Source organism: Triticum aestivum, chromosome 3D, assembly GCF_018294505.1.
Source record: "Triticum aestivum cultivar Chinese Spring chromosome 3D, IWGSC CS RefSeq v2.1, whole genome shotgun sequence".
NCBI lineage: Eukaryota > Viridiplantae > Streptophyta > Magnoliopsida > Poales > Poaceae > Triticum > Triticum aestivum.
Genome location: NC_057802.1, coordinates 578,028,529 through 578,100,229, shown reverse-complemented (window position 1 = coordinate 578,100,229; position 71,701 = coordinate 578,028,529). Strand labels below are relative to the sequence as shown.

The following is a 71,701-nucleotide window of genomic DNA, read 5'->3' as shown; positions in this document are numbered from 1 at the left end:
ACCGGAGAGGCTATGGTGTTGATGTAGAAGCCCTCCGTGATCGATTCCCCCTCCGGCAGAGCGCCGGAAAAGGCCCCAAGATGGGATCTCACGGGTACAAAAGGTTGCGGTGGTGGAAAAGTGGTTTCGTCGCTCCCCCTGTTGTTTTTAGGGTATAAGAGTATATATAGGCGAAAGAAGTACGTCGGTGGAGCTCCGTGGGGCCCACGAGGGTGGGGGGCACGCCTACCCCCCTCGGTGCGCCCTCCTGCCTCGTGGCCGCCTCGCGGAGTTCCAAACTTCAACTCCAAGTCTTCTGGATTGCGTTTGTTCCAAGAAAGATCATCGCGAAGGTTTCATTCCATTTGGATTCCGTTTGGTATTCCTCTTCTGCAAAACACTGAAATAGGCAAAAAAAATTAGAAACTAGCACTGGGCCTTCGGTTAATAGGTTAGTCCCAAAAATAATATAAAAGAGCATATTAAAGCCCATTAAACATCCAAAACTGATAATATAATAGCATGAAACAATCAAAAATTACAGATACGTTGGAGACGTATCAATGAGCTTCTGGCAAAGCATGGAGGCGGCTATCACGGTTTCATCTCTTGGTTCAAACAAACGGTAATTTCCATTAGATCATTTCATTTCTTCGTCTAATTTGCGGCTAATGCAACAATCCCTTTTGTATTAAACTTGTAGGCTAATTTAGAGTTTATGGATGCCGAATGTCGCTAATAGTTTTGACTTTAAGGTACGTTCATTTGACAAATACGACATCAACGGGTATCAGTTTCGTACCTATGTTAAAGAGCTATCTATGGCCGACCGAAAGTCTACAACTTGTTGTGTCTCTACTATCGGCGAAGGAGATACCGAGTATTATGGAAGAGTTGAAGCAATTTATGAACTTCAATTCTATGGTGCAAAAACCCACCAAACATCGTAGTCTTCAAATGTTATTGGTTCCAGCCAAAGGAGACTAGAAGGACTCATGAACATATAGGGCTAGTGGAAATCAAACAAAGCACCCATTTGGATGTTCCCGATGTCTATATTACGGCTCAACAGGCAACCCAAGTTTTCTATCTACCGTGGGCCTGTCAAAGTGATCCAAATCTCATTGGTTGGGATGTCGTCTATGAAGTGCCGCCACGTGTTAGACCACCTCCCCCAATGAAGAGGATTATGAACCTCACATTAACCCAGACACATATGAAGCAGAATTCGTTCAAGAAACACATCTTTCCAAGTTTCAAGAACCGCTCTACTTCACCCCAGAACATTGAAGTAGACAGCGACAGTGAACCCGACTTCACCCTTGAGCAAGAACAAGAAGAGCCTGGACTAGAAGAGGTTACTGCTGCGGATGACCTATCAATGCCTGACCGATTACGTAAAGGTGGCCTTCCACATGATGATGCATTTATTGATGATGATGATGATCATGTCATCACTGACAGTGATGATGATTATGCATTTATTGATCCTGGAGCATTTATTGAACCCGACGATGCAGATTATTATTAGGTATTCAATTTTTTATGTTGTACTTGATTTATATAGTTACTTGTATGATTGTATGATTTATATAGTTACTTGTATAAATTTTTTACTTTGTATGATTGTTTGTTATACATAGTGCCATGGTCTTGATATCCGTCCCCGTCGGCCCTCGCCCGCTTTATGATTCGGATGTGGTAAATTCTCTTTTATAACTATTTGTTGCATTTCGCATTTATGACAATTATGGCCATCAAGTTGACATAGAGATATTTTTATCGAGAAGGTATGTGAACCGGAAATTGCAACCGACCCTCTTGTCGAGAAATTAAATTTAGTTGAAAAAGAAAATGAGTATTTGAAAGAAAAAATTAAAAGAATTGAAGAAGAGAAGATGATATTGGAGTTGTATGTTGTCGATGTCGTCGATGATCACAAGATGAAGATGAATGCAATGCGCTTGAAGATTAAGAAGATTAGAAAATATGCCATTGATAATGAGGCTTGGTATCATTATGCCGTTGGATCAATTGTTACCTTAGTTGCGACCTTCATCGCATTTGTTGTGACGAGGGTAAGTTTATTCTAGTGTTTTGCTGAACAAATGCATACTTAGCTTATTTTCCTCCTAAATGGCATAATTACCTAAGTTAGATAAAAAATGAGCTATACTTACATAAGTTGGCTAAAAAATGGCATCATCACCTATGTTAGCACAAAAAAGACCGATAGTTACCTTATTTTTCTCCAAATTGACATAATAAGCTAAGTTGACCTATACTTGACCTAGGATAGCTATAAAATGACCTATACTTAGCATTTTTTCCTCCTAAATGACTTAATATGCTTAGTTAGCTAAAAAATGGCATAACTACCTAGGATAGCTCAATAATGATCTGTACTTAGCTTACCTAGTTCATTTATGACATAATTAGCTTACTTAGGTAAAAAATGGCATAATAACCTTGGTTTAGCTCCAAACTGTCATATAATTAGTTTATTTTCCTCCAAAATGACAAAATAACCTTACCTAGCTCCAAAATGACCGATTTTAACTAGGATAGCTCTAAAATGACCTACACTTACCATTTTGTCCTACAAAATAAATAAATATGCTTAGTTACCTCAAAAATGGCATAACTACATAGGTTAGCTCAAAAATGACCTATACTTAGCTTCTTCAGTTCATTTATGACATACTTAGCATACTTCGGTCAAAAATGGCATGATAATCTTTGTTATCTCCAAAATGACATAGACTTAGCTTATTTTCCTCGAAAATGGCATAATAACCTTACTAAGCTCCAAAATGACCTATTTACCTAGCTTAGATCTAAAATGACCTACACTTAGCATTTTTACCTAGCTTAGCTAAAAAATGGCATCATTACCTACCTTAGTTAGAAGAAGAAGAAGATAAAGAAGAGGAGAGGATAAAAAGAAAGAGAAGAAAAATTCTTCTTCTTCTTCTTCTTCTTTTTCTTCTAGCTAGTCTTCTTCTTCTTCTTCTAACTTTCTTCTTTCTCAACTTACATATTTGCTTTAGATGAGGAAGCTTGCGTTGATGGAGTCTACTCTTCTCCTTGTGCTTCCTTTTTATTTGCATATTTGACTTAATGTTGTATTTGTACCCATGCCTTCTTCTTCTAACTTTCTTCTTTCTCAATTTGCATATTTGCTTTAGATGAGGAAGCTTGCGTTGATGGAGTCTACTCTTCTCCTTGTGCTTCCTTTTTATTTTGATTTTGTAGGATGAACAATGTGAAACTTGCTACCTATATATGTATGTATGGATGAAACCATTGTATGCTTGTTGTTGGATATGTTGGCTAGCTATATATGTTGCATATGGACTTTTGATTTGGTATGTATATGTGTTGGATGATCATATCCATATGGCAGGGATATGATTTGGTATGTATATGTGTTGGTATGCTTGTTGAAAGTATTTTCAAATGTGTGTGTGTGTGTGTCTCTCTCTCTCCCTCTCTCTCTCTCTCTCTATATATATATATATATATATATATCTGTGAAATTCTGTGAAATTGATTGAGTTTAAGAAAAAGCAGAAAAACAGGGGCTATACAGGCACTTTGCCGTCTGCTGGCAGACGACAAAGATCTTTGAATCTTTGCCGTCAGCAAAGCAAGCCACGTGCCAGCTACCTGGGGGCATCTGGGCTGGCCTATTTGGGCACTTTGCCGTCTGCCAGCAGACGACAAAGCACGCCGTTAACCCCTTAACGGACCTAAGGTGCCACATGTGCCGTCCAGGCCCTTTGCCGTCTGCTGGCGGACGGCAAAGACCTTTGCATCTTTGCCGTCTGCCAGCAGACGGCAAAGAGCCCTTTGCCGTAGTTTGTTCAGCCGGATGTGTTGCCGTCTGCTGGCTGACGGCAAAGGCCTTTGCCATCCGCTAGGCATGCCTTTGCCGTCGGCCATGGCAGACGGCAAAGCGCCTGAGTCCTGTAGTGTGATGCCTATATTCATGATCATTGCCTTGGATATCATCATAATTATTCGCTTTTCTATCAATTGCTTGACAGTAATTTGTTCATCCACCATATGCTTTCTTCAAGAGAGAAGCCTCTAGTGAAACCTATGGCCCCCGGGTCTACTTTCCATCATATATTTTCAGATATATAAAACCAAAAACCCAAAAATACCTTGCTGCAATTTATTTGTTTTTATTTTGTTTTACGTTTTAGTAATCTTTTATATCCATCTCTATTAGATCTCATCCTTGCAAGTGAGCGTAGAGGGATTGACAACCCCTTTATCGTGTTGGGTGCAAGTGTTTGATTGTTTGTGAAGGTGTATAGATTGGTGACTTACTCGTACCTCCTACTGGATTGATACCTTGGTTCTCAAACTGGGGGAAATACTTATCTCTATTTTGTTGCATCACCCTTTCCTCTTTAAGGAAAAAACCAACGCAAGCTTAAGAAGTAGTAGTGGACGCCAAAGGAAGACGAGTGCCTCACCGAAGCATGGAAGACTTTCAGCATCAACCCGATCACCGATGCGAATCAGAAGGCCGACACCAACTGGAGAAGGATCAAGACGGCGTTCGACGAGCGCAAGTTGGTCGACCCCGACTTTGCCAACATCCACATGGATCGCGGCGAAGGCCATGGTGAACCATTGGGCGACCATCCAACAGGCCTGCAACAAGTGGCATGGGATTCAAGAGAAGGTCATGGCTGGCCCGGAAAGCGGCGCCAACTTCGAGCTTCAGGTATGGCCATCGCTCGCCGGCCCAGCTCTTCACCGTGTACTTCGTCGACACTTGTTCTTCGACTATGTAGATGGTTCGGATGTTCGACATGTTTCGCCAGGACAACAACGACCAAGAGTTTAAGTTCCTTCATGTGTTCACCAGGATCGAGTCGTGCGAGAAATGGATAGAGTGCCGGCTCGCTCTCGCTAAGGCCAAGGACGGTGTCTACAACCCGGACGCGCCTGCCTTGGCGGCGGCAGAAGGGCGTCCAGAAGATAACAAAAGAGCCAAGGCGACGAGGCACGCAGCACCCGCTGCCCAACGGTTGCAATTGCCGATAGAACAGTGCATCGCCGACGCCAAGAGCAACGCGGCCAAGACGGAGGAGAAATCCGACGTGAGGTGGTTGGCGTTGATGACGTCAAGCTCGACTTTCTCAGGACCAACGTCGCCGCGAAGAAGAGTAACACCGACCTGGAGTTCCTGATGCTAGCAGACATGTCGATGATGGATGAGCAGGTGAAGGCGTGGTATCTGGCGGAGCGCGGCCTCATCTTAAACCAGATGTCGGGCCCAGTGGCGACCATTGCCCCTACGCCCACTCCCACGCCTACGCCTACGCCTATGCCGAGCACTGAAGCTGTGCCCACAACGCCGACGCCGACGCCGACCTCTCCCAGCCCTATGGCAGAGGAGCCTGCCATTTGAGTTCCATGTCTATGGTTCCTACCCTTTTGATCGCCGGACTTTGGCTATGTTCGATCGTCGACCTGTGACATGATTCGATCGCCGACTTGTGGCATGATGATCGCCAAACTTGTGTCTTTTTTTATAGCAGGAAAGAGAACTTTGAATTTTTATGCGTTTGGGGGCCAAAACCTGGTGGCGCGGCTGGAAACTCGCTCCCCCAGGCCGAAAAAACCGTTGGCGCAAACGCCCAAAGCCCTTCGTCGGATGCGTTGGGGGGGCCAAACGGTTGGAGATGTTCTTATACTTCGCACCAAATGGATCGTTACCTTGGCGCGTATTCCACGTGCGAGCCCTGCCCGGAGCAAATGTCTACGCTAATGCAACAAGATTATCCAACAAACGACGTCGTCGCGTCCATGACCCGTATCGGGTCGTGTCCGACTGTGCTGTGGATCCGACTCCGTGGAGGTCGCAACTCGCAAGCAAGATTTCGACTTTTTTTGCCAATTGCCAGGCCATGGTTTATGAGCATCGCAGCCAAGCGCTTTGCATTCCTGTTTTCTTTGTCTGCGAAGGAGTAGCGGCTGGGTGATCCTCGGGCCGGCAGTAGTAGAGCGATCCAACTCTGCGACACAAAAAGCACCGCGGCCGGCCTCGGTCTCACCCTCCTCCTTGTTCTGAATAGCAATGGCGTCGAGGTCCGGACTACAACTATCGGCGGTTGATTAAAGTTTTTTTTTTGCGGATGCTGATTGACTATGTACATTACTAATGGTCTCCACCAAGGAGCAGTCCCCCGGCAGCAGCTTGCAGCGGTCTCCACCATGGTGCAGTGTCCCAGCAGCGGCAGCTGCCGTGGCTCCGCACCGTCCGGAGCCTTTCCCGCGGCGTTGCTCGACAGGTGTGGAGCGGCGACATCCCTTCGGTTCCTTGGATGGCGTCGGATCCTTGCCCGAGGCGTCAATTTGCATGGGCCAACAGCGGCGAGCGGCGTGCGGGAACTTGCAGCGGCAGCGCGCGGCCAGCTCTTGGAGCAGGGGAGACGAAGGAAGGAGATAGTTTCGTTTGGTGTGAACACTGAACCTGTTTTTCTTTACCAATAGGCCATGTCATCGATCCGTGGATTGGTGTGTTGACCAATAGGCATCAACTATATGGAATATATGTTCCTTTGCCAACCAATAGGCTTCAAGCATCCGGATTATGTGTTTCTTTGTCAACCAATAGGCTTCAAGCACATGGATTATGTGTTTCTTTTGCCGACCAATAGACTTGAAGTATATGATATGAAACATGTGTTTCTTTATCAAAAATGTGTGCTTTTTACCATGAATAGACTTCAAGTACATGAGTTGTGTTTTTAAAAATGTGTTTCGTGCACTATGTGTAAAAATATTATATATAAGAAAAAGGAATTAGCATAATGCGTATCTCTATTATTAAAGGAGGATTGAACGTCATGATGGTTCGACCTCCCCTCGTTCGATCCCCCTCCTCGTTCCACCTCCCAAGCCAGCACACACAAAAAAAGGCAGGGAACAACCCACGTTCGACGACAACTAAGAAAAAAAGAAAAAAGAAAACGGAAAGAACCCGCACGATGCACGTTCTCCATCTCCTCCGGCATGTCTGTCTCCATCCTCAAATCTCAGCGCCTCCTTCCCCTTGTCCACCGGACGAGGCCCTCTTCATCGGCCCTCTCCGACGACTAAACGGGCGCTTCCCTCTACTCCCATCAATTTAGCACCGCCCCACCCATGGAGCTTTTGCCATGCACACCAGCAGGCACCATGCTGGCCGGATGGGGTCGTGGTGGTCTGACCACGGCGGTGGATGCGGGGACGGAGGTCGAGGAGCAGGAGAGGTACGTGCGCTACAACTATGAAGGCGACGACGGAGACCAGGGAGGAGGAGGAAAGGTTCGCGAGCTACAACGGTGAAAACGGTGGCGGGGGTCAAGGAGACGGGGGAGAGGCACGATCTCAGGTCTCGGCAGTGTGTGTAGGGTGCTCGCTAGAATTCCCCACTCGTGGAAGCAGGCGAAGTAGCGCACCTGCCACCTAAGAGCATCTCCAGCCGCGCTCCCAGAAAGGCCTCCCCAAACGATTTTTTCGCGCCTGCGCCGAAAAAATGGCCCAGTCGCGTCCCAGGAGCCCGATTTTCGCCGGCCTGGGCCAAAATCAGCGCCGGCGGACCCAGCCCGGGCGCTCGGGGGCGTCGGACGAATCGTTTTTGGCGTGAAATAGCCGCGGGCCCTCCTTGCCAGCGACTCGTCTATCTTCTCGTCGCTTCGTCGTCCTCATCGCCTCGTTTCCCACAGCGAATCAATGCCAAAGCTGCCGCGCTCCCAGAAAGGCCTCCCCAGACGATTTTTTCGCGCCTGCGCCGAAAAAATGGCCCAGTCGCGCCCCCAGGAGCCCGATTTTCGCCGGCCTGGGCCAAAATCAGCGCCGGCGGACCCAGCCCGGGCGCTCGGGGGCGTCGGACGAATCGTTTTTGGCGTGAAATAGCCGCGGGCCCTCCTTGCCAGCGACTCGTCTATCTTCTCGTCGCTTCGTCGTCCTCATCGCCTCGTTTCCCACAGCGAATCAATGCCAAAGCTGCCGCGCCGGTCAGCCTCCTCCATTGATGCCTCACGGGCGGTGGTGAAGACCGGACGACGCGCGTCCCTCGCCCGCCATCCGTACACACGGCGGCCACGCGTACGCGCGGCGCCCCGTCTATATAAGCCGAGCCCCAGCGCGCCGGTGACACACAGACTCTCCACCGCCGACGCGCCATTTCTCCCCCATTCCTCCCTCTCCTCCCGCCGTCTCCAGTTCAACCATGGCCGAGCGCTTCCCAGGTGACGGCGCGGCGGCGAACGGCTTCGGCCGACGCCACCTTCACGAGGACGAAGCTCGGCTCCTCTACGAGGCCGAGTACCCGGTCCCGCCGGACATGCGGGTTCCCGGGTCGTGGAGGATCAGCGCCGGCGGGTCCCGGTGCCACCACCGCCCACAGGGCGGCGCGGCGTGCGGAGATCGCGCGTATCCGCGCCTCTCTGCCGCGGGCGGCGATGGAAGGTCCACGGTACGTCCCCGAGAGCCCGGTGTGGGAGCCCACTTCCGCCGCCGCCACGCCGAGCAGCTCGAGGCCACAAACGGCGTTGTGCCCTCCGGAAGGCTCAACTCCGAAGGCCGGCGCCGATGGTGGGGCGTGCCCGGCCACACGCTGGAGGCCGTCCTCGAGTACATCGAGGGCGGCAACACGCCGAGGCTGGAGTACCCCGCTCCCCCGTCCTTCTCTCGCCGGCGTGGGAGCTCGTGGACGCCGAGGCGCATGGACATGGGGGCGTCCTCCTCCTCGTCCGGCTGCTCGTCCGGCTCTCCCTGCCTCCGCCCCGTCAAGCCGGAGCCCCAGGACACGCCTGTCAGCGCGCGCACCCGCAGTTCCGGCGTCCGCATCGATGACTCCGCTCCCGCCTCTGGCCGCCTCGTCCTCGTCAAGCTGAAGCCGGAGCCCGGCCTCCCCGCGGAGTACGAGGAGATAGCCCGGCGCGGCTTCTCCGACGAGGACGCCCTAAAGTGGGTGCGGGACGACTACCTCCGTGACGAGATGGTCCAGCAGCGCCGGGCCCTGGAGGAGATAGCCGCCCGAAAGCGTGGGCGCGAGGACGAGCACGGCATGGTGATCCTCGACAGTGACGAGGACGAGGACGCCCCCGGACCGTCCAACCCGCCGCACCAACCTGGGGAGGGTTGCAGCAGGGACGGCGGCTGCGGAGGAGGCGACGACGACGACAACGACGGCGGCGGCGACTACACGCGGTTCTACAGCCTCCTCGGCATGTAGAGCTGCAATGGTGGCGGGCGGCGAGGTGCGGCGAGGGAGACGGCAGGCCTAGTAGCATTTTTTTCTTTTGTAAAATATTTTAAATAAGTATGAACTCGCCGAAGTTTGGTTGAATTTGCGCCGTGTTTGTGCCCGAAATTAAATTTTCAAAAAAAAAAACGTCGTCACCGCGATTGGGGGGCATCACGCCCCCAGCACACGGTTTGCGCCGGTGCGCCTCCAGAGGGCGATTTTTAGTGCCTCCTGGGGGGCCAACGGCTGGAGATGCTCTAACATGACTGCTCTGAGTATTGGTTAAGAAGATTTCCAACGCCAAATCTGGTATCACCTTGCCCCTTCTGCCCTTCATTTCTATTTTTGAAAACAATCGGAGATGTCTGTGTCCTTATCGTCTCTTTGGTTGACTTCGTGATAGCGTCGGAGAGTTAAACTATTTTATATGACCAAGTACTCACTTCCCTGTTGGATTTCAGCTTCACGGAATGGAATATTTGTATGACAGGGAGGTTACAAGTGACGGACCACAATTTTGCAGGGTGATTTACTTAGGCAAAGCTAGAATATTTGTTTGGTTTAGTGTTAACCGCTGAGCAGTCTTGTTGTGTCCAACTTGGTGATAGCAAACTACTGCATACTTCAATAAAGACTGCCACTTCAATTTTGATGTGTGCAGAGCTCTTCTACTTCTTTTTGTTCTCAAAGAATTTTGTACTGTAGGCTGTACTACTGAATTTCAGGGTCGCAGCAGCAAGGGCGAGGTGGACGAGTGTGGGGAATGCAGGCATAGGCAAGATGCTGTGCTGCGGTTACCAGCTACACACCTATCACTGCCTCCAGTCAGATTTGGGCGACTGGCGTTTTGAAAAAATATACAAAAGATCATGCTGGGGCACGCGATGACACCTCACGCACTGACACCAAGTAAAACCACACCCAATTTAAAGAAATAATGGTAAAGAAATAGTGGAAGAGATATAATGGTAAAGAAATAGTGGAAGAGAAATGAAAGAACCAATTTAAAGATAGGTTGTTTTATGAAAATTATCAAGATTATGTATCCTTGCGGTTGTATTGCTACAACCGAAGTTCATTTATTCATGCCCTACTTCTATCGATCTTGCATACATGTCTGAAAACACACATGCTTGCAGTATTTCTCATTGGATTTCCTTTCTCACTCAAATCAGATGGTTCTATTTATCAGTCTATCTGAATTGCTCCTACGGAACGAAGGTTGAAGGGACTGAAAAAATCAGCATTCACAACCACCGATGAAGGATTCGCTGAAAAGTTAAGGATAAGTAGTTCTTTTTTGAAATCAATTTTCAAATAATGAATTTGGTATTATATATGAAGGCAATAAAAAAATTATAGAAGACGCTAATAATACAAAAAAAATAGTTGGTTCCAACGTTGCTATGGTTCCCTTTTAAACGGTGAGGCCCTCTCTACTTTCTTTCGCACTACCTATCCATTATAGAGTAAACAGATCACAATTAAGAGTTATACAGACAGTGATGGTATTTAATTATGAAAGTTGGCTAAGTAGCTGAGTATCTTTTGTATATCTCATTTTTTTACATAAACCACATTGTTATGATAAAAATCAAAATTCACTTGTGCTTCATCCCTTCATTAATGACGCTATATATTTTATCTTTGTTGTTTCGTGACAACGCACGGGCATTCGACTAGTAAAATAATAAAGGGAATTAGAAGAATAAATGATGCCCTCACAAAAATTAAGAAAAAGGGGATAATTTCACGGTGGACTCTACTACGACAAACCACACCCAATCGATGAAGTAGCAGCAGCAAGGCCTAGTCCAACCGAGAAGTAAGAACTAAAAAGAGAAGACAACCAATCTAGCCAGGGCTCTACCTCGCCTTCACACTCCTCGGGAGTCAAAAATCAACGTCTCAACATGCCCATCGACCCTTCAAGGATCGTTGTGCATTCCCGAACGGGCTTTACACTATTGCGCGGGCCTACGAGGGTCTATTGTTTTGAGGAAGGTTTCTGTCATTACCACACAATGATATGACGACTGACATCTTGCAATGCAGGAGATGGTCATGTCGTATTGAGAGTATGCAGGACGACGCAGATACCTACACAGATCATGCCACGCTAAGGGAATTGTCAAGATTATGTCCTATGCAGATTTCTAGAAGGAAAAGTTCATGCGTCCCATGAGTTAAACCTCGCGGGTACAAATTATGGCCAAAAGTGGGTTGTAAAATATTATTGATGGTCTTTAGTATATGTTTAGCCCATATACCACAAAAGAAAATTAGTCTCATACACCATGGAGCAAGATTTGCCAACGACACATAGGTTATTATCATTTTAATTCTCAGAAATTCAAACGAAACTTGAAAACCCCGAGACCTTACATGATGTCATGATATGCGCTCCAGAGGTGGTAAATTTTGAGAATATGTCGAAAAATTTGTAATGTAGACTACTCACAAGCCAAACCATCTCCGAGCAGGAAACTAGGTTTCATGAGGGAACGGGTCCGGTTTGCATGCGAAGCTATTGCTGCTTCCTTCGGTGGCCTCCAAATTTTGTGAAAATTCAGCAAATACCATTACATGAAACATGTCAAAATTTGACATTTTTCTGGTCCTATTTGCTATATTTAAGACATTAAGTGCATTTCTATGTATTTAATGGACATCTCTAAAATTTAAATTACATGTACATGAAGTTATGGTCGAAAGTGGATTGAAATATATTATTGATGGCCTTTTGTATATATTGAACCGAAATAGCATAAAATAAAAGTATTCTCATACAGTGGACCACCAAAATGCAGGTTATTGCCATTTTAATTCTGGGAAATTCAAACAAAGTCAAAAATTCAAAGACTTTGCATGGTGTCATTATATGGCCTCCAGAGACTATGATAAATTTGAGAATATTTCACCAAAGTTGCCACGTAGATTACTGACAAACTGACAAACCGTGCCATTTTTGAGGAAGAAACTAGGTTTTGAGAGGGCACAAATCCGGTTTGCATTGGAAGCGACCATTGCATCTCCGTTGGCCTTGAATTTTTTTCCCGCACTGAACGCACACCATTACACATGTAACATGTCAAAAATTGGCATTTTCCGAGGGTTGTTTGCTATATTTGAACTATTAAGTGCATTTCTAGCAATTTACGGAATACAATACAATTTTGAAATGTAGATACATGAAATTATGAACAAAAGTAGTTGAAAAACATTGTTTGTGGTCTTTAGTATAAGTTTTGCCCATATAACACAAAATAGAAGTTATCCCATACACCAAGGGCTAAGACCCGACCACAGACATGTAGGTTATTCCCAACTTAATTCTCGTGACGGATGTGGGAAACAAAATTAGAATATTTTGCAAAAGTTGTCATGTAGATTACTTACAAACCAGACTAGCCCTGAGGAAGGAACTGGGTTTCGTGAAGAAATGAACCTTGTTTGTATGCTAAGCGATCCGTGCTTACTCGATTGTCATGAAACTCATTCCACTCTCAACAAACACTATTATGCGTGAAATTTCAAAATTTGTCATTTTTTGGGGTCCGCTATCTATATTCAGGCCATTAGGGGCATTTACCTCCAATAAATACCTAGAAACTTAATGCCCTAGAAATAACAAATTATAACCGTAGAAAGTGTGAAACTTTTAGAGCATCTACAACCGTGTAATGTTCAAATATGCCCCCCGCCCTATATGTCCGACGGGTTCGTGGAACAGAGCTTGTCACCCCTCATTTTTTGGACGCTGCAACGACACCCCTCATATGCAAACCCCTATTTCCATACGAATCCAGGCAACCTAAAATTCAACATACGTTCAACATCATAAATAGATAAAACGAGGTCCATTCGAATTGAAACTATCTTACTTCCACTCTTCGTTGGAGACGTATATGACCCCCATGCCGGCCGGACGGGCGGCGTCGTGGTCATTTGTGGCGGGGCGCAGCTCCGGCTTCTTTTACTTGTCGTCCTTGTTGACGGAGAGTTGTTCCCGCCTCATGTCAGCGAGATGGATACGACGGAGGTTCGTCACCACCTCCTGCTCGGATTGGGTCGAGTTGAGGATTGCTGCTTGCTTCACCTCGAACTGCGCTGCCGCCTACGCGGCTTGGGCATGTTGGAACTTCGCCTCCGCTTGTCCATGCGAAAGCCGCCGGGCTCGGCCTCCATGCCCAACGCCTTCTCCACCCCCTCCTACATGCCCTCCATGCCCATCTCATACTCCTCCTTTGAACATCCGAGTTATTTCTTTTGAGGATATTTAAACATCCGAGCTAATGAATAAAACTCAGTAGAGTTTTCCCTGAAGAAAGAAAAAACTCTGCAGGCCCCATGTAAAGAAGAAACCCTGAAAATTTTCAAAAAGAAAAACCTCATAGACATCGAGTGTGCTCACGCGCGTCAAGAGCGCAACGACTGAAACGTGTCAATCGGACCCCCAATGCAACGTCCCTCTCCACCAACACAGATTCGAAACCGCTCGAGAAATCACCATGCAAACTCTGTCTCTCTCCACACAAGGATTGCCTCTGTCCTTCTACCAACGTACGGAACCACGTAAACCCCACTTTTCCAAGAAGGAGCCGCGAAGCAATCCCACCGCCCTGCATCTTCGTTGCCCAGCAGGTCATACGCTCCGTCTCATCTCATCTCACTATATAAGTCGAGGAGTGGAGCCTTCTCGGCGCATCATCCTTGTCGCCATCACCATTCGCTTTGCTCCTCCCCTTCCGCCACACCCGCGAAAACCCTACCCTCCAAAGGCTGCTTCCCTGGTCATCGCATCGCGGGGCGAGATGTCCGGGCACCAGAAGGGCGGCGACATCGAGGCGGGGACGTCCGGTGGCATTGCCACGGCGCCGGCGCAGGTGCTGTACCCCGGGATGGCGGAGAGCCCCGAGCTGCGCTGGGCGCTCATCCGGAAGATCTACGTCATCCTCTCCCTGCATCTTCTGCTCACCGCCGTCGTCGCGGCCGTCGTCGTCAAGGTCCGGGCCATCCCGCACTTCTTCGTCTCCTCCTACGCCGGCCTCGGGCTCTACATCTCCATCCTCATCTTCCCCTTCATCGGTGAGAATTCAAACTAGCACCATATTTTCTGTTACGAATTTGTCGCTGCAGTTTCGATCCGTCCGATTATAGGGTTTCCTTCGCTGCGAGCGTCTCGAATATATTCCATTCACTACTGTTGCATTTCCAAGAAGGGAAAGTTGTGGCCGTTAAATTTTGAGGGGCTTGGTGAGAGGACAGGACTAGATAGCTTTCCCTTTGCGTGCTCTGCTCTGAATTACCTTTGGATGCCGTTGCGTCCCCGCAAAGCTATGGATCGCAGCATGTACTCTTAGTTTTGCAGTGAATTGCAACATGTACTCTAGTATTTCTTTACTAGAATGGGATCGGACGTGGTTGCTTTGTGAGTTGCAGTGCTGCTGTGCCCGTTGCTAAAATGCTTGTTAACTTTTTTTATGCAGTGCTGTGCCTGTTGTACTGCTACCGTCAGAAACACCCAGTCAACCTGCTGCTGCTCGGCGTCTTCACAGTGGCCATCAGCTTCTCTGTGGGCATGACATGTGCCTTTACTAGCGGTATTTCTCTTCCCACACCATGAATTCTGTTCTTGCCCGCAGATTCTGGCTTGTTCTTGAGTCTTCTAATGCCCCTCTCGTTGTGTCAATTCATTACACGTGCATGACTAGTAAGCATGTTAGTCACCATGTATGGCAATTGGATAGTTGCTGCCAATATGCCATGGCCATGCAAATGTTAGGCAACCCATGTGAGTGTAGCTGATGCATTTTCCCGGTTTGTGTTGAGGGCCAAGTTGTAGCTGTTGGTCACCTTTTATGCTATGCTTGTCTGAGTTAAGCATTTGTGATATGCTTGTCAGATTTTAGCATGCACGTGCTTTATTGTTTGGTCAAATTTACATGAAAGTTTCTGTGGTAAAAGAGATGTATGAGATGATAAGAAAGCAATTAGTTCATTTAATTAGTAGCTAATTTTGCGTTCTATATTATGAAATAAAGAAACCGCTAAAATAAAATATTCCGGCATGTGCACAGGCAAGGTCATTTTGGAGGCTGCGATTCTTACAACGGTGGTTGTCTTCAGCCTCACTGCTTACACTTTCTGGGCTGTAAAGAGGGGCAAGGACTTCAGCTTCCTTGGTCCTTTCTTATTTGCTTCTCATCATGTTGCTCGTCTTTGGTTTCATTCAGGTCAGATACCGTCCGTTTATCAGGCTTCTCTATTCTACAATCAGTCAATACTGATCATGGCTTCTCTAAATATGCAGATCCTCTTCCCGCTGGGCAAGCTCTCACACATGATCTACGGTGCGCTGGCGGCACTCATCTTCAGTGGCTACATTGTGTACGACACGGACGACATCATCAAGCGTTAAACGTATGACGAGTATGTCTGGGCCGCCGTCTCGCTCTACCTTGACATCATCAATCTATTCATGGCTCTGCTGACCCTGTTTAGCGCCGGTGACAGCTAAAGGGTATCGCCCTGCCCCTGTTCACGAGACCTCGACTTGAATAATTGTATAGGCTGGTCTTGCTTGCACGAGTGAAAATGTTGCTTAATAGTTAATGCTGTAGTTTAGTTGAGTTGATCCCTAGAGAGGAAACATAAGAAAAGTGCTGTGCATGTTGCATTGAGTGGTGTGCTGCTGCGTTTATATATCATTTCTTACTATAGCGGTTTCTGATATGATATCATTTGAGTGGCCATGTGATTTCTGTTTCTGGACGAGCACAATATTGCTTCCCAGCACCTATGAATTGGTCTCTTGGCCCGCCGTACGTTTGGATGGTGTTTGCCCTGGATTATGAAATAAATCACAATCAGACCGATTCTCCACTAGAACTAAATCAAAGAGACGCCCGTTCACATGTAGTATGAACAACCTGAATGTGTTTTCCCTTTGGTGACATGTTGAATCGGTACTGTTCAATGGCTAATGACTTTGCAGTGTACGTACGTTCAAAGAGGATGGTGCTTGAAGATTTCATCCAGTTAAGTTTGATGTTAGCACTGATTAGAGGGACCGGGGCACGGCCGGTTCGCCACTACCGCATGAGAGCAAAACCCCTGTGTGCTCCTCGGTGGCGAGCTCCGCAACTGGTCAGCTGGGAGCTTCTTGCCGACGGTGGGTGGACGGGATGGGGATGCGGCGGCAGCGCTGACGGGTGGAGATACAGGGGAAATGATTTTTTTTATATAAAAGAAGGGCTACCCCCTTCCAATTTTCATTAACGAAAACATACGGGGGAAATGATTTTTTTTTATAAAAGAAGGGCTTTCCCCTTCCAATTTTCATTAACGAAAACATACAGGGGAAATGATGGCAGCTAAGGTTTGAGATCCGTTGGTCGGCTTTTCATAGCGTGGGCGGGGCCGGGTCTGGAGGCGCGAGACAACTCGGGCAAATGGGTTGTGTAGCCAGGGAGGGGGGGGGGGAGACTTTTTTTTTGTCCAGGCTGTCAAACTATGGATTGTTTTTTAGCGATAATTCATAGTTTGCTCTTCTGAATTGTGAAAGTAGACTTATCAAGAAAGGAGGGAATGTCCTCTTGTGGAAGGTTTTAGAGAAAATATTTTTTTACCAATCTTAACTCATGAAAAATTCACAACTCTGTCTGCTACCTAGCAACATGTTGATAGCTTCTCACTTGACAATATCATACTTGAATCATTTTTGTTGCTACGTATCTTATCAAGTTGTAGTAACTTCATTTTTTTTGAAAGTTCACCCGGGGGAAATTTCCCACCTGAATTTTTATTTCAAGAAGGGGCAGATCCTAGGATATTGTTACAGCAAAGCGATAAAAAGGAAACAAAGAGAGGGAGGGGGCTTGGAGGTAGTTACATGAAACACTTGAGGATTTAAATGGAAGCAACCAAGCCATTGGTCGATCTCACCTCGGTGGATGGCTAGCATGCAAGGCCTTTAGAGAACAACGTTGTTGCGATAATTTTTTAGGAGAAGGGGAAGCACTGGTTGGAGGCCACCCGCGAAAGGCAACTTTGTTCTGGTGCTTCCAAAGTTGCCAGTAGCACAACCACACTAGCGCAAAGATACGTCACTAGGGAGACGGTGGCCGAGACATCTAGGATATGGAGCCGCCAAATATCGACATCGTCCAGGACGAACATCAAGCACATCCCAGAAACAACCGGTGAAGGAGCAGGAGAAAATCGGATGGTTTGTCGTCTAAATGACGACAATGCAAATGGTCTAGCACCGGTAGCATCGACGATTTTCTTCCGGAAAAGGACATCTCGCATGTGGATTCTAGCCTCGACCAGGAGCCACCCAAAGTAACACACCCACAAAGGGCTGCGACTGAGCCACACGAAGTCGGCAAATGGTCTAACCTCCGCGCCAAAACAACACAGGCCGTAGAGGGCAGATGTAGCCAACACGTCCTTGGCACTGGCGCAACAAGTGAGGGCGGTGGCTGGGGGTGGGGGTGGGGGGTTAGAGATGGATGGGAAGTGTTAGGTCAGGTTTTTGACATGTAAGGTGTTAGGCGAGCTTCCATGGGATTTTACGCATGTATTGTTGATCAGTGGTGGGCACATCTTTGCACTCGCCACTAGTAATTGATTATCAGTGAAGGGAAACCCTTCTGAACCGCCACTCATAATCATTACCAGTTGTGATTACCATTGGCGGACATTTTCTAGGGACCGCCACTATTTTGTTTTGCCATTTTTTCAATGTTAGAATTAGTGTTTTAGTAATAGATCTCTATTTTTTCTATATTGTAAGTATATCACTAAAAGTTACATGTAAAATTTCGGCAATATTTAGGTTTAAGTTTCGATTTTTAGGGCATTACATGAATTTCTAGGTATTTAATGGAGGTAAACAATTTTTGTTTTTAAGTGAAAATGAAGTCTGAAAAATATGAAACTTGGCATAGAGTCATGGTATGACCTCGAGGCATTGTGTTTAATTTTTTAGTGAGTTACAGAAATACTGTGATGTACTTCACTTAGAAACTGAAGCATCTTTGGGGAAGAAACTATGTTTCAAGAGGGAATGTGCAAGTTTACATGTGAAGTGACTAGTGCTTCGCCGGTTGGACTTGAGATTGTTTTCACACTCAACATACACCATTACATGTATCATGTCTTGGCATTTTGGGGTCTGTTTGCTATATTTATGACATTAAATGCATTCCAAGGCTTGTAATTGATGCAATTCAAACTTGAACTACAGGTACATGACATAATCCTTAGGAACGGGTTGAAAAAATATTATTGGTGATATGTGGTGTATTTTTAGGCCTTATGTAATGAAATAGGATGAGTCCTAGAGATCAGGTGAGACACACACCTACATGGTGGTTATTTAGATTTCAATTCCAAGAAATTCAAACAAATCCCGAAAATCATGAAATTTGGAATGGTGTTATGATATGACCAATAGATGATGCTATAAATTTTCGAGATTGTATTTGAATATAGCAAACAAGTATCGGGAAGGAATGAGTAAGGTTTACATGTGATGTGACTATTGCCTTGTCAGTTGGCCTTGAATTTTTCTTACATCCCTTATACACCATTACATGTATCATGTGAAAATATGGCATTTTTAGGGGTCTGTTTGTTATATTTAAGCCATTAAATGTATTTGTAGGCATTTTAATGGATATAACTCAGAACTGAATGTATGAAATAATTGTTAGAAATGGGTTGAAAAATATTATTGGTGGCCTTTAGTGTATGTTTAGCTCTTACGTGAGGAAACAAGAGGAGTCCAAGACACCATGTGGTTGAGACTCAGGCACCAACATGGTGGCTATTGACATTTTAATTTGAAAAATTCAAACGAAGCCCAAAACTCATGAAACCTGGCATGGTGTCATAATATGATCACCAAAGGCCGTGGTAAAAATTTGAGAATATTTTGTCAAAATTTTCACGTAGTCTGCTTACAAACTAGACCATGTGTGGAACCATGTTTATATGTGAAGCGACCACTTCTTCCTCAGCCGGCCTTAAAACTTTTTCCACAGTGAAAATAGACCATTACATGTGTCATATCAAAATTTGGCATTTTTTCAGGCCCGCTATCTATAATTAAGTTGTTAAGTGCATTACCTACATTTTTTACCAAGAAATCTCTTTAATGCCCTAAGAATAGCAAATTAACCTTAAAAACTGCCAAAATTTTATATGTAATTTCCAGTGATGCACCTTTCATGTAGAAAAAGGTTTGGACCGTAAGCCTAAATCAAAAATCCTAAAATTACAACAACAAAAAACTAGTGGCGGGCCTGCCAAATTGCCTGCCACTAGTACTTGACAGCCACAGGTAAATCAGCCTAAAATTACCAATGGCGTGCACAAACATGCGCCCAATACTTGAGTTATCAGTGGCGGGGTAGAAATATGTGCCCACCTTTTGATAAATGACTTAATGTTGTATTTCTACCCATACCTTTTTTTTACATTAGTATAGATTTTGTTTAATCTTCACAAAATTGCATGTTTTTTCTTTTCTCATTTGACAGTTTTTAAGCATTTTTATTTCACAATTGACGACTGCTTCAGGAAGCCGTACAGGCCGACGCGTGACCCACGTTGAATGTGCATGCGGGTACACACACCCTCCTAGGCCTCGGTTTGGGCCTGAATATGCCTCTCTGGCATGTTGGCTCATCCCAGGTGATCTCTTCCTTTTGCATTGTGGTAAATCCTATTTGGCCCTTATAGTGTCAAATCAAGTTCATTTCGCCCACATCGCTCATACCCCTCGCCATGGCTTCAAGAATGGGCCGGCCCATCACTTCGATAGTGGTCCGACCCAACAGTGTTTTCTTTTGCACCAGTTTTGGGAAGCGATGGTTTAGTTTGCTTTTTTCCTTGTCGTGGTTTGCCACTCGGTTTCCTCTTCGGTTCGCGCCGGAACTGGAACTGGAGTCCATGCTTCCAAAACCATTACCATCAACCATAGAACATGCCAACTCAGTCCGGTCAAAAGGATGTACGTATATGCTACGTACACTGGAATTCCACGCCGCAGACGACGAAGCACAGCTGTTTCCCCCCAAGTGCTGTGTACGCACTCGCCACGATTGGTGGACGAGCTCGCCGTCGCCGGCGCGGGCGTAGCTTACGGGCGATGTTTTGCGCCGAACCAGATCGTGACCTTGGCGCGTATTCCATTCCACGTACGAGGCCAGACTAGCAAACGTCCACGTACCGTGCCAGCAGCGCTGGAAAACGGAAGCTGCTGAAGAGCTGGCACCGGCGACCGCGTGCCGTGCCAAACTGCCTAATTACATTGCACACTAGCTTGTGTTGTGCGTATATAAATAGGGGGTGAAGGTTTGGTTCATTTCATGCAAAACACGCGCACACACGTACGTACCCCTACTGGTGCAGAGTTTGGTTGCACGAAGACGTACTAGCGGAGATGGCAGGGCATCGTGCCTGCATGTTTTCGGTGGCGTTGGCCCTTCTTGGAGTGCTTCTGGGATCCATTCCTGCAGGTAATTCCCTTCCCTTCATATTATCTATCGGGCAGTACGTACGTGCGCTATCGGGCAGTACTAACTCCAGTTGCGCGTTTCACTCTTGGAAACACACAGCGGTGCAGTCCATCGGCGTGTGCTACGGCGTGAACGGCGACGGCCTGCCCTCGGCCAGCGAAGTCGTGCAGCTCTACCAGTCCAACGGCATCACCGGCATGCGCATCTACTTCCCGGACGCCGACGCCCTGCAGGCCCTCAGCGGCAGCAACATCGACCTCATCATCGACGTGGCCAACGAGGACCTCGCCTCCCTCGCCTCCGACCGCGCCGCCGCCACCGCCTGGGTCCAGACCAACGTGCAGGCCCACCAGGGCCTCAACATCAAGTACATCGCCGCCGGCAACGAGGTGGGCGACCAGGGCGGCGACACGGGGAACATCCTCCCGGCCATGCAGAACCTCGACGCCGCACTCTCCGCGGCCGGGCTAGGCGGCATCAAGGTGTCCACGTCGGTGTCGCAGGGCGTGACCGCCGGCTACCCTCCCTCCCAAGGCACCTTCTCCGCCGGCTACATGGGACCCATCGCGCAGTACCTGGCCACCACCGGCGCGCCGCTGCTCGCCAACGTTTACCCCTACTTCTCGTACGTGGACAACCAGGCCCAGATCGACATCAACTACGCGCTCTTCACGTCGCCGGGCACCGTGGTGCAGGACGGCGCCAACGCGTACCAGAACCTGTTCGACGCCCTCGTCGACACGTTCTACTCCGCGCTCGAGAGCGCCGGGGCCGGGAGCGTCAACGTGGTGGTGTCGGAGAGCGGGTGGCCGTCGGCCGGCGGCACGGCGGCGACAACGGACAACGCGCAGACGTACAACCAGAACCTCATCAAACATGTCGGGCAAGGGACGCCCAAGAGGCCCAGTGCCATCGAGGCCTACGTGTTCGCCATGTTCAACGAGGACAAGAAGGGCCCGGCTGAGATCGAGAAGCACTTTGGGCTCTTCAACCCGGACAAATCGCCGGCGTACCCCATCAGTTTCTAAACGGCCGGCGCACATCTATACTCGTACATACGTAGCAAGACAACAAACATTTCCTTTTGCTCAGCTAAAATAAACTACTGCGGGCTTTGTACTTGAAGAAGGTGCCTCTACTGTAGAATGCGAGCATCATGCTTTGCATGGATGGCGGAAAAGGTCCCAAATTATTTGGACGACGAAAACGCCCAAATTCTTCACCGGAGACAAAAAAATAAGAGGCACACCGGCAATACTGTGATCTTTCTTTTACCACTTCTTTTTGGTGAGCCCTAGGTGCCGGTCGGGTAATAATTTCACTGGATCAACCGCTCCCTTGGCCGTCGGATCTGACATAAGTGACGATCCTAGGACGTCCTGGCAATACAAAACTCCCACATGCAACATATCTCTTTTATGTTTGCCAACATTTTATTTCCGTGGTGATTCTAATCGAGGTATATCGTTATGTGTGTACATTGGGAAGCAGTAATAGCTTTAGAGAATCTCTCACCAGCAAAAAAAGGAAGAAGCTCTAAAGCATGTCTGGCCGATCCCTAAAAAATGAGGAGTATCCGGCCGAGTATATTTACTCCACTAAGTTTTGATCGGACCTAGCCCATCCCCTAAAAAATGAGGCGGCACGCGGGGGTTGTTCCGTTCATGCCGCCTCCTCTCTCTCTCTCTCTCTCTCTCTCTCTCTCTCTCTCTCTCTCTCTCTCTCTCTCTCTCTCTCTCTCTCTCTCTCTCTCTCTCTCTGCAACAACGACTATAGAGGCGGCACACAAGGTCTCTCCCTTGGCCGAGGTCCAGAGGGATCGGGGGTGCAGAATGAAGGTTGACGGTGGAGGCTGGATAATGGAGAGAGGCAGGATCAATCCAACCGGCGTAGAGGGGTGCGTATGAGCCAAGGGAGTTGGTGCCAAGCGGCGTTCTCCAATCGCCATCGCGAGAGAGGAGATGTCACTTTTGTGTTTCTTTTCTTTTAGACTTTTTGTAGAACATTTTTTCGATGCCGCTCACGCTACGACAGAGAGTGAGGAAACTAAATGGGCTAATTGCGGCCCAATTAGCCAGAGAGCTCCGATTTTTCTTTGGGAGTAGCTGCCCTTTAGGACATTTGGTCTATGAATCAGTAGACGTGGCCAACCGGGAGTGAACGCCAGATCTAACTGCCAAAAACGAAAATCAACGGCAGGAAACACATACGACGTGAGAAGACTCAAAAGTGGTTCAGTTTTACTATCATAAATTGCTACTCGGTCCCGCAAAGGACTCGACGGTGTTTACACTGCTAGTTATGTAAATTAGTGGACCATGGTTGAGTTACAAAACCTATCATTAATTTATACTAAAGTTTTGCACTTCTTTGTAACTACAAAATATATTCTCCACGTATGATTTTGCCGCTATAGTTTTTATTGTGGTTAGCAACTGTGTAATTATATTGCTAAATATTAAGGTACACTATTTCTATTAAATCTTTTTAACATTGGTCATGAAATTTTCAATCCACAAAAAATGAAGTATGCCTTACAGAGTGCTTGATGTGCTCTCTTTTTCGAGACAATGTATTTTTTTAATTTAACTAGATTGTTCTAGATTAGAGAAAAGAAATAAGATTGCAGGTCTTCATAGATTAATTGATATTGCACACATATGTTTCCTTTTGTCTATTACAGATGTGTTAAATATTATTATAGAAAGCTATAAATGTGAATGAGGTTTCTAGAATGCACGCATATCTATATTATGTGCAACTAAATACAGGGGTAATTATCTTCGTAATAAATATAAAATTTTACATTATGAAAATATATATTATTGTTTTGTCTATGAACTGTTGTGTTGCTCGTTTACTAGTTCTCTGGTGTTCAAATATGTCTTTCATGCTCCTCGGTTCTACAATCAACTGACAACATGTGCATACTATGCATTTGGTCTTGGATTAGCATCATTTAGCTCAACTCACATGGAATGCATCTAATTTTTTTTGATATGTTTGTATAAAAATGTTTTATTTGTACGTACTTGACAAACATTAGCACTGGTAAGAGGTATGCGTGAAAATTTGCGCATCATCTTTTTTTTCTTGGTTCCATCCACTGTCTATAATTCAACCCCTAAAATAATAGTGACTTGCACAACACACCTTGACTCGCTCAACATGAACCCAACAAATCAAAATTTACGCGAAAAGCTTTTAGGTTGAAAAAAATGTTACACATAACTTTTTGTATTTGTTGGCTCTAATATTATATATCTGAATATCTTCAATACATACTAACTGGATAACTAATGAGGGCCCCATTATCAATATTGCACTGGTCTAGAGCCGGCTCTATGTTTGTGACTAGTTATCCGACACCTTTTGCACCAATTTGTCGATAAATTAGCTTTGATACCCATCAAGTTTTTTGCAATCTCAGAAGTGTAAAAAGTTACAATTCAAGTTTGCGGGCTTGGGAATCAACATTGGTGAGGACCTAGGAGGCACACTTTTCTTTTGGCCGATATCATGTCCGTTGTTATGTATCATTGCATTTTGTGAAAAAAAAAGTGTAATTGCGTATTTTTTAAATGATGGGGGATAGCCATTTAATTCGTTACATATGTGAGGGTCTAAGTAAGGAGTGATGTTTTTTTTACTCTTCAGCTCCAAGCAACACTTTATTTCGAAAATTCAAAAAGTGTAATGGCCCAAACAATAAACAAAGATTCGATAATGTGCATATTAGAATGCAATATATAGTGGAAAAAAGGCACACATAATGACCTAAGATAAACATTGGTTGCACTAGCCGCAGTTGTAGATCACCATGTTATGTTTTTCTATCAAATTCAGAAACAGAACCATTTTCCTGTCAATTTTGCGAATAAAGAGGTATGCTTCGGCATCCTCTCCCGAAATCACTTTTTTCATTTAAGTGTTTTTTTCTAATTGCTTCAATAAAGTGATAGCTCACTAGAGCTATGGAGACATTATATATTTATTTATAAATTTCTAGGTATAGATAAGTCAGGATACACAACCAATCTCTTAGGCACCATGTCTATAACTTTAGGCGGGTTGTTTTGGATGTTTATAATACATTTGGCTGGCATATATTTTAGTCAAGCTTTTTCTTGCCCATGAGTTGATTAAAATTGGCTAAAATTTAAACTAGAGTTGCCAAATAGTCATGGGCAAATCAATATATTGGCAGCCATCCAAACAAGCACCAAACATTTGGTTATGACAAAATTAGGAGTGCAGAATGATTTACCCTCAGAAGATTTATTTTATACAGTAGGTATTGGTAACCATCCAAACTCATCAGACTCTTTTCGTAGGTGTGTCCGTGGGACACACCATATGAGGCCGTAAGAGCATCTAGAATCGGATTCCCCTCCCCCCTAAACGCTAGGGCGGACTACCAGGACACCGCCCAGACCAAATACACACCCACTCGGACCATTAAAACCAGCCCATACTTTCGGGCTGTCCAAAATGCTCATGCCTGACCACGGGTGGAGATCGGGCGGGAGATGTGGCCTGTCGAGGAACTTCGCGCCATTGAGGCACGTCGCGTCACTTGTCTTGCGCGGAGGAGGAGGACACAGAGGCATGCATGGAGCTTGAGCCCAACGGATTTGGGATGGAGGAGGCATAGGAGCAGTCCACCTCGCCCAAATTGTTGGAAATATGCCCTAGAAGGAATTAATAATGTTATTATTATTTCTATTTCCATTTTTATAATTAAGTTTATATTTTCGTGCCACAATTGCAATAGTTTTTTATTGTGATATTCGTAGAAAAACCTATTTGCATGTGTGAAAAGATAAACACCAATCAGATCCCTAATCAAGCGTCCAGGCTAGATCACGTATTGTTGATGGTTCTATTTTCCTAACCATGAGCGTCGTTGATGTAACAAGAATGTGAAAAGCAATTATAACACATTGTTAGAGTAACTATAATGTTGGATAGACCCAACTTACAAAATAGTACGAGATCACGTCGACAATACATTGTCGGTATTTTCGTATGAAGTGTCAACATTTTTATTCTTTTAACGTTTACTTAAGTCCTTAGACTATGAGAATATCATAAACCCGGATGATAGATGATTACATTGGGCTACAAAATGTCACCCCATAACTAGATGGTTATAAAGGTGACTTTTGAGTATACCTAAAAGTATGTTGTGGTGTTTAATACGTCAAGAATGTGATTTGCTCCTATGGCGATGAAGATATATACTCAGGGCCCACTCGGTATTACAATGTCCATCATCGCTTGGCCAAGCATAGTGATTAAGGTGTTAGAAAGGGCACATAGAAATACGGAAACAAGAAAGGTGTACAAACCGGTAACAAGGATAACAAGGTATAGTAATCAAAGTGTTGATCACGTGGATACACTAGAAGTCTCGCCTCGGGTTTTGTAATGTGTCACAAAGAGAAGGCAATTTTTTTTGTGATATAAAATATTCACTTGATAAAATTCGTTGGTAATGCGGGAATCATTATGGGTGTCCAGATCCCAATAATAATTATTGAACAGAAGGTGTTCTGGACTTGTCGGCATATTATCGCACATGTAGGATCACACGCCTAACGACTAGTGGTGATGTTTTAGAACTAGGAGATAATGGAGAATGAGCTCTGGAAGTGTTCCCGATGATACCAGAATTGTTTTGGGAGGTCCTGGCACTACTTGGAAAAGGCCTACTAGTGGCGCACCAGTTTTGCCTACTAATGGCGTACTACTGGTGCGCCACTAGTACCACGCCACTAGTATTAAATATTAATGGCGCACCACTGGTGCGCCATTAGTATAGACCAACATGCGCCATTAGTGTGCCTCCCAGGGGGCGATATTTACACATGTGCTTTGCCATACTAATGGCGCACTGTGGGGTGATGCGTCATTAGTATCCATTGGCATACTAATGGCGCACGTTGGGGTGATGCGCCATTAGTATGAATATTAGGGATTTTTTTTTCTTTTCTGATATTTGCACAGGTTACAAAATATATTATTGGACAGAATATAGACAGCACCACACAGCAACAGCAGATTCATCGAATACAATAGAAGATTAGTCTCCGAATACAATTCATCATATTAGTCTCCGAATTCAAAAGACCGAACAAAGATAGACCATTACAAGTCTCGAGGCCGCGAGTAGCGAGTTTGTCTTCACATTACAAGTCGATATCGATCATCTAAACTACCATCACATAGAAAAGAGCTGCGGTCATCACGATGAGCATCATCGCGATGAAACTGGTCTTCATCCGGTTCCTCCAACGCTCCCTCCTCTCTCCCGCTAGATAGCGCGCGTATCTAGATTCCGCCTCCGCCCTAGTGGTGTACCCTTTGTAACTGTTACCGCTAAAACGGTGAACCTGTCTCCAACACTCCTCCCAGTCGTCGTAGACTCCGGGAACCTTACCCTTGTACACGACATACGACGGCATCTCTATGCACTAGCCAAACAACAGACAATACATAAGCAATATATAAGTATGCAACAAAAGGATCGGAAGAGAAAAGCAAGACATTAATAACACGATTCATGGTCCTACTAATAAATAGCATCAATTACATCTAAGTTGAACGACTGTCCAAACCAAAGAGACATACAAGTTCATTAAAGTTTAATTACAACATGAGCTAATCGATGTTTCAGAACTACACATAGCATCACTACTTTCGACTCGACTCATGGGACCGGAGCGTGGATGAAGCCACCGTCTTTCGTGATGGTCATGAAGTCGCGGACGTTGTCAGCCTGCATTGGTAGCGTTGTGTCTATCTCACTGTTGGACGGTTGATATTTGAGGTAGAACTGCCCTGAGGTACGAAGGACATCTTGATGGATGATTTCTACAAACTCCGACTGGATGCGAAAGAATTCTTGTCGGATGTCCGCGTCCTGGATTGCCGCCAAGCTTGCGGCCCAACCTTTGAGATTATTTGGTAGCAGAAGGTGATTATGGTCCCGTACGATCGCCCGCATGTGATGGAGGGCGTAGTAGGCATCCTTCTGACCGCCAGGCGGCTGCTTGATGCAGGGGAACGTCGTATTGTGGGTGGACACGTGCCTGCTGTACCTACGAGCTGGCCTCTTAAAGGTGCCTCCAGATGCGGCGTAGCCGGGGAGAGCATCATCAAGAACTTTCTTGATATTTGTGTAGTCTATCTTGGAGTCACGGTCCGGGTCGAAATACGTGGCCATGGAATATTTCGGGCTTAAGAGGATGAGTGTGCAATGTGTGTCACTGCACAGAACACGGAATGTTAGAAAAAAAAGAATGATCGAAATCTAAGAAATCATATGTTACAGGGCGGTTAGGGGATGACTTACTCGGGAAAGTAAGGCACGAGGAAGTTATCCTTATCTGGGTTTGCCAGAATGACGCCTTCGAGGTGTGAACTCGCGACTTGCCGGTCCCCAGCGCTGCCCAAGATCTTGGCACGCATGTAGAAGGGGTCGACTATCACAATGTCCGGGGTCTTGTCTCTAATGATCCGCATCTCCATACTCAGCGAAAATAGCCGAACGAAGGTGTAGTGCAGCGGATGAAGGTTAAACATAGCAAAGATGTCATCAAACCACAGGACGATCGTACCCCCGACGGCGCTATCCACAAAGCCCTTGCCCTCTGGCACCTTGGCCACGAAAACTGGGTATGCCACATCATTCTCTCTGAGACACCGCTTCTCCAAAGAAAGAACACTATCATGCAGACTCCGCATAGCACCGGTTGCAGCATTGAGCATATTTGTCGGTAGCATCGCCCTACCCGCCACATGCACCCTCCTCGAGATATCCTTAGGTGAAGGTGGCCCGTCCTGAGCACGGATCGTACTCGGTGCCGGCTGGCTCGCACCGGCGCCCTTGTTAGTCTTTCGTTTCCGTCCCTTCTTCCTGATCTGCTGTAATGGGATCGAGTTCTGCTCACAGACCGCCTCCTTGAGCGTGTTGGGGCTGATAATATTTCGCACCTCAGCTATCTGAGGCTCGGTGAAGGCGGCAGCTGGAGGCGTCTCCTGAGAACTGAACACCAGACGACGCTTGTTGCAATTGGGTTTCTCCGCCGTACCAGCTAGATCGCGGTCGTCTTTTTCAGGGTTGGGTTCTTGAGAAGGAGGCCCGCAGAACTCGTCACCGTACCCATGTTCGGCAAAGTACTTATCGACGTTGGTAAATGTACCATCGTCGTTGTCGTCGTCGTCCGGATCCTGTGCCATATGCATGTCCGGATCCTGTGCCATAGGGATGTCCGGCATGTCCGGTAGCGTTGCGGCATTCTTGCCATGGCTTGGCGCTGGCACGACTGGCGGTCTTGTCTGTCGGGTGGTGTCCCCCGCCCCCAAACGAATCTGGCTCTTCGGCCAAAGCAGGGGCCAGCTTACGCAGGCGCTGAGAGTCATCACATCATCTTCGTCGGCCCCAGCGGGTCGAATCGGAGGTAACAACTCGTCGCAGCCTGGCAGCACCCGAACCAGTTCAACCCTATACAAGGTGGGTGGCATCGGATTACCGTGGAACACGCGGTTGCCCGGTTGAACGATTCTGCCCTTGGCGACATCGACCAACTCGCCGCCCACGAAGTGCAGGAGAGTGCAAGGAACGTCGGCGGCGCCCTGCGAAAACATGTAGGGCGTCAGGGATGCCCAGTCAAAGGCAAGGAGATGAAGTCATCGGCCGAGAGGCTTAGTTACCATGATGCCGTCGAGCTCGGCTAATGTCGAGGCACCGCCAACGGCGGGCGTGCAACTGACGGAGGGGCCGCTTGCTGGCGAGGTGTCGGCCGGCGTACACCCGGGTGCATTAAGCTCCAATGCCCGTGCCGGCGCCGGAGACACGAATACCGCCTCCGCCAGAGACACCAATGGCGCCGCCTGCGCGTTGTGCGAGTTGCTGGCCGTGAAGCTGGGAACCGGGGGAGGCCCCTGTTGGCCGCCCGCAATCCACGTCGTCAGCCCCTGAATCAAGGTAGGCACCATGGCGGTGAGCGTCGTTCCCAGTTGTTGTTGCACTTGCTCTTGGACAATCTCCGAAATCCGCGCCACTTGTGCCTTGAGTTCTTGAACCTCGCGCGACTGGCTTTCTGAGCTGGTCTTTTTCTCCTTTCGCCCACCAGCGGTATAGTATGACGACCATTTTGTGGACAAGCCTTTGCCGGCCACACGACTAGCTAACGACGGCTTACTGAGCTTATCCTTGTTTTTCATTACGTTCAACGCCCTATTTAAAGTGGTGTCGAAAGGGGAGCTCTGAGACGACCCCGCGCTACTGCTTTCAGCCTCCTGCGGAAGGAATGTGAACCATTTAGAAATTTGGCTTCATTAATTAGAATGCAACCATATGGAGCTAATTACGCGGGGGTGTATTCCTTACCAGAACAAGCTCAAGCGCCCTGGTCTTCGGATCCGTGGTAAGCTCCTTTGTTACCGGGTCCTCCTTGTACCGGGCCCTGACAAAGTTCCTGGTGTGCTTGTCACGGTATTTCTCGAAGCGGGGCGGTAGGCCTTGCTCGGCACGCTCCGCGTCCTCCTTGTCCAATATAGGCTCCGCCACTCTGTAACCGCCGGGACCGAGTTGGTGGACCCCTAAGTTCAACTGCCGCATTTCTTTCCCCCACTGACTTGATTCGGAGGTTGCGCTGCTCTCGCACGTGATCTTGAATTCCTTGTAGTCATCTTCGCTGATCAAAGGATATTTCGCCTTGATCTTCTCATAACTATCACCTTTTTCAATCATTGCCTTCACCGTGCTTCTTCTTTTTTTGAGATAGAAGCACTTTCAGTCTCAGAAACAAAGATCACACAGCTTTATAAAATCAACTTTACAGGAAGTATTCGTGTAAGGAAACATTAATAAGTATCTAAGTGTTTTCAGTTCATTTTATACAAAAGACAAACAACAGCCCTTTTCTTTTGCACCGGAAGAAAATGCTAGTACTATGTGATAAGCTTTAGAAAATGGAGTACTTACAGCAACTGTGCAGGCAATCAATCCAGGCTTCTCCCGGTGATCCAAAGCAACAAAGATAGAAGAAAAGCACCAATATACCAGGGAATTGCAGCCAAGAAGAACCCTAGTAAGAACCTTCAAAACAAAACCAACCTAAAGTCTTTAATATGGATTGATTGTGCTTTCATTTTAAATTTGCAGGTAAGAACAATGAACTATAGAAACTCCTTAATATGATTATTATACCGATGATAAAAGAAGTGAGACAAGAAGTGTCTACAGCCTTGAGTAGATTCCCGAGACCTGAAGGTTGTTCACCCTGCTCATATCAAATATTATGTTGTATTAGCAGCAAGTAGACAAGCCTCCATACATCAAGCCCTAAATGATGAATGAACTGGCGTGGCACATTAAAATTTAGAAAGGACATCACAAGTAATTCAGAGGCATCACAAGTAATTCAGAGCATCACAAGGCATTAGTAGTTCAGTACATGAACAAGTTTGACAAAGCACTTATGTGAGTTACCACTTATTGCAATATACATTATTACATTGTAGTTATTACAAGAAACAAAATATGTTAAGAGTGAAAGTTGATCGATGGACAGATAATTTGACCTGAGAAACAATTTTTTATACATTAAATTAGCTTTTGGCTTTTAATGTTGTGATGCCATGTGATTTTACTCATTTCAGTATGCAGCTAGCAACTCCACTTCTCAAACCAGATTACTTTAGCCCATTGACTCAACAAAAGTGGTTTTGATGCTGACTTGGCATGGTTTCGACCACTGATGGCCCACGTGGTAATATTTTTCCTCTTTCCATTTTCATTTAGCTGGGCATTTCATTGAACAATTGATAAGGGTCGAGCAGCCAGAGGAGGTAGCCGTGGAGCTTGTGTGGCTCGCGGCGGCACACGCAGACAATGCAAGCAGCCAGAGAGCTGCGGCACGACCAACCTTGTGGGACGAGCGGGGTTAAGTGGCTACGGCGAAGTTCTTGAGCCCGAGCAGATATTGGCGCCGCTACTCTTTTCGTCTTCCTCGGGAGGGAGGAAGGAGGAAGGAGGAGAGGTACCTGGGCGGGCACGGCCGGTCGCCGGAGGGTCGGGGTCGAGGTTGGAGTCGGGGTCGGCGGCGGCGGCAGCGTCGAAGGGATGGCTCGAGGGCGTCCGAGCTCGTCCGGATCCTCGTAGTCGAAGAGGAAGATGGCGGCGGTCCTCCTGGGCACCTCGGTTGGTCGTGGGGAGGCCGGCGGCCACGTGCTTCGCGGGTCGGCGCGGGGGAGCTGCAGTGGTGGGGGGCGCGGGGGCGGCGGGGGTGGAGTCCGGCGGGGGTCGGGGCGGCGGCGTCGTGGGTCGGGTCAGCGCGCGGGTGGATCTGGCGAGGGAGAGGGACGAAGGGGATCTGGCGAGGGAGAGGGAGGAATTAGCTAGGGGGGAAGCTTACTAATGGCGCACCCCGCAACGGTGCGCCATTAGTATGTTTTTTTAGATAGCAATGGCGCACCCACGATCGGTGCGCCATTAGTAATCTTTTTTTTATATAGCAATGGCGCACCAGCCAGAGGTCCGCCATAAGTAATTTTTATTATTATTATTTTTTGTTGCATCTAATAATTTTTTAGAAAATGAATATGAATATGAAACAGTAATAATTTTTTTAAAAATATCATCAAATTGTTATTTGAAAATATTTATGAATATGAAAAAATATCATCAAATTTATTATTTGAAAATATCATCAAATTTGTTATTTGAAAATATAATCAAATTTGTTTTTTTTTTGCAATTTTAGTTGCATTCATTTGTGACGGTGGAGCGGGCCGGGGAGGGTGCGGGGGGTCGTCGGCGGCGGGGGAGCGGGGGAGGGTGCGGTGGGTCGACGACGGCGGTGGAGCGGGGGAGGGTGCGGTGGGTCGGCGGCGGCGGTGGAGCGGGGAGGGTGCGGTGGGTCGTCGGCGGCGGTGGAGCGGGGGAGGGTGCGGTGGATCGGCGGCGGCGGCCGGTGGAGCGGGCCCGGGAGGGTGCGGGGGAGGGGTGCGGTGGGTCGTCGGCGGCCGTGGAGCGAGGGAGGGTGCGGTGGGTCGTCGGAGGCGGTGGAGCGGGGGAGGGTGCGGGGGGTCGGCGGCGGCGGCCGGTGGAGCGGGGAGAGGGTGCGGGGGGTGCTCGGCGGCGAGGGGGACCGGATCTGGCGAGGTGGGATAGCGATCGAGATGGAGCGGGATCGAGATCGAGTGTCCATGAAATTTAAAAATATTCATGCGTTCAAAAAGTGCCCATGAAATACAATCGAGAAATGAAGGCTACAATTTAAATACAATCGATCTTAGCTAGCTATCTGTTGACAATCTTCTTGCCCTTATTTTTCGTAAATGGAGTTCTTCTCTTGAACGGACGTCCTTTAGGTAGGGTGGTCCTGCTTCTTCTTGTGGTGTATGCTGATACTTCATCGTCGTCGTCATGTTCCATCTTCGGGTCGCCGTACTTGTCGAAGTCTTGCTCATTGGCGACTCCATCCATTCCGATGATCTTCCTTTTGCCTCTCCTCGCGACAACACGACTGGGCTTTGACGGGTCGGTAATGAAGAAGCATTGGTCCACTTGGGAAGCCAGTACCCATGGCTCATTTTTCGCGGTGACGTTCGCGCCTGTGGTCTTGGATTTGGCTTCGGGTATAACCATGGTGGTGAAATACCGGTCTTCTTTTATGACGCTCTTGGCCCATCTGACACGAAACATCGGGACCTTCTCTCCAGCGTAGCTCAGCTCCCAGATCTCCTCGATCCTTCCGTAGTATCTGTCCTTGTCATTACTGGTGTAGGATTCCATCGTTACCCCGGAGTTCTGATAACCATCGCTCTTTATGTCCTTGTCCTCGGTGTAGAATGTCTAGCCGTTGATATCGTACGCCTCATACGTCATCAGGTTGTGCTCGGCGCCCTGTGACAAGGCGAATATGAGTTGTTCTTCCGCGGAAGAATCCTCATGTAAAGGGTACGACAGAAGCTTCTGCTTGAACCAACGCGTGAAACATGAGTTGTGCTCTTTGATTATATCTCCGTCCGTCCTCTATTGGCCTCGGTCATTGTACGTCTTCTCAATAAAGGTTTTGTGCTCTACCACCCAAGGATCGACCACGTCTATGTGTTGTAGCGCGACTAGATTTGCTCTTTCAAAGTCGGCGAGTCGACCCTCGAAGTCGACATGCATTTCGCGGCGACCCTCACGGTGACCCCATCCAGCGAGCCTGCCGAGGTGCCTCTTGACGGGCAGACCAATGGGGTTCTCAATGCCTAGATAATTCATGCAGTAGGAGATGCACTCTTCGGTTAGAAAGCCCCTGGCTATGCTTCCCTCTGGACGTGACATGTTGCGAACGTATCCTTTGATGACACCATTCATCCTTTCGAACGGCATCATGCTGTGAAGAAACGTCGGCCCGAGTTGGATGATATCCTCCACGATATGGACCAGCAGATGCACCATAACGTCGAAGAATGCGGGCGGGAAGTACATCTCAAGCTCGCATAGTATCACCACGATCTCTTCCTGTAGCCTTCTGAGTTGCCTCACGCCAACCGACTTCCGAGAGATGACGTCGAAAAAGTTGCATAGGCCAAATAGCGTTTCACGGACGTGCTCGTCCATGATCCCACGGATTGCAACTGGAAGTATCTGCGTCATCAGCACGTGACAGTCGTGAGACTTCATCCTGCTGAACTTCTGCTTCACTGAGTCTAGGTATCTGTTTATCTTCCCCGCGTAACCATAAGGAACTTTTACTTCTACGAGGCAGGTGAAAAACTGATCGATCTCCTCCTGACTTAGAGTGAAGCACGCGGGAGGGAAGTCATTTCCGGTCTTCTTGGCCTTTTTGCCTTTGCGATGACTTTCCGTGTCCTGCTTCGCCTCATCATCATCATCATTAGCGTGAAGCTCCTCCCTGATGCCCATTGATTTCAAGTCTACCCTTGCTTTCGGCCCATCTTTGGTCCTCTCTGGCATGTTGAGCAGGGTACCAAGCAGACTCTCGCACACGTTCTTCGTGATATGCATGACATCAAGGCTGTGAGGCACACGATGGATCTTCCAGTACGGCAAGTCCTAGAAAACAGACCTCGTTTTCCATACCTTCAGCAGCGGCTCTGGCGCCTTTCGCTTCTTTCCCGGCTCTGGCGCCTTTTGCTTCTTTCCCGGCAGTGGGCAATCTTTCCAATTTTTCAACAGCTCGTCTATTTCCTCACCGCTCCTCGTACGCGGGCGTCTTCGGGGTTCGGTTTCACCATCGAACAGATCCTTGCGTTTCCTCCACGGGTCATCGTCGCGAAGCCACCTTCGATGTCCCATGAACACGGTTTTCGAAGACCCGGGATCTCTATCTAGCTGGCGATACGTTGTGTCATCCATGCACCTGACGCATCCAGAAAATCCGTGGACCACCTGCCCCGCGAGATATCCGTAACCGAGATAGTCGTGCACCGTCGTGAGCAGTGCGGCTCTCATAGGGAAATATTCTTTCTCTGCGGCGTCCCACGTATTGGCTGGCGTTTTCCACAGCGTGTCTAGCTCCTCTTTCAGCAGCCCCAGATACAGATTGATGTCTTTCCCTGGTTGTTTCGGCCCTTCAATTAGCATACTCATGTGAATGTACTTCCTCTTCATGCACAACCAGGGGGAAGGTTGTACATCCACACAAACACAGGCCAGGTGCTATGTGTGCTTCTCTGGCTGCCAAACGGATTGACTCCATCGGTGCTCGCGCCCAGCACGATGTTCCTTGGATCCTTCCCAAATTCTGGGTGTTCGAAGTTCAACGCTTGCCACTGGCTCCCATCCTTAGGGTGACTCAGCATCTTGTCTTTTTTATTTATCTCCGGATCATTTGCGTCATCTTCTCGCTTCTTCTCCTCCCTATCCGCGTGCCAACGCAGGAGCTTTGCTACCTTAGGGTCCGCGAAATACCGCTGCAGACGAGGAGTGATCGGAAAGTACCACACCACTTTTCGAGGAGCTTTCTTCCTCTTCTTGTATCGAGTGACGCCGCACACCGGACATATGGTAGACTCCGCGTGCTCGTCCCGATAAATGATGCAATTGTTCATGCACACATGGTATTTCACGTGCGGTAAATCCAGAGGACACACGATTTTCTTCGCCTCCTCGAAACTGGTCGGGCACTTGTTCCCCTTGGGAAGACGTTCGTGCCAGAATGACATGTTCTCGTCGAAGCATGCGTCGGTCATTTTGTGTTTTACCTTCATCTCCAGAGCCATGAGCGTTACTTTCAGGCGGGTATCCTCGGGCCTGCATCCTTCATACAATGGAGTAACCGCGTCTATCTCCAGTTGATCCAGCTTGGCTTTCTCTCGGGCGGCAGCTCTTGCGTTATCCGTCTGCTTGAGAAGCAGCTCTTGAATATGAGGGTCCTGCACCCAGCCCATCGATGGTCCATCGTCGTCTGCTCCGCCGGCATCTTCATCTTCATGATCATGCCCTTCGTCTGCTCCGGCATCTTCCTCATCATCATGTCCGCATCTTCTACATGATGACTGTGTACAGCATCACCGTCGTGATCATGTCCTGGAGATTCTTCGTCTTCTCGCCCGCCCGAGCCGCGGTGGTTGTCTTGCTGCCCTTCCTCATTTCTTGCCCGGCCCCCATGGACGACTTCATAGTCATCTTCATCACCTTGCCACCGATAGCCATCCATGAAACCACGCAAGAGCAGGTGGTCCCGCACCTGCCCGGAATCCGGGTCCGCAATAAGGCTCTTCAGCTTGCATCTTCGACACGGACATCTTATCTCCGTCTCGTTCTTTTGAAGCATCTCGGCCTTCGCGGAGCTCAAAAACCTATTCACGATGCCTTCGGTCATCGTGCGGACCATGGTCGCGTGCGGGGTAGAGCAAAACGATATTTTAGAACCAAGAAAAAATTTGGCATGACTTTCCCTAAAAATAGGACCAAAAAGAATGCATAGTGCCAAAATTCTCGCCGAAACGGAAATGAATCAACATTCCGGCAAAATATCGGCAACTATCGCATTTCAAATACCGGTACCTGCAAACACAAACATATATGCAACACCACAAACATACATAGATCTAGCTAGGCCATAAAAAGTGCATGTGCACATTGTTAGAGGGAGAACAACATAAAGATAGCTTCCCCCTTACTTACGTATCAAAAAAGGTAATTTAACCACTTAATTTGGATGAATCTATGGTGCAAATGAGGTGAGGAGGAGGAGGCAGCCGAGACAAGCTTGGAGGAGGAGGTGGAGAGAATGAAGTGGGGAAAGTGAGTGGGTAGGTGTGGTTGTCCAAAATATCTAGCTGGTCCCAGGTTACTAATGGCGCACCACCTACAAATGCGCCATTAGTAACCCTGGTTACTAATGACGCACCTGCTAGTGGTGCGCCATTAATAGTTTTGCAAAAATATATATATATATACACACTAATGGCGCACCAGGGCACAGTGCGCCATTACTAGTTTAAACTAGTAATGGCGCACTATATCCTGGTGCGCCATTAGTAGTTTTGCAAAAAAAATATAGTAGTGGCGCACTATGTGGCTGGTGCGCCATTTAACTAGTAATGGCGCACTGTGCCCTGGTGCGCCATTAGTATGTTTGGAAAAATAAAAAAAATTTGTTACTAGTGGCGCACCGTGTGTCTGGTGCACCATTAGTGTCTTTCACACTAATGGCGCACCAGCACATGGTGCGCCACTGCTATATAGTAGTGGCGCACCACATGTCTGGTGCGCCATTAGTGGCCATTTCATCTATAGCCCTTTTCCTAGTAGTGTGGGAGTGTCCTAGTGATACCATGAAAGTCCCAGAATATATCAGAATGCCACGAGAGCTTTTGAAAGGTTCCAGATCCTGACGGAATATTCCGGAGGGTCCTTAGAGGGCCGCTCCATGCTGGAGTTGTAGGCAAGCCCCCCCAAGGGCCCAAGTCGGCCAACACCAAGGAAACTTGGGGGCAAGCCACCCGGGATAGAGTCCTAGGAGGACTCCACCACCCAGGTCGGCTGACCCAAGAAGGGCCTCCTCCCAAAGTGGGTTGCCCCCTTCCCCCTATGTGTGTGTTGGGTTGGGGGGGGGGGGGTTTAGAGGCACATTAAAGCACTGGAGGCCGACCCGCCACTACGACGCTCTCTCTCTCTCTCTCTCTCCTGTCTAGACTTGTTTTAATCAGTACACCGCCAGGGTGCCTCTCTCCCTCTAGTTTTTCCTCTATAGTTCTTTGTGATGTTCCATGAAGTATTGTAGTATCCTTAGACAGGGACGCGTGGATACCTCGCAGGTTGGATCATCCAGAGAAATTCTCGCAGCTGGGTGGTCTAACCTAGTTGTAGGAATCAGTGAGCTTCACCAACTCTTCTTCCTCTACTTCGGTGCGTAGATCATTGTTGAGATAATCATTACTAGTACCTCCATAGTGTTTCTGAGATCTATGTGCGTGATTTTTTTTTTCTTATGTAGCATGTTCCCCTACTAAAGCCGTGGAGGTGGAGCACCACATGGTTGAGGCCGAGCACGCGGGCAATGGCACTTTGCCGGGCTTGTTGCTGATCCTGGCCTCATGGCCGAGAACCATGCCATCATGGAGTCGATCCAGTCCCGGCGGGAGGTGGTGGCAAATCGTCGCCTTATCCACCTCGCCAACATGAGGAAGGAGCGGCTATTCGCGGACGCCGACAAGGAGGAGGAGGCGTTGGAGCTTCACCCCGCCGCAAATGACCATGAGGCCGGAGGTCATCAACATTTCCTCGGACGAGGAGTAGCATTAGTGTAGTCTCTATTAAATGTAGCTCGTATTAATCTTTGTATGAAATATCTATGATGAAACCTACGCGTTGGCAGACGTTTAGGGGTCATATTTGTCCAGCCCAATTGTAGATGCTCTAACTTGCTTTCGTTGCCTATTCACAACAAAAGGGGGGGGGGGGGGGGGGGAGAGGAAGAAACAAAAACCTTGCTTTGGTTGCCACGATGATCAGGGGCTATGGTAGACTAGTACAGTCGATTCGATCGGGTGTGAACCACCACCATTCTCAGTCCAGGTTGATAACACCCGTGCCACAAGCCTACAAGGTACACACAGACAATTAGCTTAGCTAGGGGGTTAGCGGCAACTGGCAAGGAAGCAACAAAGCACGCACTGTGGAGGCCATCATCAGCCCTTAAGACGGGCCAGGTCAGCGGTCAGCGCGGCGAGGAAATTCCACGAGCCAGCCAAGCTCTCTCCCAGCGATGGAATGCGACCTGTGCCGGCACGTCGACGACCTCATCGCTCACGGGCGGGTCGAGTCAATCACCGCAACGCGCGTACGATAAAATATGGTCGGACTGGATGGTGACAACCGTTCAACCGGTTTCCACAGACCAACGAACAAGTTGCCCCGCCGGCCGGTCTCATCTCATGCATGCCAGCACTACACATGCTGTAGGTGCTATGGAAAATGGAAACCGATAAGAAACTAATATTGGTCTATTATTGCGCCAAACTGCCGGGTAGTTCTGAGAATCTTTTGTGTATATAAGAGACGAATGTGCTTGGTACATTGCATATCCAAATAGGGGGGAAGACACCTCAGAGATACACAGACATAAGCGAGGAGGATGGCAAAGCAAGGTGTAGACTTCGGAGTGGCGCTGGTCCTTGTTGCCCTCGCAGCATTTCCAGCAGGTAACATATATGCTTTTACTAAGATGTGTGTACGCATGCATGTATATTTTGTTGGAATCCTTCATACAGAATTAACACACAATATAAAGTGCTTCATTTGTACATAGTATATCTTTGGGCGGTGATTACATGCTGTACTTAACGCAACAAATCAAACTCATTAGCTCTTGCATGCCGCATTTTTTTTCCAGTGCACTCCATCGGCGTCTGCAACGGCGTGCTCGGCAGCGACCTGCCGGCGCCGAGCGACGTCGTGAAGCTCTACCAATCCAAGGGCATCAACGCCATGCGGATCTACGAGCCGGAGGGCAACGTCCTCAAGGCGCTCAGTGGCACGGGCATCGCCGTCCTCATGGACGTCGGCAAGGCGCTACCCAGCCTCGCCTCCAGCAGCTCCGCTGCGGCCGCCTGGGTAAAGGCCAACGTCTCCTCCTTCCCGGGCGTCTCCTTCCGCTACATCGCCGTCGGCAACGAGGTCATCGACAGCGCCGGCCAGAAGACCATCCTCCCGGCCATGAGGAACGTACAACGGGCGATCGTGGCCGCCGGCCTCGGCGGCAGCGTCAAGGTGTCGACTTCCGTGCGGTTCGACGTGGTCAAGGACACTTCTCCGCCCTCCAACGGTGTGTTCGCGGACACATCATTCATGGGGCCCATCCTTGAGTTCCTGGCGAGCACCGGCGCACCGCTGCTGGTCAACGTCTACCCCTACTTCGCCTACGAGAAGGACCCGAAGAACATCCAGCTCAACTTCGCTACTTTCGTGCCAGGCAGCACCACCGTGAACGACAAGGGGCTGACATACACGAACCTCTTCGACGCCATGGTCGACTCCATCTACGCCGCGCTGGAGAAAGCCGGCAAGCCCGGGGTTAAGGTGGTCATATCCGAGAGCGGGTGGCCGTCGGACGAAGGTTTCGGGGCGACGGCGCAGAACGCGCGGACGTATAACCAGGGGTTGATCAACCACGTCGGCAACGGCACGCCCAAACGGCCCGGGCCGTTGGAGACGTACATTTTCGCCATGTTCAACGAGAACCTGAAGGACGGGGAGAAGAGCGAGAAGCATTTTGGGCTGTTCAATCCGGACACCTCGCCGGCCTATTCCATTACTTTCTGAGTGCGACAAGCGTCGGATATTTCGTGTTCGAATAAGCTGCCTGGTAATGCAAACTGCATGCATTTCAGTCAACTACTCGTGTGTCTTATGTTTTATTTTCTTAAAAATGTCCCATAAAACACGTCACAAAGAAAAGAAAAAAAGGATTGAATTCCAGTTTCTTACATGCCATGTTTTACTCCCAGTTTTCTGTATCAATTTTGCCCCGTATATACTCCTGCTCCGCATATTCAATTTTTTTAGTTGAGATAGCGCACTTCATTTAATCAACGAGAGTGTTGGGGATACAAAGGTTGCTAGGAGGATCTGAGAGCCACACACGGCGTCCCAAACACAAAGAAAAGAAAATACGTATATCGCAGACTATTACAGTCGGCTGTGAAACCACCACCACCACCACCAATGGCGGAGCTATGTGCATCCTTGCAGGTGCCGTGCCCCCCCCCCCCCCCCCCCCCCCCCCCAACCTGGGAAAATTTAATGAAGAAATTTTTTATTGGGATTTTTAGATTGGAAAAAAAATAGAGATTTTGCCCTCCCTAAAAATTGTATTTTTTAATTGGCCCCCTCAATCTTCCTGGTCTAGCTCCGCGCCTCCGCCACTGACCACCACCCTCAAACCTTGTTGATAGCACCCGTGCCACAACGTACACGCAGACAAGCAGCTTACTTTGAGGAAGAGCAACGTACTCTCAGCCCTTGTTGATAGCACTTGCTTGAGGAAGCAACAAAACGCGCATAGTCGAGGCCACTATCAGTCGCCGAGACGGCCCAGGTTAGCGGTCAGCGCGCCGAGGAAATTCCACGAGCCAGACAAGCTAGCCATGCCGCGGCTCTCGCTGTATAGATATTGCCAAGCTCTGCGAGCGACCGGTACCGGCACGTCGACGACCTCATCGCTCCCGGCCGGGTTGAGTCAATTAATCACCACAACGATCGATATATGGCCGGACAGGATGGTGACACCCGTTCAACCGGTTTCCACAGGCCAACCAACAAGTTGCGCATGCACTTGGCACTTAGCACGTACAGTAGGTGCTATACTAGTGGTGGAAAATGGAAACGGATAAGAAATAAAGAAACTCTGGTGGTGGACTCGGTCGACCTGGAACGAACGTCGGAACGTGTGTTTGCGCCAAACTGCAGGATACCAGTGCTGAGAACTTGCATATAAAGAGACGACTGTGCCTGGTATAGAATACATACACTGCATTGCGTTGCAACACACACACACACCCAGCTAAGATCGTCGATGGCGAGGCAAGGTGTTGCTCCCATGCTTACAGTTGCAGTGGTGCTGGTCGTCCTTGTTGCCTTCGCAGCATTTCCAGCAGGTACTACTATATCCATGATTTTTTAAGATGCATCTATACATTTTGTTGTACATACATGAAAATATATATATTTATAGAGCATAAAAAGAGTGCAGTGCTCACCGGGCAGCTAATCCTCACGGGCGTAAAAAAAAGGCTCATTCCGGCGATAACTAAACATTTATGCCAGGAATCAGATATTACGTACTAATTGCTTCATTATCGTATTTTTGACGTACACAAGAAATCAGACTCATTAACTCTTGCCGCACATTAATCTTTTCAGCGCACTCCGTCGGCGTCTGCAACGGCGTGATCGGCAACAACCTGCCGGCGCCGAGCGACGTCGTGAAGCTCTACAAGTCCAAGGGCATCAACGCCATGCGGATCTACGAGCCGGAGAGCAAGGTCCTCAAGGCGCTCAGCGGCACGGGCATCGCCCTCCTCATGGACGTCGGCAACGGCGCGCTAACCAGCCTCGCCAACGACCCCTCCGCCGCGCCCGCCTGGGTCAAGGCCAACGTCCAGCCCTACCCGGGCGTCTCCTTCCGCTACATCGCCGTGGGCAACGAGGTCATGGACAGCGCCGGCCAGAAGACCATCCTCCCGGCCATGAAGAACGTACAAGCGGCGCTCGCGGCCGCCGGCCTCGGCGGCAGCGTCAAGGTGTCCACGTCGTTGCGGTTCGACGTGGTCACCGACACCTTCCCGCCCTCCAACGGCGTGTTCGCGGACCTTGACTACATGGGGCCAATCCTGGACTTCCTGGCGAGCACCGGCGCGCCGCTTCTGGCCAACGTGTACCCCTACTTCGCCTACAAGGGCGACCCGCAGAACATCAAGCTCAACTACGCCACCTTCGTGCCTGGCACCACCGTGAACGATGACGGCAACGGCCTGACCTACACGAACCTCTTCGACGCCATGGTCGACTCCATCTATGCAGCGCTGGAGGACGCCAACAAACCGGGGGTGAAGGTCGTCGTCTCCGAGAGCGGGTGGCCGTCGGCCAGCGGGTTCGGGGCGACGGAGCAGAACGCGCAGGCGTACAACCAGGGGTTGATCAAACATGTCGGCAATGGCACGCCCAAGAGGTCCGGGCCGTTGGAGACGTACGTGTTCGCCATGTTCAACGAGAACCTGAAGACAGGGGAACCGACAGAGAACCACTTTGGGCTGTTCAATCCGGACAAGTCGCCGGCCTACTCCATTAGTTTTTGAGCACACGACAAACCCTGGATATTTTGCGTCCGAATAAGCTGCGTGCTAATGCAAAATGCATGCACTTCAGTCAACCACTCGTGTGTGTGTGTTCAAAAAATCTCTTAAATCTCCATGAAAACTATAAAAAAGAAAAGAATAGGATTGAATTCCACCTTTTACATGCCATATTTTACTCAATTTTGTGTGTCAATTTTGCTCCATTCTCCCAGTAGGGGCCTCCAAAGGCCAACGAGGACGGTAACTGCGAACCAACCTGTGGTTGGATGGTTGTGGTTGGATGGTTAGAGTGACAGTGGTATTCCTAGCCCATCAGGGTTCAAGTCCTGGTGCTCGCATTATTTCTGGATTTATTTCAGGATTTTCGGCGATGCGCTTTCAGTGGAAGGTGACGTTCCCGTCGACGATGAGGCGCCTATGGTGACTTCGTAAATCTCAAGATGACATGCCGGCTCAGTCTCTCGGAGGTGCTCATAGGGGTAGTGTGTGCGTGTGTGTGCGTTCATAGGGGTGAGTGTATGCGCATATGTATGAGCGCTTGTGTCTGTACCGATGTTCAAAAAAAAACATGGACGGTAACTTAGCTGCCAAACCAACGTGCTGTCATTTTTTCCTCTTCGGTTGTTGGATTGTTTTGATGGTGCTAAATATCTAAAAACCTACTATATTAAAATAAAATACACATTAAACAATTTCAGTTTATATTTAAAAATGTTCATAGATATATAAAAATATTCTTCATATATTCAAAATAATAATCATATAATAAAAAATGCTTACCATATATTTTAATAATATTCACCATGTTTGAATGAATAAAAAGGTGGATTTGTAAAAAGGGAAAAAGGAAATGAAAATAAATATTAAAAAAGAAAGAAAGAAAAGAAAAAACTATCAAAAACATAAAGAAACCAGAGAAAAATAAAAGAGCGTGAAAACCCTTTGGAAACCCAAAACCCTAACGGAATAATGAGAAGAAAAATAAAAAAACAGTAAAACCGGGGTGCACAACTGTACCGGCCCAGGGGCCGGCGCCCGCATGCGTCAGGCGACTAGCTAGTATGTGCGCGATCCTAAAAAAAAGCTAGTATGTGCGCGGTGGCACGCCGCACATTTTTGGTAGGTTTTGGGAATCGTTGTTTTAAACTTTTTTAAAAGCTTTTGTTTTGAGAACTTTAGATATGAGTGCATTTTTGCTTCTGTGATGAAGTGAAAGAAACTAATTTGCCAGTCGTTGGGTACTTAGAGCAACTCTAGCTGATCCCCTAAAAGGCTATAGAGGAGTAAAATGAATAGTGGAGTAAAAAAATTACTCCGCCTCCTGGTGGGAGCCTAAATATGCTTGGCCGCTACCGTGCGGAGTAAAATTCCCGGCCTCTCTCAGACATCCCCATCCCCATTGCTTCTTCGTTGGTGCACCTCCTGACGCCCATCCACCGCCCTTGCCGCTACATCACCACCTCCCTTGGCCCTCGCTGCCCTTCTGCCCGAGTCTGAGCTCTTCTTTGGCCATCGCTGTCGCCGGAATCAAGGTGAAACACCGTCGTCGTCCCCTTAATCGATTCATTGGATCTCTCAAATCTTGTTCCTCGTTGGCGGCCGCCGCATCTGACCGTGGTTAGGCATCGTTGTAGGTCTTCCCATGCATCGCTGCACGCCCGCTAGTTTGTCGTAAATGTCACCAGCCGTCCGGTGCAGCACCACCGCTAGTGTTCGATGGAATCCTAGTTTTTTTTTTGTTCTTTCATTTCATTTTGTACAATCAAGTTGAACCGAGCCATTTGAATTGAAGATGAAGAGGTTTAGGGAGATATGGAAAGAGCATTCTTGTGCTTTAAAAGCTTTTTGCAATTGTTCGTGGCCCTACTGAGTATTAGAAGCGCTTTGCAATTGTTCGCCGTTGCCGGATTTCAGAAATCTGGCTCCCTGGCAGATTTGTGGACAATACTAAATGGCCCTCGTATGATGTGCCCGACAGCCACACACGTCAAATCCATACCCCTAAATTCATATAAATTCATGCACGTATGTCATACACGTGGACATCACGTAAATAACATTTATTGGTTACGAAATTACATAGTTCGAACATAAAGTTTATTTTAAATGCACAATTCAAACATTAACTCTTTGGTTTTTACTGTGAAGGGAAGCGGCAGAAAATGAAAGGGGAAGCGACTATCTGTACGGTCTCTTGCAAAGCACCCACAAACAAACAAACAAACAAAACAACCAACCGCACAACACACGCCCAAACAAGCAACTGACCGGGACGAGCAACGCCCGCGATAACAATCAAAGCTTTGCGCGAGTTTTACAGCAAAAGAAGATTTGACGGTGACAAACTTAGACGAGACATTGTTAAAAATCATCTAGGTGTGATTTAGTAATTCTGAAACAGAAATTTCCGGTATTTTCCGATAACCGGTTCGGCGAAAAAAATGTGGACCAGAGAAAAATCCTCGTGGAAACCAAAATGTGATCTCCGCATTCACGTGCAGCACCAACAATCGCACCCGACAGAACTAGCTATGATGGGCAGTCTTCAATTGGAAGGAACTATCTATGGTACACCGTACCGTATGGCGACGTGGACTGATCGTGTACCATAGTCCAGTCCCTAAATGGATGTTGGCACTTGGCAAGTTGGCAGAGGCTTTCAACTCTACACCACCATTGGCGGCTGCCACGCTCCTCCACCTCGACCTATTCGGTTGCCGGTGCAGGTGTGAGCGTGCAACGCTGCAGCAATGGCGCCCGTCTCCTTCCTCGGGCTTACTTTCGCCTTGCTCTGCTTCGTCGTCTTCTACTACTTCCACATCAGGTCCAAGCGCAAGAACCCAGCTCTCCCGCTGGACTGGCCGCTCGTGGGCATGCTCCCAGCGCTCCTCGGCAACCTACCGCGCCTCCACGCTCCCAGCGCTCCTCGGCAACCTACCGCGCCTCCACGACTGGGTCACCTCCGTCCTCGTCGCCAGCCCGCTCAGCTTCCGCCTCGCCGGCCCGCCGCGCTCGGGAATGCAGCTCTTCATCACCGCCGATCCGGCCAACGTTCGCCACGTCTTCACCTCCAACTTCCCCAACTACCCCAAGGGCCCCGAGTTCGCCCATATCATGGACATTTTCGGCGGTGGTATCTTCAACGCCGACGGCGACTCCTGGCGCCGTCAGCGTGCCAAGGCGCAGCTGCTTATGTCCGGGCCTCGGTTCCGAGCCTTCGTATCCAGCTGCAGCCGCCGCAAGGTCGAATGCGACCTGCTCCCGCTGCTAGCCCGCATCGCCGGCTCACGTTCGACACCACGACCACGCCGGTCTTAGGAGTTGACCCTGGCTGCCTGGCCGTCGGCTTCCCGGAGGTGCCGTTCGTGCGCGCCATAGATGACGCCATGGATTTTCTCCTCGTCCGCAACTTGCTCCCGCTGTCGTGGTGGAAGCTGGTGCGGCGGCTCGGGCTCGGGTACGAGCGGAAGATGGCGGTGGCGTGGCGCGACATCGACCGGTTCATCGGCGACACGATCGCCAAGCGGCGGGAGGCGGTGAAGGCCACGGGTGGGATCGAGGACTCGGCGGACCTGCTCTCTTCCTACATCGACGACGACGATGGCGACGCCGGCAGCGGCACGGTTGTCGACGTATTCCTCCGCGACACGACCATGAACCTTATGATCGCCGGCCGGGACACGACCGGGTCGGCGCTGACCTGGTTCTTCTACCTCCTCACCAGGAACCCGGGCGTGGTGTCCAAGATCCTCGCAGAGCTCGACACCATCAAGACCACCACCACCACCACCCTGGACGGCATGGTGACCTTCGACCCGGACGAGCTCGGCCGGCTGGTGTACCTGCACGCGGCCCTGTGCGAGTCGCTCCGGCTGTACCCGCCGGTGCCGTTTGAGCACAAGGGCGTGGTGGCCGCCGAGGCGCTGCCGAGCGGGCACGAGGTGCGGCCAGGGGACAAGATCCTTGTGTCGCTGTACGCGATGGGGAGGATGGAGGCCGTCTGGGGCATGGACTGCCGGGAGTTCCGGCCGGAGCGGTGGATCGGGGAGGACGGCAAGCCGCGGTACGTGCCGTCGTACAAGTTCGCCTCCTTCAACGCCGGGCCGCGGACCTGCCTGGGCAAGGACATGGCCTTCGTGCAGCTCAAGGCCGTGGCGGCCGCCGTGGTGAGAAACTTCGAGGTGGAGGCCGTGCCGGGGCACGTCGTCCAGCCCAAGATCTCCATTGTTCTCCACATGAAGAACGGCTTCACGGCCAGGATCAAGAGGAGGCAGGTGATGAACAGCTGATCCAGAGTTAAAGTTAGGCTGGGTGCGCGCTCTCTGTCTCCATCGTAACAGGCTTATGAATGTTTGGAATAAAAATATCAGTTTTGCTACGTCTCAGTCGACTTAGACTTCGTTATGTCTCAGTCGATGTTATATTTCATTGATCTTGCATTAAGATTCGTACAAAAATTTCTTTTCAGTTTTTTCTTTTTCTTCTCATATACTATATCACTTGAGTGAGACTTGGTTAAGTCTCAGTCGACTGAGACCTACACACACCCTAAAAATATACTCCTAGAATATATATATTGCCAAAGTCTGTAAATAATGGTATCCGGTATATTCAGCAAGGTAGCTCCCTTCGTCGAATATTCATTTCCGAACCCGGGTACATCTACTCCTGGTGAACAGTAAATTTCACAAAATAGTAAAATATTAAAAAAAATTGAGTCTTTTGTTGAAAGATACTCGTGTGTGATATCCATGTCAAATTTCATCGTGCTTAGACATTTGAGGAGCTCGTGGCAAAAACAGTAAAGTTTCTTACACACTCCAAGTTTTTTTTTCTGCGAGCTACTCAGATGTCCAAACATGATAAAATTTGGCACCGACATCACGCACTCACGCATCTTTCACCACAAAAAAAAAGAATTTTTTGAATAGACGAGCCCGGGAGCCAAAACGCCGCTTCCTCCCCCCATTTCTTTTTTACTCTGCATATAAATTTGTCTTAAGTAAATTTTCATAAAGTCTGACCATTTTTATATTACAATATATCAACATCTATAATACAAAAGATATAAAATATGAAAATTAATTCTGTGACGCAGTAATATTGATATTTTTTTCTCTAATGTAATCAAACTTGACGAAGTTTAACTTAAGACAAAATTTATGTGTAAAGTAAAAATAAATGAAGGGAGTAGTCGACAATAGTGATATTGTTATTACCCTTAGAGAAGAAAAATAATGAAAAGCAAACTAAAAAAATCAAAATAAAGTTTTTTTCCAAAGGAAGAATGAATTAGCTAGTGGCATTGGTATTATCTTTTAAGAAAAAATAAAATAACTAAAACAAATAATGACAAAATTACACCAGTTTACAGAAAAATTGTGCTTTCCTATAATATGGAAGTATAAGCATGTAATAATAGAATTTTGCAAGAAAGAAATTTCCTAAGAAAGAATAAATTAGTGGCATTGGTATTACCCTTAAAATAAATACTAAAACAAATAATGATAAAATTTGCACATAATTTACACACAAATGGCAGTTTTTATAATATCAAAGTATAAGGAGATGATAGTCGAAGTTTCATTAAAAAAGAAATTTCCTAAGAAGGAAAGAATTAGTGGCGTTACCTTTAAAGAAGAAAGAAAAAAAACTAAAAAATCAAAATAATTATTTTTCTATGAAAGAATGAATTTGTGGCAATGATATTAACCTTCAAGAAAAATAAAATCAAAATAAAAATCAAAATAATGAAATTTTCTTAGGATGAATGAATTATTGGCAATAGTATTACTCTTTAAAATGAAACAAAACTAAAAGAAAATCAACATAATGAAGTTTTCTAAGTAAGAATGAATTAGGGTCATTAGTATTACCCTTCAAGAAAAAGAAAAGGAAAAAGAAAAAACATAATGGAAACTTTGCATGCCGTTTACACAGAAATTGCGCATTTTTATAAGGGCAAAACTACACGTCCACCGGTGGATAACTGGAAAAATCCACCGCCGTCAAGATCATCTTCTCCAGCGATGACACCGCCTTCCAGTGCCTCGGCTGCGTCGACTCCGATGTGCAACGCAAAGGCCAGATCCGGCAAGCCGCCACTGCGTGCGACTTGCAAGGAAGCGTTAGGCCTTTCACCAGTGGCGCGGAACTCCGCCCTCCCCCGCGCCATCATTCGTGCCACACTCTTTCTCCCATCCACAGATGACGGCCGCATCCGCCTCTTCCTGCACGAGGACGCAACGCCCCAGGGTCAGCCGTGCCCACGCCAATCTATGTTAGAGAGAGAGAGAGAGAGATGTGGGGAAGAAGATGTTGGAGTTGGGCGTTGTTTCGGAAATTAAGGGAGGTGAAGAGTGCGTGGAACCCACAAGGACACGTGTTGCATAGAGAAGACTTTCAGCCAGTTGAGCGATTTTCATTTTATAATATGCAAGAATAAGCATATATAGATATAGCTCGGCTCGGTGGCATACCTAACTGGGCATCAGCCCATGAAGGAATTGACTGACCCAAAATTTAGCACCTTATTACATCTAACTAAAGTAATATACTCCATCCGTCTCATAATATAAGAACGTTTTTGACATTAGTGTATATAGTAAACTTGTGTATATAATATAGTAGATATTACAAACATTCTTTTTTTTCCTTGAGCGTAAACGTATGGTATATATACCAGCCTCCTTGTAACATCCCAAATTTTCAATTTGGAATGTTATACATTAGATCATCATTGCATAGCATATTTTATTGCATTTTGGCAAATCCTCGAAATCCTAAGCAACTCAAGGACCCTTGGAGAGAGTTGGGGATTTTCCCGGTTTTCATATTTGATTTTTATCAAATAGTGAAACGAGGATTTTTGGTTTTAATTATTTTTCTCTCCGAAAAAATATTTCATATTAAAATAAATGAGAGGAGAAAATATGACTTCTCCAAAATAATTGAAATATTGGAGGAAAATTATTAAAATCAAATATTTAATTTTATTCGGATTTTATTTGCAATTTTAATTGCATTAGAAAAATTGCACGTTTTCAAAACTGCAATTTTGGGCCAAGAAAATGTTCATCTCGTTCTAATTATTTTAATTAGACTGTAAAAATTTGTTTTGACATTTTTGGATTTTTATTTATTTTTCTATGATTTTTTTTGGTTTGGCGATATTAAAAATAAAAAAAATCGGGAGCGCGCCGACTGGGCCGAAGCCCAGCCGACGGCCCAGCTCCCCCGCGCGGCCCAGCCCAGCCCCGGGCCTCCGTCTCCCTCCCGAGCACGCCAGCCGCCGCCGCCCGTGTCCTGGTCGGACACGTCGCCGCCGCCGCCCGTGTCCTGGTCGGACACGTCGCCGCCGCCGCCTCCCCAAGGCAGCAGCACCCCCCCCCCTCTTAAATACCCCAGCCCCGCCGCCCTCCCTCACCCCGCCCTCGACCCGAAGCCGCCGACGCCGGAGCCGACCCCGCCGCCCGAAGGAGACGCCGCCCCGGAGCCCGTACGCCGCCGCCGACGTCGCCCCTCGCCGCCCCCGACGACGCCCGCACCCCGCCGCACCTCGCCGCCCCGTCCAGCCCCGCCGGAGCCCATCCCGAGCCTCGCCGAAGGTCAGCCGCCGCCGCCGTCCGAACCGCCCGTTTTTTTTTAAAACCGTTCGGTTTATTTATTTTTTTCAAAACCCTAATTTTTTTATAGATCGGTTTATTTTTTTCGGTTTAGTTAGTTAGTGAACGTTCACCGATCCGTTCGTTTTAACGAACGTGTTCGTCGGTTAGTCGTAGCTAACGAACGTCCGTTCGTTTAACTGTTCGTCAGTTTTATTTTCGTCGGATTATCCGCGATTTTCCAGAATCGTGATTTCTGATATGTTTTTCGATTTAATTTAACTTTTCGCTCGTTTATCGGAATCAGGCGATTCAAGCGCCTAGAGTTTCGTCTCGAAATTCTCTTTCCGTTTAACCTACTCAAACAAGTTTTTTCTACTGTAAAATTTGACCTAGATCCAGATTAGTAAACGAAGTTTGTTTCTTTCGCCGTTTGACTTTCGTTGCTTCGTTCGATTTGTTTCTTTTTGCAAACTGGAGTTCTTAAGTTGAACTTTCTGGTTAGATCTTTTATTTGAGTTTTTAACTGTGCATTTTATGAGTGCTTATTGTATGCTTGTTTGTTTGCGATAGAGTACCCGGAGTGCGCCGCTTGCTACTTATCTCTAAGTTTCACGGATCATCAGCAAGGCAAGTAACACTTTGATCATACATTTGTACTACCCAGTTTTATGCATTAGATCAACCCTCAAACATTGCATGGTTAGGATCTAATTAAATTGTGGGTATTGGGAAGTAGTTGAGGTAGTACCTATTACCTGTTTTATTATCAATCCTTGGGAGTTACTTCTACGTTTGCTTATATTGCTATGCTATGCTAGTTGACGTGGATTGGGTTTGAGTGTATCCATGACAGATGTGAGATTGTTAATATATGGTTAAACTTAAGGTGGCAACTAAAACTCACATCTGGGTGGATTGAGGTACCTGGGTATTCCAGGATTGCCTGTTTCTTTTTGGACCGCCACCCAGGTTCAAAGGGATCATGAGATTATTCATGCTAGAAACTTCCGTGTGCAGCCGCAAGCTATTATGGGCTCTAGCATAGTCGAGTAAGTTGTGGGAAACCTTTTCATGATGGGCTAGCAGATGTAGGGGATTGTAGGTGTATCGGCCTATCTATCGGTTAAGGGGACCTCTTCGGAAAGACTGTGTCTCGGTCATCCGTTTCTCAAACATCATGTAGTGCGGGAATCAAGCGGAGGTGATCGAGTCTTGTGGGGAAAAGTGCACAAACCTCTGCAGAGTGTACAATCTAATCATGGTTAGCCGTGTCCCCGGTTATGGACGTTTTGAGTATCTAGTATCTGGATTTTCATGTGAATCTCATCACTATGTTACTTTAATTAATTTTGTTGGGTTAATGATGATAACTTAAATGGGATTGAGATGCTGTCAACCATGTTTAACAACCATCATGATAGTTAAATAAAATTTATTCCTTTGCAGTAGGGAAAAATTGGCTTTTTGCAAAACAGTAACCATAGAGCTTTCCACCAGCCAAATATGCATGTAGTGATAGCATCATTCTATTCATTACTCTCTATGTGTTATTTTGCCAGCATATTCCATGTGCTGACCCGTTTCGGGCTGCAACATTTCATGTTGCAGACTTTTCAGACAACGAGTAAGGTGCCTTAGGTCGTGGTATTATACTCAGTGATGCCGTTGGAGTTGATGGACTCACTTATCTTCCAAGTCTTCCGCTGTTATTGTATTTAGATGGCCTTAAGCCATATTTATCATACTTATTTCTCTTTTGAGATACTCGTTGTAATAAGTGTGTGATTGTTACTCTGTTATAAATCCTTCATTTGTACTGTGCGTGTCAGCATTATTGATCCAGGGATGACACTGGTGCACAGAAGCACAGACTCTTTGAGGTCTGGTCACTACACTCCTCCTTCAAATCCCACAAACTAAAGTTGTCACGTATGTATATGTACAAGGATAGTGGGACACGATAAATGATAACACGTACAGTACATAGCTAGCACACGACGAGGACACGCACTGACGCACAAGGGACGTCACAAGGGACGTCTCAGCTATATAGCTTGGCACAACAAATGCATGCATGCATGCATGGACGTGCATGCCTTCCATGGATCATCAAACGCGATCAATCATCGAACTGGACGTCGGAGCTGTACACGGCGTCGGCCTGCCAGTCGGCGGGGATGACCTGGTCGGCGACGAGCGACCTGCCAGAGCCGTTGGTGACGCGCAGCGAGAAGGGCCCCCGCAGCGGGCGGCGCGTGTCCAGGCGCCAGATGGAGCCCCACGAGTGCCTCATCGGCCTCCAGGCCCCCGTCGGCTCGCCGCCGTCCATGAGGTCCACCTGCGCCACGTCGCCGTCGCCGTTCCCGTACTCCACCAGGATGGCCAGGTAGTTCGGGTTCGACCCCTTCTCCACGTGGAACGTCACCGACAGCCCCGGGTACTGGCACGGCACCCTCTTGAACTGCATGTCGATGATGCCGGCGTGGCGGAGCTCGTCGTTGCGGCCGTCCTTGGCCATGGCGCCGAAGGCGGTGCCGCTGAGGTCGAAGTGGTAGCGGGCGACGGGGTAGTAGTTCATGTCTGTGATGATCACTGTCTCGGGGACGCCCGAGCACGCCGGGTGAGCCTTGCCCACGCACCTTATCTGCACGCAAACACAATGCAACACGACGATCAAAGACCCGTCAACACTCTACTGTCAGTGTGAAGCAACTGCAATGCCGGCTATGACTCGGACCTGGTAGCAGGAGCCGCATCCCTTGCCGTCCTTGAAGAGCGGCTCGTTGCCGCACGACGTCATGGCGTTGAACGGAGGCAGGTTCACGTTCTTGAACCCGCACGCGCCACCGTTGTCGTCCGGGCCAGCGCCATCGGGTGCGCCGTACCAGGTGGCCCTCGCGTCCAGCCAGCCGCCGGAGGAGCCGTTGGTGCTGCCGGAGCCGGAGCCGGAGCCTGGGCTAGGGGTAACGGGCGCAGGTGGAGGTGTAACGGGGACGGGGCTGGGGCTAGCGGGGGCAGGTGGAGGTGTAAGTGTGGGGGCAGGTATAGGTGTGGGGGCAGGTGTGGGTCCAGGGCAGCCGCAGGAGCCATCGGCGGCGAGCAGGCAGATGAGAACGACCGCAACGGCGTAGGAGGAGGAGGAGGAGGTCGCTGCCATGGCTGGCTTGCTTGCTGGTCTCGCTGGTTACTGATCGAAGGCCCTACTCTGGTGGTAAATGCCGTTGGGGAGCTTGCGAATTTATAGGCCAGCGGCTTAAGTGCTACAGTACGTAGCGTCTTCTTGGTGTACCACTCGAGATCAAAAGGAAGAAGGAAGGAAGGAAGGAAGGAATGGAGATGATCGACGGGTGGAGAAGCGGACGAGGAGCCGTGATTGGCAACCTAGCTTGGGCCCTACCGGTTCACATGTGGATGGAGGGAGCCACTCAACCGGCTGGTTACACCCTTCCCCGTGGTCACGAGATGCATTTCTCTATGCTTTTAAAAATCATCTTCCCTTCCATCATCAATCAAACATATATACTAATCTAGGTACTTCCTCCATGTACACGCAGATTGCCGACCATATGCAGCCACATGTTGCCTTGTAAGTTGTAACCACCAAATGGTGTCTTTATGTACTGCCAAAGTACCGTGTGCATCAGCAGACGATCAGGACATGCCAAGATAATCAGATAGAGGTTGCATGCTACCCGTGACACGGCATGATGAAACCGAAGCCCGAGTATATATCCATCCGGTGACATAATAACGAAGCATCGAAAGGTACAATGGTACAAATTGTCGGAACGGTAGTACACTTCTCTCCGGCCACGTCATAATCTGCCTCGGTGTAGTACGTGTGCAATCAGTAGAACGGTAGTTGCGGATCATGATTAGCTAAAACTCACACGGAACAGCAAGATTTTCTTTCCCTTTCAGAGCATTTGTCCATATTGAAAGTGGAAAATGTTCAACCAAAAAACATATACTACTTGAGCATCAGCAGATAAGTCATGCTGGATGCAGGGGGCTACAAAAGCTCGTGCGTTGCAGGGATGGAGATCCGGAGTGCTTCGGATTGCTGATCGTTGAAAAAGACTCTGCGCGTCTCCTTCGCTATTGACATTTTCATAGTCGTTCATCCACACCATACCGATGCTCCTTTTTGCATTGTTTTCTTATCCCTTGTAGCTACTCTGTGTTTGAATTGTTATCTTTTAGTTTCTGGTTTGGAATCTAGAGGGTTTCTAGCAGCTGGCTTGGCCTCCTGTTTGATGTTGCATAATCTCGGTTTATGTTGGGTTTGTGTTGGGGATCCTCATATCGCAATGATGTAAGATGGCTATAATTTGAGTTCTTCTGGATTCTTTGCGGCTATAGTTTGAGTCTTCTAACAGACCATTTGATTTCTTTATAAGAAATTGTTGGAAATATGCCCTAGAGGCAATAATAAAATGGTTATTATTATATTTCCTTGTTCATGATAATTGTCTATTGTTCATGCTATAATTGTGTTATCCGGAAATCGTAATACATGTGTGAACACATAGACCATAACATGTCCCTAGTGAGCCTCTAGTTAACTAGCTCGTTGATCAATAGATGGTTACGGTTTCCTGACCATGGACATTGGATGTCATTGATAACGGGATCACATCATTGGGAGAATGATGTGATGGACAAGACCCAATCCTAAGCATAGCACTAGATCGTGTAGTTCGTTTGCTAAAGCTTTTCTAATGTCAAGTATCATTTCCTTAGACCATGAGATCGTGCAACTCCCGGATACCGTAGAAATGCTTTGGGTGTACCAAACGTCACAACGTAACTGGGTGGCTATAAAGGTGCACTACAGGTATCTCCGAAAGTGTCTGTTGGGTTGGCACAGATCGAGACTGGGATTTGTCACTCCGTATGACGGAGAGGTTGGAAACATGGGTATCGATTGACAAAGGGAATTGTATACGGGATTACTTGAATCCTCGACATCGTGGTTCATCCGATGAGATCATCGAGGAGCATCGCATAAATAAGATGATCCCTCGCTAAAATTTCAAGAAAGTGTTCCCCCTAACTGTGCACCGTTGCGAAAGTTTGTTGTTTCGAAGCACCACGTGATGATCGGGTGTGATAGGTTCTAACGTTCGCATACAATGGGTGTAAGCCAGATTTACACACGCAATACACTTAGGTTGACTTGACGAGCCTAGCATGTACAGACATGGCCTCGGAACACAAGAGACCGAAAGGTCGAACGTGAGTCGTATAGCAGATACGATCAACATGAAGATGTTCACCGATGATGACTAGTCTGTCTCACGTGATGATCGGACACGGCCTAGTTGACTCGGATCATGTATCACTTAGATGACTAGAGGGATGTCTGTCTGAGTGGGAGTTCGTTAATAATTTGATTTGATGAACCTAATTATCATGAACTTAGTCTAAAAACCTTTACAATATGTCTTGTAGATCAAATGGCCCACGCTAATGTTGCCCTCAACTTCAACGCGTTCCTAGAGAAAACCAAGCTGAAAGACGATGGTAGCAACTATACGGACTGGGTCCATAACCTGAGGATTATCCTCATAGCTGCCAAGAAAGCATATGTCCTTGAAGCACCGCTAGGTGATGCACCTGTTTTCCCAGTAACTCAAGACGTTCTGAACACCTGGCAGTCGCGTAGTGATGATTAATCCCTGGTTCAGTGCGGCATGCTTTACAGCTTAGAACCGGGGCTCCAAAAGCGTTTTGAGCAGCACGGAGCATATGAGATGTTCCAAGAGCTGAAAATGGTTTTCCAAGCTCATGCCCGGGTCGAGAGATATGAAGTCTCCGACAAGTTCTACAGTTGTAAGATGGAGGAGAATAGTTCCGTCAGCGAGCACATACTCAAAATGTCTGGGTTGCACAACCGCTTGTCTCAGCTGAGAGTTAATCTCCCGGATGACGCGGTCATTGACAGAATCCTTCAGTCGCTCCCACCTAGCTACAAGAGCTTTGTGATGAACTTCAATATGCAGGGGATGGAAAAGACCATTCCTGAGGTATATTCAATGCTGAAATCAGCGGAGGTGGAGATCAAAAAGGAACATCAAGTGTTGATGGTGAATAAAACCACTAAGTTCAAGAAAGGCAAGGGTAAGAAGAACTTCAAGAAAGACGGCAAGGGAGTTGCCGCGCCCGGTAAGTAAGCTGCCAGGAAGAAGACAAAGAATGGACCTAAGCCTGAGACTGAGTGCTTTTATTGCAAGGGAAACGGTCACTGGAAGCGGAACTGCCCCAAGTACTTAGCGGATAAGAAGGCCGGCAATACCAAAGGTATATGTGATATACATGTTATTGATGTGTACCTAACCAGCGCTCGTAGTAGCTCCTGGGTATTTGATACCGGTGCGGTTGCTCATATTTGTAACTCAAAGCAGGAGCTGTGGAATAAGCGGAGACTGGCGAAGGACGAGGTGACGATGCGCGTCGGGAATGGTTCCAAGGTCGATGTGATCGCCGTCGGCACGCTACCTCTACATTTACCTACGGGATTAGTTTTAAACCTCAATAATTGTTATTTAGTGCCAGCTTTGAGCATGAACATTGTATCTGGATCTCGTTTAATGCGAGATGGCTACTCATTTAAATCCGAGAATAATGGTTGTTCTATTTATATGAGAGATATGTTTTATGGTCATGCCCCGCTGGTCAATGGTTTATTCTTAATGAATCTCGAACGTGATGTTACACATATTCATAGTATGAATGCCAAGAAATGTAAGGTTGATAATGATAGTCCCACATACTTGTGGCACTGCCGCCTTGGTCACATTGGTGTCAAACGCATGAAGAAACTCCATGCAGATGGACTTTTGGAGTCTCTTGATTATTAATCATTTGACACGTGCGAACCATGCCTCATTGGCAAAATGACCAAGACTCCGTTCTCCGGAACAATGGAGCGAGCAACCAACTTATTGGAAATCATACATACTGATGTGTGCGGTCCAATGAGCGTTGAGGCTCGCGGTGGCTATCGTTATGTTCTCACCCTCACTGATGACTTGAGTAGATATGGGTATGTCTACTTAATGAAACACAAGTCTGAGACCTTTGAAAAGTTCAAGGAATTTCAGAGTGAGGCTGAGAATCAACGTGACAGGAAAATAAAGTTCTTACAATCAGATCGTGGAGGGGAATATTTGAGTCACGAATTTGGCACACACTTAAGGAAATGTGGAATTGTTTCACAACTCACGCCGCCTAGAACACCTCAGCGTAATGGTGTATCCGAATGTCGTAATCGCACTCTATTGGATATGGTGCGATCTATGATGTCTCTTACCGATCTACCGCTATCATTCTGGGGTTATGCTTTAGAGACTGCCGCATTCACTTTAAATAGGGCTCCGTCGAAATCCGTTGAGACGACACCGTATGAATTATGGTTTGGAAAGAAACCTAAGCTGTCGTTTCTTAAAGTTTGGGGATGCGATGGTTATGTCAAGAAACTTCAACCTGAAAAGCTCGAAACCATTGGGTATACCTTCTACCTCAGATCCGAAGGCAAGATCTTCGTTGCCAAGAACGGGTCCTTTCTGGAGAAAGAGTTTCTCTCGAAAGAAGTAAGTGGGAGGAAAGTGGAACTTGATGAGATGACCCCTCTCGAACCAGAAAGTAGCACAGCACAAGAAAATGTTTCTGTGGTGCCTACACCGACTAGAGAGGAAGTTGATGATGACGATCATGATTAAGTTACCACTGAACTTCGTAGGTCCACAAGGACACGTTCCGCACCAGAGTGGTACGGAAACCCTGTTCTGGAAATCATGTTGTTGGACAACGGTGAACCTTCGAACTATGAAGAAGCAATGGCGGGTCCAGATTCCAACAAACGGCTTGAAGCCATGCAATCCGAGATAGGATCCATGTATGAAAACAAAGTATGGACTTTGACAGACTTGCCCGATGATCGGCGAGCGATAGAAAATAAATGGATCTTTAAGAAGAAGACGGACGCGGATGGAAATGTTACCATCTATAAAGCTCGACTTGTCGCTAAGGGTTATCGACAAGTTCAAGGTGTTGACTACGATGAGACCTTCTCACCCGTAGCGAAGCTGAAGTCCGTTCGAATCATGTTAGCAATTGCCGCATTCTACGATTATGAGATATGGCAAATGGACGTCAAAACGGCATTCCTTAACGGCTTCCTTAAGGAAGAATTGTATATGATGCAGCCGGAAGGTTTTGTCGATCCTAAGAATGCTGAAAAAGTATGCAAGCTCCAGCGCTCAATCTATGGGCTGGTGCAAGCATCTCGGAGTTGGAACATTCGCTTTGATGAGATGATCAAAGCGTTTGGATTTACGCAGACTTATGGAGAAGCCTGTGTTTACAAGAAAGTGAGTGGGAGCTCTGTAGCATTTCTCTCATTATATGTGGATGACATACTATTGATGGGAAATGATATAGAATTCTTGGAAAGTATAAAGGCCTACCTGAATAAGTGTTTTTCAATGAAGGACCTTGGAGAAGCTGCTTACATATTAGGCATCAAGATCTATAGAGATAGATCGAGACGCCTCATAGGTCTTTCACAAAGCACATACCTTGACAAGATATTGAAGAAGTTCAATATGGATCAGTCCAAGAAGGGGTTCTTGCCTGTATTGCAAGGTGTGAGATTGAGCACGGCTCAATGCCCGACCACGGCAGAAGATAGAGAAAAGATGAGTGTCGTCCCCTATGCCTCGGCCATAGGGTCTATTATGTATGCCATGCTATGTACCAGACCTGATGTAAACCTTGCCGTAAGTTTGGTAGGAAGGTACCAAAGTAATCCCGGCATGGAACACTGGACAGCGGTCAAGAATATCCTGAAGTACCTGAAAAGGACTAAGGATATGTTTCTCGTTTATGGAGGTGACGAAGAGCTCGTCGTAAAGGGTTACGTCGATGCTAGCTTCGACACAGATCTGGATGACTCTAAGTCACAAACCGGATACGTGTATATTTTGAATGGTGGGGCAGTCAGCTGGTGCAGTTGCAAGCAAAGCGTCGTGGCGGGATCTACATGTGAAGCGGAGTACATGGCAGCCTCGGAGGCAGCACATGAAGCAATCTGGATGAAGGAGTTCATTGCCGACCTAGGAGTTATTCCCAATGCATCGGGGCCGATGACTCTCTTCTGTGACAACACTGGAGCTATTGCCCTTGCCAAGGAGCCCAGGTTTCATAAGAAGGCCAGGCACATCAAGCGTCGCTTCAACTCCATTCGTGAAAATGTTCAAAATGGAGACATAGATATTTGTAAAGTGCATACGGATTTGAATGTCGCAGATCCGTTGACTAAACCTCTTCCACGAGCGAAACATGATCAACACCAGAACTCTATGGGCGTACGATTCATCACAATGTAACTAGATTATTGACTCTAGTGCAAGTGGGAGACTATTGGAAATATGCCCTAGAGGCAATAATAAAATGGTTATTATTATATTTCCTTGTTCATGATAATTGTCTATTGTTCATGCTATAATTGTGTTATCCGGAAATCGTAATACATGTGTGAACACATAGACCACATGTCCCTAGTGAGCCTCTAGTTAACTAGCTCGTTGATCAATAGATGGTTACGGTTTCCTGACCATGGACATTGGATGTCATTGATAATGGGATCACATCATTGGGAGAATGATGTGATGCACAAGACCCAATCCTAAGCATAGCACTAGATCGTGTAGTTCGTTTGCTAAAGCTTTTCTAATGTCAAGTATCATTTCCTTAGACCATGAGATCGTGCAACTCTCGGATATCGTAGGAATGCTTTGGGTGTACCAAACGTCACAACGTAACTGGGTGGCTATAAAGGTGCACTACAGGTATCTCCGAAAGTGTCTGTTGGGTTGGCACAGATCGAGACTGGGATTTGTCACTCCGTATGACGGAGAGGTATCTCTGGGCCCACTCGTTAATGCATCATCATAATGAGCTCAATGTGACCAAGTGATTGGTCACGGGATCATGCTTTACGGTACGAGTAAAGTGACTTGCCGGTAACGAGATTGAATGAGGTATTGGGATACCGACGATCGAATCTCGGGCAAGTAAAGTACCGATTGACAAAGGGAATTGTATACGGGATACTTGAATCCTCGACATCGTGGTTCATCCGATGAGATCATCGAGGAGCATGTGGGAGCCAACATGGGTATCCAGATCCCGCTGTTGGTTATTGACCAGAGAGTCGTCTCGGTCATGTCTGCGTGTCTCCCGAACCCGTAGGGTCTACACACTTAAGGTTCGGTGACGCTAGGGTTATAGAGATATTAGTATGCGGTAACCCGAAAGTTGTTCGGAGTCCCGGATGAGATCCCGGACATCACGAGGAGTTCCAGAATGGTCTGGAGGTAAAGATTTGTATATAGGAAGTCCAGTTTCGACCACCGGGAAAGTTTCGGGGGTCACCGGTATTGTACCGGGACCACCGGAAGGGTCCCGGGGGTCCACTGGGTGGGGCCACCTATCCCGGAGGGCCCCATGGGCTGAAGTGGGAAGGGAACCAGCCCCTGGTGGGCTGGTGCGCCCCCCATGGGCTCCCCTGCGCCTAGGGTTGGAAACCCTGGGGGTGGGGGCGCCCCACCTGACTTGGGGGGCAAGTTCCCCCCTTGGCCACCGCCCCCCCTTGAGATTGGATCTCTAGGGGCCGGCGCCCACCCCAGGGCCCCTATATAAAGAGGGGGGAGGGAGGGCTGCGCACCCAAGCCCCTGGCGCCTCCCTCTCCCCCCGTAACACCTCTCCCTCTCACTGAGCTTGGCGAAGCCCTGCCAAGATCCCCGCTGCTTCCACCAGGCCACCACGCCGTCGTGCTGCTGGATCTCCATCAACCTCTCCTTCCCCTTGCTGGATCAAGAAGGAGGAGACGTCTCTCCCAACCGTACGTGTGTTGAACGTGGAGGTGCCGTCCGTTCGGCGCTAGGATCATCGGTGATTTGGATCACGACGAGTACGACTCCATCAACCCCGTTCACTTGAACACTTCCGCTCGCGATCTACAAGGGTATGTAGATGCACTCATCTCTCTCATTGCTAGATGACTTCATAGATTGATCTTGGTGATGCGTAGAAAATTTTAAATTTCTGCTACGATCCCCAACAGAAATCAGAGAGGGCAACCCCTCTCTGATGTAGTGGAAAATGAGCAAGGGTCTTCACATTTAACTCGACGAGTGCGAAGGGTAAGGAAGCTAGCCGAGCCTAGGAGAATTCGCTTAGATAGCTGGAACATAGGGTCTCTGACAGGGAAGCTTCGGAAGCTAGTTGATGCAGCGGTGAGGAGAGGTGTTGATATCCTTTGCGTCCAAGAAACCAAATGGAGAGGACAGAAGGCGAAGGAGGTGAGGATACCGGCTTCAAGCTGTGGTACACGGGGACGACTGCAAACAGAAATGGCGTAGGCATCTTGATCAACAAGAGCCTCAAGTATGGAGTGGTAGACGTCAAGAGACGTGGGGACCGGATTATCCTGGTCAAGTTGGTAGTTGAGGACTTGGTTCTCAATGTTATCAGCGCGTATGCCCTACAAGTAGGCCACAATGAGAACACCAAGAGGGAGTTCTGGGAAGGCCTGGAAGACATGGTTAGGAGTGTACCGATTGGTGAGGAGCTCTTCATAGGAGGAGACCTCAATGGCCACGTGGGTACATCTAACACATGTTTTGAAGGGGCGGATGGGGACTTTGGCTATGGCATCAGGAATCAAGAAGGATAAGATGTCTTAAGCTTTGCTCTAGCCTACAACATGATTGTAGCTAACACCCTCTTTAGAAAGAGAGAATCACATCTGGTGACTTTTAGTAGTGGCCAACACTCTAGCCAGATTGATTTCATCCTCTCGAGAAGAGAAGATAGGCGTGCGTGCCTAGACTGTAAGGTGATACCTAGAGAGAGTGTTGTACCCCAGCATAAGCTGGTGGTTGCCGACTTTCGCTTTTGGATTCATGTCCAGCGGGATAAGCGTGCCAAAGTCGCTAGAACGAAGTGGTGGAAGCTCAAGGGGGAGGTAGCTCAGGCGTTCAAGGAGAGGGTCATTAAGGAGGGCCCTTGGGAGGAAGGAAGGGATGCGGACAATATGTGGATGAAGATGGCGACTTGCATTTGTAAGGTGGCCTCGGAGAAGTTTGGATTGTCCAGGGGAAGGAGAAGCGAAGATAAGGATACCTGATGGTGGAATGATGATGTCTAGAAGGCGATTAAAGAGAAGAAAGATTGCTTCAGACGCCTATACCTGGATAGGAGTGCAGACAACATAGAGAAGTACAAGATGGCGAAGAAGGCTACAAAGTGAGCTGTTGGTGAAGCAAGGGGTCGGGCATATGAGGACCTCTACCAACGGTTAGACATGAAAGGAAGGCGAAAGGGACATCTATAAGATGGCCAAGATCCGAGAGAGGAAGACGAGGGACATTGGCCAAGTCAAATGCATCAAGGACGGAGCAGGCCAACTCTTGGTGAAGGACGAGGAGATTAAGCATAGATGGCGGGAGTACTTCGACAAGTTTTTCAATGGGGAGAATGAGAGTTCTACCATTGAACTGGATGACTCCTTTGATGAGACCAGCATGCGTTTTGTGCGGTGAATCCAGGAGTCTGAGGTCAAGGAGGCTTTAAGAAGGGTGAAAGGAGGCAAGGCGATGGGCCCTGATTGTATCCCCATTTAGGTGTGGAAAGGTCTCGGGGACATAGCGATAGTATGACTAACCAAGCTTTTCAACCTCATTTTTCGGGCAAACAAAATGCCAGAAGAATGGAGACGGAGTATATTAGTACCAATCTTCAAGAACAAGGGGGATGTTCAGAGTTGTACTAATTACCGTGGAATTAAGCTGATGAGCCATACAATGAAGCTATGGGAGAGAGTCATTGAGCACCGCTTAAGAAGAATGACAAGCGTGACCAAAAATCAGTTTGGTTTCATGCCTGGGAGGTCGACCATGGAAGCCATTTTCTTGGTACGACAACTTATGGAGAGATATAGGGAGCAAAAGAAGGACTTGCATATGGTGTTCATTGACTTGGAGAAGGCCTATGATAAGATACCACGAAATGTTATGTGGTGGGCCTTGGAGAAACACAAAGTCCCAACAAAGTACATTACCCTCATCAAGGACATGTATGATAATGTTGTGACAAGTGTTCGAATAAGTGATGTCGACACTGACGACTTCCCGATTAAGATAGGACTGCATCAGGGGTCAGCTTTGAGCCCTTATCTTTTTTCATTGGTGATGGATGAGGTCACAAGGGATATACAAGGAGATATCCCATGGTGTATGCTCTTTGCAGATGATGTGGTGCTAGTTGACGATAGTCGGACAGGGGTAACTAGGAAGTTAGAGTTATGGAGACAAACCTTGGAATCGAAAGGGTTTAGGCTTAGTAGAACTAAAACCGAGTACATGATGTGCGGTTTCAGTACTACTAGGTGTGAGGAGGAGGAGGTTAGCCTTGATGGCCAGGTGGTTCCCCAGAAGGACACCTTTCGGTATTTGGGGTCAATGCTGGAGGGGGATGGGGGTATTGATGAAGATGTGAACCATCGAATCAAAGCCAGATGGATGAAGTGGCGCCAAGCTTCTGGCATTCTGTCAGGACCCCGATTCCAAGTCACACCGATCTAGCCTGTAACACCTCATATAACATTGCGGCCTCACGCACGGTACTCCCACGGGTGTCGCCTTACCATGGCCCGGGACCGTTTGCGCCTTTTGGCTCACGTATATGATAATGTCGCTAGCATCCACATGACAGAGAACCCGGGCCGACATGGCTAGTCGTGAACCCAAAGCGGCACTAACGTATGGGGACAGGCATACATGAATCAACATCGAACGTGTCGGTCAGCAGCGTGTGAATCCGGGCTGTAGCACTGGGCTAACAGGACTCCGGGAACCCGGGCTGTAGCAGGCTAGGCAGGACTCCGGATGTCACCGCGTGACATTTCCCCGAAGGGACAGACACAGGAACGATATGAATCACATGCCGGCCAGTCAGGTGTCCAGAGCAGTAGTGCTGGGCTAGCAGGACTCCGGTGAACCGGGCTGTAGCGGACTACTGTGGCTCAAGGAGGCACTAGACTACATTTCCCCATAAGAGAGGCTGCCAAGGATAAACAACTAGATTGTCGGATCCCACACATACCAAGCATTTCAAACATACACACAATATGCTCGATATGTGCAAATACAACATGGCATCACAACAAAACTCTACAACTCAAGTACTTTATTTAAAGGGCTCCGGAGAGCCTTACATAACTTGTTCATACAGATAGGGGTCACATGACCCGACACTCAAGTCATACAATCATACAAGCACATGCGGAAGCAAACTGTCTGGGTACAGACACTAGAAAGAAAGAAGGCTTGACGAAGCCTGTCTATCTACATAGGCCCTTCACAAGCCTAGATCACCACCTGGGTGGCGCGTCACTCGTCGTCGTCGAGTTCTACGTAGAACCCGTCAGAAGGGGCGGTGTTGTCGTCTGAAAACAGTAATTAAAGCAACATGAGTACAAAGGTACTCAGCAAGTCTTACAACAGATCCTACTATACATGTTCATTCTCAAGAAGGTAGTGGGGTTATTGCAGCAAGCCAGCTTTGACTCTTGGCTAAGCTATCCTACGATACACCACTTGTGAAATAGTTTTCGCACACGAGTCCACTAATCACCATCTCAATACTCCACCGTGGATCCTCCCTCGTCATCCAACGAGAGGGCCATCCGCGGTACTCACACTTATCTTGAGGCTTTTAGTAGTATCCATTTACTTGTCTATGAACTGCATAAGCGACCAAGTAGTCCTTTACCGCGGACGCGGCTATTCGAATAGTTTCATACCCTGCAGGGGTGTACTTCGTCACACACGCTCTCACCACTTATCGTCGCTACACGACGTGTACTCGGCAACCTTCAAGCGGAAGCCCAACGTGGGTGTCGGCCACAGCCTACCTAAACACTCGAGTCTCTAGTCCAGGTTTATCGCCTATTCAGGTTCCATCCGCAGGGAGTCCGGCCGAGGTTTCCACATACGGCCCCGAACGATGTGTGCAGGGTTCCCGGACACCAAACGGGCGACTCGGTACACCGTGCCACGAGCCTACCGCATCACAGCCCACCCCTTGGTCAGCGCTGTCCACGGCCTCCAGCTTACTACAAACACCAGAAACTACGTGCAACTCCTGGACAGAGGACAAGGGTGATTAAGAAGCCGAGGGGGTCCATTGGTTTCGGGCCCAATGTGTGGTAGTAGCTGAATCTTAAATCACGCATACAGATCTCAGTTCTTAGGGACGGTCTCAATGAAACAACCCACCATGTACTCCTACATGGCCTCCCATCGATACCTTTACCAAATCGTATTCAACACTTCACTCTCTTTACCGACACACACACTTTCACTCTAGTTCATCACCCTGATGAGCCAGACCTGACACAACTCTAAGCATAGCAAGCATAGCATTGTAGGAACACAACATGGCTCAATCAACTCCTACACATGCTAGTGGGTTTCATCTAGTTACTGTGGCAATGACAGGTCATGCAAAGGAAAGTGGGTTCAACTACCGCAACACACAGCAGTTTGAATCGCGTTGTCTTAATGCAGTAAACGAGAGCAGAAGCGAGAAGATGGGTTTGTATCGAAATGATCAATGGGTTGCTTGCCTGACGGAGTGGTGGTGGGATACTGCCCTTCAGTTGGATACTCGTGAATATCCTCGGAGGCAGGACCTACCACAATGAACACATCGAAGCACAATCAACACCAAGCAAGTGCAACAATATGATGCATGCATGAGACATGGCAAAATGGATGTATTGGGCTAATGCAACTAAGACCAGATGGGTTTGGACTAATTTGAATCAAAGATTCAAATTCCAAGTTCATAAATGGCCCATATTAGTGCTTTATCTTGTTCTGTATAAAACAGTAGGTTAACTTGCTTAATCATGCATGAAACCAGTACAGATGGATAGAATGGATTTTTCTGATCATTTTTCATATATAAATCTTTTCATTCTGAGCTATAGATTATTTTCTATGATTTTTTGAAGTTTGTGATAATTTCTGGAATTTCCAATATAAGAATAATTCCAGTAAATGCTTTACTGCGTCAGCCTGACGTCAGTGTGACGTCAGCAGGTCAACGGGGTCGTCCAGGTCAAACCTGACGTGTGGGTCCCCTGTGTCAGTGTCACTGTTAGGTAATTAGTTAATTAGGATTAGTTTTAATCTCTAACTCAGATTAATTAGCAGGCGGGCCCCACTTGTCAGTGACCCTGGGGGGGTCAACCTGTGGTCAAACCACGTTGACTCGCCGGCGTTTAGCCGCCGGCGACGTCCAGACGCGGCGGTGGAGTGCGGGATCCCCCTCCGGCGACCAAAAGGACGGCGGAGAGTACCTACGTGTAGCTGGGGGCGAACCGCGTCGACTGGTGGTGGTAGTGGAGCTCGGGGTCGCCGGAATCGACGCCGGCGACGAGCCGTGCGGCTGCCGGGGTACGGGCGTGGTTGAAACCGTAGCTAGAGAGCACGGCGAGGAACGTGCGAGGGTGCTACGGGTTCCTGGCGTTGCGGTGAAGCTAATGGCTACGGTGGTGTGGCCGTTGGATGGCCGGAGCCTCGTCGGCGACGAGCTCGTGCGGCGGCGCGTACGGGTGAGCTTCGTGCGGTAGCTACAGAGCTCGAGAGAGAGAGAGGAGAGGATGGGAAGGTGGCCATGCTCACGGCGGTTGCGACGGAGCAGGCGGCGAGGTCGGAGACGAGCTGTAGCAGTGGCGACGGCGGAGGGGATCTCCGACGGTGAGCGGCGAAGGCGAGGTCGGTGACGGAGCTTCGGGGCAAACGAGCGCTTGGGGCTCAGCTTGCTCGAAGGAGTGGGCGACGGCGGTGCTGTAGGATACGGTAGTACGGCGCGAGGTCGACGGTGGCCGCGGTTACTCCGATGAGGTGTCTGCGGCGGCGTCGGCCATGGTGGGGAGAAGGCGAGGGAGAGGCGATGGGGGAGAATGGCGATGTCCAGGGGCTCGGGGCGCGTCGAGGGAGGTCGGCCAGCTCATCCGCGGCGAGGGCGGCAAGCAGCTGGCGCCGTGGCGAGCTCACGCTCGCCGGCATCACCTCTCTGCCTGCTCTGGCGAGAGCAGGCAGCTGACTGGCGCGGGCCAGCACAGTGCTGGGCCGCCAGGTGGGCTGCCAGGTAAGTTTCTCTGCCTTCTGTTCTTTTCTCTTTTTATTTATTTCTGTACTGTGTTTTGAAATAGTAAAAATACTATTTCATTTGGAAAAATCCTGAAAATATTCTGAGGCACCTTTGAGATTATTCCCAACAGCCTAAAAAATACTTTCAAGATTATTTGGGCATTTGAAAATATTTATAGCATTTAAAATGCCCAAATGCAAATACTTATGGCTTGTGCAAAAATCCAAGATGGCCTCCAAAAATATGAAACCATTTTTGGCAGAGGTTTTAACCAAGACCAAAGGTGGTGAACATTTATGGAGGGCATTTCAGGTTCATTGGAAAGAATTTTAGTAAACCCTAGTTGTTCCAGGGAGGTGCTGGGGGTTTCTGGCATCCCCATTTCAGGTTTTCTGTGAAATGTAGACATGATGCAACACTCTAATGCATGAACTAGCTAGGATGTGACAACTCACCCCCACTCAAAAGAATCTCGTCCCGAGATTTAGGATCCGTTGGGAAGAAGGTGGGGTACTCAAGTCGAAGACGATCCTCCCTTTCCCAAGTAGCTTCTTTCTCGGAATGGTGTGACCATTGAACTTTGAGAAACTTGATGTTTTGGCGTCGAGTGGTACGCTCGGCTTGATCAAGGATTCGAACGGGATACTCCCGATATGTGAGATTATCTTGGAGATCAAGCGTTTCGTGGTCCACTCCACGGATAGGATCCGAGAAGCAACGCCTGAGTTGGGAAACGTGGAAGACGTCATGAACCTTGGAAAGATGCGGAGGTAGTTCCAATTGGTAGGCAACTTCTCCTCGCTTGGCAAGAATGCGAAAGGGTCCAATGTAGCGAGGGGCCAATTTGCCTTTGATACCGAATCGATGGGTTCCCTTTAAAGGAGTCACCCGAAGGTAAGCCTTCTCGTCAACCTCAAAAGTCATAGCCTTATGTTTGCGATCATAATGGCTCTTTTGGCGAGATTGGGCTGTTTTCAATTTCTCACGAATAATGCGAACCTGCTCTTCTGCTTCCTGGATCATATCCGGGCCAAAGAGTTGTCTTTCCCCGGTTTCTGACCAGTTAAGAGGCGTTCGACATTTTCGTCCATAGAGAACCTCGAAAGGGGCTTTGCCCAAGCTAGCTTGGTAACTATTGTTATAAGCGAACTCGGCGAATGGAAGGCATTTCTCCCAATCCATGCCGAAAGAGATGACAGAAGCTCGGAGCATATCCTCCAGAATTTGATTAACTCGTTCTACCTGACCACTTGATTGAGGGTGAAAGGCGGTGCTAAAAGAGAGACGAGTTCCCATAGCATTTTGGAAACTTTCCCAAAATCGAGAGGTGAAGAGACTTCCACGGTCTGAGTTAATTTCCAATGGAACACCATGAAGAGACACTATTCGGGAGATGTACAAGTCTGCTAGCTGGCTAGCGGTTATACTCTCACGAACAGGTAGGAAGTGGGCTACTTTGGAAAGACGATCGACAACAACGAAGATAGCATTATTCCCCTCTTGGTCCTGGGAAACCCGGTAATGAAATCCATACCGATTTTATCCCATTTCCATTCAGGAATAGCCAGAGGCTGAAGGGTGCCAGCAGGCCGTTGATGCTCTGCTTTAACACGACGGCAGACGTCGCAATTAGCAATGTATTGAGCAATTTCTCTCTTCATCCTAGTCCACCAAAACCTCTGGCGTAGGTCTTGATACATTTTAGTACTACCGGGATGAATGGTGAGAGGAGATTCATGAGCTTCCTTAAGGATCAATCGCCTCAGGTTGCGTACCTTGGGAACCACTAGGCGGTCTCCAAAGAACACAACACCTTGGTCATCAACGGAGAAACAATCCGCAACTCCTTTCTTGATGTTTCTCTTAATACGGGAGATTCCCGGATCTACCTTCTGAGCTTTGATGATCTGATCCGTAAGGGTAGGTTTCGCCACCAGGGTGGATAGAAATCCTTGAGGAACAATGTGAAGGTTAAGCTTACAGAATTCCTCGTGGAGAAGTGGTTGACTTTGTTGTAACATCAAGTTGTTACAATAGGATTTACGGCTTAGCGCATCAGCCATGACGTTGGCTTTGCCCGGGGTGTAAGTAATTCCTAAGTCGTAGTCTGAGATCAACTCGACCCAACGTCTTTGCCTGAGATTCAAATCCGGTTGGGTGAAGATGTATTTCAGACTCTGGTGGTCGGTGAAAATCTCGCAACGATTACCGAGAAGGTAATGTCGCCATGTTTTGAGTGCATGGACTACGGCTGCAAGCTCTAGATCATGTGTGGGATAATTATCCTCATGTGGACGCAACTGTCGGGAAGCGTAGGCAATCACATGACGGTCTTGCATGAGTATGCAACCTAGTCCTTGTCGCGAGGCGTCGCAATAGATAACAAAGTCCTTAGAAAAATCTGGTGGTACGAGTACGGGGGCAGATGTCAGGCGTCTTTTCAGTTCCTGAAAGCTGAACTCGCACTGTGGGGTCCACTCGAACTTTTTATCTTTCTTGAGGAGTTCGGTTAGAGGTTTAGCAACCTTGGAGAAATTCTCGACGAAGCGGCGGCAGTAGCTCGCTAAGCCAAGGAAACTCCGAACTTGCTTGACCGTTTCAGGGGGAGTCCAGTCAAGGATGGCTTGAACTCGCTCGGGATTGACAGCAATACCCTTACCAGAGATCACGTGGCCTAGATAGGTCACTTCTGGCAACCAGAATTCACACTTAGAGAATTTAGCATAAAGGCGATGCTCTCGAAGTTTCGTCAGTACTAGCCTTAGATGCTCGGCATGTTCTGCCTCGTTCTTGGAGTAGATGAGTATATCATCGAGGTATACTACGACGAATTTATCCAAATACTCCATGAAGATTGAGTTCATTAACCGAGAGAAGGTGGCTGGAGCATTGGTTAACCCGAAGGACATGACTGTATACTCGTATTGGCCATAACGAGTAACAAAGGCCGTTTTAGGAATGTCCCCGTTCTTGATTTTGATTTGATGGTAGCCCAACCTCAAATCCATTTTAGAGAAGACTGAGGATCCAGCGAGCTGATCATACAGGTCGTTGATCCTGGGAAGCGGATACTTGTTCTTGATTGTGACTAGGTTGACGGGTCGGTAATCTACAACCATCCGATCCGTACCATCCTTCTTCTTGACGAAGAGGACGGGGCAAGCCCACGGAGAAGAACTAGGACGGATGAAACCCTTTTTCAAGGACTCATCGAGTTGTTTCTTAAGCTCGGCTAGCTCTAGGGGTGCCATCTTATAGGGTCTTCTAGAGATTGGGACGGTTCCTGGAACAAGGTCTATCACGAACTCAACATCCCTGTCAGGTGGAATACCTGGCAGTTCTTCAGGGAAGACATCCGGGAAGTCACGGACTACCGGCACATCTTCGAGGTCTGGAAGAGGGTTGGCATTTAATGAGTAGAGCTGACGCTTAGACACTCGGGTCAAAACATTGACTGTCTTGCCCGACGGATGGGTGAGTTGAACAGTTCTAGTAGAGCAATCAATCTTAGCATAATGAGCTGACATCCAGTCCATACCCAAGATGATGTTTATGTCCGAGGACTTGAGAGCTATTAGTGATGCAAGGAAGACCAGTCTGTCAACAAGAATTTCATTTCCATGGCTTATCTTAGAGGTTTGCCACTTAGAACCAGGGGTTTGGATTACCATGGAAGTAGGCATGTCACAAATGTGGTGTTGTGTAATCGAGCATAGCTCTCAGAGATAAATGAATGAGATGCTCCAGTATCGAAAAG

The 71,701-nt window shown here is 48.0% G+C and overlaps 3 protein-coding genes and 2 pseudogenes across 4 annotated transcripts; 4 read left to right on the top strand and 1 right to left on the bottom strand.

The window, feature by feature from the left end:
- The first annotated feature begins 13,994 nt into the window (after positions 1 to 13,994).
- LOC123075586 (protein LIFEGUARD 2-like) lies at positions 13,995 to 16,032 on the top strand (annotated as a pseudogene).
- A 4,554-nt stretch (positions 16,033 to 20,586) lies between these two features.
- LOC123080634 (glucan endo-1,3-beta-glucosidase, acidic isoform) lies at positions 20,587 to 22,043 on the top strand. Its single transcript, XM_044503562.1, has 2 exons — positions 20,587 to 20,769; positions 20,869 to 22,043. The coding sequence occupies exons 1-2, from the start codon at positions 20,694 to 20,696 to the stop codon at positions 21,795 to 21,797; spliced, it is 1,005 nt and encodes a 334-aa protein (XP_044359497.1). The 5' UTR covers positions 20,587 to 20,693; the 3' UTR covers positions 21,798 to 22,043.
- Positions 22,044 to 39,224: 17,181 nt separating this feature from the next.
- LOC123080633 (glucan endo-1,3-beta-glucosidase GIII-like) lies at positions 39,225 to 43,284 on the top strand (annotated as a pseudogene). The gene is made up of 3 exons (XR_006438506.1): positions 39,225 to 39,450; positions 39,642 to 40,588; positions 42,175 to 43,284. The product of XR_006438506.1 is annotated as a glucan endo-1,3-beta-glucosidase GIII-like (transcript).
- Positions 43,285 to 45,767: 2,483 nt separating this feature from the next.
- LOC123075585 (noroxomaritidine synthase-like) lies at positions 45,768 to 47,464 on the top strand. The gene has a single exon (XM_044498154.1). The coding sequence runs from the start codon at positions 45,855 to 45,857 to the stop codon at positions 47,391 to 47,393; it is 1,539 nt and encodes a 512-aa protein (XP_044354089.1). The 5' UTR covers positions 45,768 to 45,854; the 3' UTR covers positions 47,394 to 47,464.
- A 5,048-nt stretch (positions 47,465 to 52,512) lies between these two features.
- On the bottom strand, positions 52,513 to 53,915 carry LOC123075584 (expansin-B7). The gene is made up of 2 exons (XM_044498153.1): positions 53,449 to 53,915; positions 52,513 to 53,355 (listed from the first exon to the last, which is right to left on the bottom strand). The coding sequence occupies exons 1-2, from the start codon at positions 53,866 to 53,868 to the stop codon at positions 52,831 to 52,833; spliced, it is 945 nt and encodes a 314-aa protein (XP_044354088.1). The 5' UTR covers positions 53,869 to 53,915; the 3' UTR covers positions 52,513 to 52,830.
- Between the last annotated feature and the right edge of the window lie 17,786 nt (positions 53,916 to 71,701).

Excerpts from the sequence above, each read along its gene's own strand:
- LOC123080634 (XM_044503562.1), top strand. The coding sequence starts at position 20,694 with ATGGCAGGGCATCGTGCCTGCATGTTTTCGGTGGCGTTGGCCCTTCTT. Across the intron at positions 20,770-20,868 it reads TCTGGGATCCATTCCTGCAG|CGGTGCAGTCCATCGGCGTG; the intron begins GTAATTCCCTTC and ends GGAAACACACAG.
- LOC123075585 (XM_044498154.1), top strand. The coding sequence starts at position 45,855 with ATGGCGCCCGTCTCCTTCCTCGGGCTTACTTTCGCCTTGCTCTGCTTC.
- LOC123075584 (XM_044498153.1), bottom strand. The coding sequence starts at position 53,868 with ATGGCAGCGACCTCCTCCTCCTCCTCCTACGCCGTTGCGGTCGTTCTC. Across the intron at positions 53,356-53,448 it reads GATGCGGCTCCTGCTACCAG|ATAAGGTGCGTGGGCAAGGC; the intron begins GTCCGAGTCATA and ends GTTTGCGTGCAG.